This window comes from Cajanus cajan, chromosome 2, assembly GCF_000230855.2.
Source record: "Cajanus cajan strain Asha chromosome 2, NIPB_CcT2T_4, whole genome shotgun sequence".
NCBI lineage: Eukaryota > Viridiplantae > Streptophyta > Magnoliopsida > Fabales > Fabaceae > Cajanus > Cajanus cajan.
This window is the reverse complement of record NC_138518.1, coordinates 54,234,252-54,305,846: the sequence shown is the minus strand read 5'-3', so window position 1 is coordinate 54,305,846 and position 71,595 is coordinate 54,234,252. Positions and strand designations below refer to the sequence as shown.

The 71,595-nt window shown below is 31.0% G+C and overlaps 1 protein-coding gene across 1 annotated transcript; it reads right to left on the bottom strand.

Annotated features, from left to right (window-relative positions):
- Positions 1-49,732: 49,732 nt before the first annotated feature.
- Positions 49,733-54,819, bottom strand: LOC109811245 (putative receptor-like protein kinase At2g42960). Its single transcript, XM_020374923.3, has 8 exons — positions 54,169-54,819; positions 52,951-53,685; positions 52,703-52,807; positions 52,388-52,510; positions 51,544-51,714; positions 51,330-51,459; positions 51,003-51,212; positions 49,733-50,320 (listed from the first exon to the last, which is right to left on the bottom strand). The coding sequence occupies exons 2-8, from the start codon at positions 53,613-53,615 to the stop codon at positions 50,192-50,194; spliced, it is 1,533 nt and encodes a 510-aa protein (XP_020230512.1). The 5' UTR covers positions 53,616-53,685; positions 54,169-54,819; the 3' UTR covers positions 49,733-50,191.
- Positions 54,820-71,595: the final 16,776 nt, after the last annotated feature.

Genomic DNA, 71,595 nt, shown 5'->3' with positions numbered 1-71,595 from the left:
CACACACACTTAGACACAGAAACACACGCTTACACTCAAAGATAGACACTTACACACATACACACATAGACACACAATTAAAGAAACACACGCAAACACACACATAGACACACATAAACCCACGCACACAAGCAGACACTAACAAACACGCAAACACTCATACACATAGAGTCACAAATACAAAGACACTCACACGCATAAAAACATACCGACAAACACAAACCAAGATACAAATCCACAAATACACAGAAAGACATTCGAACACCCAAATGCAAACATAGACAAAGACACACACAGACACATACATGCATAAACACATACACACAGAAACACCCAAACTCAACCACAAACATACTCACACACAAAACACACAAACATAGGCACACAAACATACACACACAAGCAAACAAACACATAAGAACACAAACAAAAAATCAACATAAACACACAAAAAAACATAGACACGCAAACTAGGGGACATATATAGGGCTTTCTTACCCTATACTTTTCCCATGATGAATAAAACATGCACCGAACATAATCGTCTTTGCATTTTGACATCAGGCTTAAGCATAATCATAAAAGAATCTTATACCTTACTTGAATATGAATAATTTCTTATTATTTAATCTGAATAGGTACAATAAAATAAATAGGCATAAAACATCATCAATCCCTAAAGTTTAGGGATTTAGATAAAACTGACTAAGGAAACTAAACTAGAAAATAGGAGAAGATAAACTAGTATATCTAAACTATATCTTATAGAATTATCTTAACAACCTTATTCATCATTTGTCGATTAAAACACCCATCATGTAAATGTAGCATACACACACATAAAGGCACCCAAAAACACACAGTTTGACACACGCTCACAAAAACATATACAAATAAACACATAAACATAAAAAAAGACACACACAAACACTTACATGTAGACACACATAAACAAAGACACAAAAAACACTCACAAACTCATAGACACACACAAACATAGACAAAGACACATACCCACAAACAAACACACACAAAGACACATGCAAACAACAAACATGAAAACGCATAGACAGACAAATAAACACATGCACTCACACAGACATAAACACACATAGAAACATAGACACACAGAGACACATGCATACAAAAACTACACAGGCACACACACGAATAAACACACAACACACATAAAGATGGACACCTAAACACACATAAACACGAGGACACAAAGACACACACATAGAGGTACACAAACACAAAGACAATCCCAAAATACACACACAAAGAGTGACTGACACAAAAAAACACATACTTACACAAGCATGCACAAAAACACACACATAAAGATACAAACACACACAAGCACAAAGAAAGACAAAAACTCACATACACATAGAGGAAAACAAACACACACAAAGAGTGATTGACACAAACAAATAAACATAAAGAAACACACATAGACACAAACAAAAATATAGGCACAAACACGCATAACCACAGGTAGACACATTTATAGACATAGAAAGGCACCTAGACACACACACACACGGGTAGACACATTGATAGACATAGAAAGGCACCTAGACACACACACACACACTTAGACACAGAAACACACCCTTACACACAAAGACAGAGACACACAAACAGACAAACTGAGGGACACATACACACACAGACACGTAGTCAAAGAAACACATGCAAACACACACATAGACACATAGACACATAAACAAAGATACACTAAGAGACACAAACACACATACACACAGTCACAAATTCACAAACACTCACATGCGTAGAGACACACACGACAAAGACACACAAGCACAAATACATAGAAAGACATTTGAACACCTAAATGCAAACATAAACAAATAGAGACACACACAAACACAAACACATACAGGCATAAACACAAACACAAATATACAGAGACACTCAAACCCAACCACACAAAAATACAAACATAAACACACACACACAAACAAAAAAACAAACAGACACAAACACAAGCACATAGAATAAACACACACATAAGCAAACACATACACACACATAAACACACATACAAACACAGAAAAAACCTACATAAACACACAAACATAGACAATAACACAGACATACATATACTAATAAACACGAAAGCAAAGCCACCCACAAACAACAAACAAACAAATAAACACACAAATACACACACAAAGACATGCATAAGCACGGACATTGACAGTCACACAAATACATAGACACTCACACACAAACAAACACAACCACACGCAAATACATAGAAACACAAACAAAAACACCTAAACACAAAATGAGACATACACATACATCCAAACACACACACAAAGGCATAGACATAAGCTCACAAACACACAAATACAGACAAAGATACAGACACACACGCATACAAATAAACACAAACAAAGCCATACACAAACAAATACATGGATACATTCAACACACAAGGACAAACACAAATACACAAACACATAGACACACACACACATAAAGATAGAGAAACACATAGACAGACACAACCACACATAAACACAAAAACACAAACACCTAGACACACACAGACAAACATACACAAACACTCACAAGCATACACAAAGATAAACATGCACACACATATAAACACATAAAGACACAAACAAACACACACTAAGCAACACAAACACACACAGACAAACGTAATCATTCAAACACACGCAAACCCACACAAACACTCACAAGCATAGAGACTGTGACACCCTCTACCCCAACATATATATATATATATATATATATAATAAAAAGAAATATCTTATTGGATAAAAAAATATTTAAAATTGAAATGACAATTCCAATAATCATGTGAGTAAAGAATTCACATTCATGTACTTAATCCAAATAGCAAATAAAAATTACAAAGAATAAAAAAATTGAATTTTCCAAAATATATACTTTAATAAAACATAAACAACATCATATTCTAATTCTATCTATGTCCCGATGTAACATGTCCTATCAGAGCAAAATCCCACATAGAAGCCTAAGCTCCATCGTCCACATCCTCAGCCTCATGCTGCTGATGGTCTCCTGTATATCAAACAAGGGAAGCAACACAAAAGAAGGGAGTGAGAAACATCTCACTCTGGCTCACGGTGTAGGAACGCACACCGAATATCCAAACACAAACAATACAGTTACCTCATAGATCAATCAACAACAATAGCTTATCCAATCATCCAAGTCATACAAATAGTAATTTATCATCATTTAATAATAAGAATGCACATGCATGGACACAGACTTCACATTATCATGCATGTGGCGCTAGTAAAACATCACATGGCATATTGCCGCTAGCAATACACGAAGAGTAGTCTAGGAGTACATGCTGGGTCACACCCTCTGCGCACTCTCACTAGAAGGATATACTACTAGAGTCTCGTCGGGATAGCTAAGCCGCGCAAGATACATCCCATGCACACAATGGGCGAGTCTGGGACTTCCAAACCGAGTTATCCCCAAGGACTAATCCCCAAATCTTTTACACTAGGGGGCCTTCTCTAGCGGTGTATTCCATATCGTACCCTTAAAAAACATTTATGCATATGATGCATGTCAATCAAGACTCCATGTTTTTCTCATATCACATTTTTATGTCTCATTCCCATATCACATTTTTATGTCTCATTCCCATATCACATTATCATGTCTCAACACATCTCCTCATTACATTTCATCATCACATTCGCATTATCACATCATATTCACAATTTTCACAGAGCACTTTTATTCATATTAGAACTCATCTTTTTGCGAAAGTAAACATATATTCATACATCTCGTACAACAAGGAATACAACAGAACAATCAGAAGGTAAAACAGAAAATATTAGAAATATGATTGTTTCTCATAGGGTTCCCACAGGAACCCACAGCGCACTCTAATTCATATCAAAACTTGTTTATTTTCAAGATTAGACACATATTTACACTCAACAAATATCAAGAAACACAACAGAAAACTCAGACAGAAAACATTTAAAATTTGCCTCATACAATTATCAATGCATTCCCTTAGGGTTTCCCATAGGAACCCATAGAAATCTCAATTCATACAATTAATTACATATAAGAAAACAATAGGCAAAATAGGTACAATTGGGGAAAACCCCTCATACATAAGCATACAAAAAATATAACAAACACAGGATTGGGGGCCAATCCCATTACCCAGCATACAATCCCACACCCAGAGCGAGGTTTCTCACTCCCCCCTTACCTCGATAAACAGGGGTTGAAACTGAAGCAGGATCTCCTCCTCCGGGTTCCCCTTGGTCTCTAGAAAGTGTAGAAGAAAAAGGGTCAAAAGTGAAAAATGCATTTTTCTAGAGTGTCGGAAAGCATTTATAGGCATCAGGATTTGACCAGAACGGCCCGTTCCGAATCCAGAACGGCCCGTTCTGGGCACATAGAACATGTACAAAAGTCTCTCCCAGAACGGCCCGTTCCAAAACCAGAACGGCCCGTTCTGAGTCAATATTTTTTTCTGTAAAACCATACCCGGAACGGCCCGTTCCCAAATTGGAACGATCCGTTCTGGGTTTAGGATTTACCCATGCATGCTCGAGTTGGAACGGCCCGTTCCTAAATTGGAACGGCCCGTTCCGGGGCTATAAAAATCTATAATTACTAATTGATAAATAAATAAATAACATATATATATATATATATATATATATATCTAATGAAAATAAAATATCAATACAATTTAGAATATGTTTTTCTTCAAATAATAATTATAACAAAATATCATAATTAATAATATTATACAAAATAATTTTCATAAATGATTATATTATTAAAACCTTTAAAAATTCAATCAAACCCATTTAATTAATCAAAATAATTATAAGGAAATAATCTTCATAAATAAAAAAAATAAATAATAATTATTCGTAGTATTAGAAGAAAAATTCGGGATGTTACAATTCTCCCCTCCTTTTAAAAATTTCGTCCCCGAAATTACCTGAAGCAAATAAAAAAAATGGATATGTCTACTGCATTTGACTTTCTAATGTTCCACCTTAAACTTTTGGAATACTACACACGAGTCCACAACTTCCTCTACTCCTCTCTTCACCTTAGACCACCACGCTTCCGCTACGCCACTGTCATACATCCTCCTAAGGTCCTAATCCATCTTAATAGCTCCTAAGTGAATACTAAGAGTACTCTTATTGCCTTCTTCTAAGATCATCTTCCTTAATTCAGGATTATTAGGCACATAGATTCTATCCTGAAACCACAAAACACCATCAACTTCCACTCGAAAAGGGCTATCTATACCCTTACCAATCCTCTCCACTTGGTTCACTAACAAAGGGTCTAACTCTTAGGCTCCTCTAATCTCATCCATTAATTCACTAGTCACCTTCGACATACTCAATTCAATGCTTCTAAGGGTAAGCTCACAAATCAAGCTTAAATCTCTAAACTCTTCAATCAAATTTAACCTTTAAATCATCAAAACGATAGATAAAAGATCATCCTACTCAAGGCATCTGTCACCACATTGCCTTTACCTGGATAGCAACTGAGATTAAAATCCTAGTCCTTAAGAAATTCCAACTATCTCCTTTGGTCAAAAGATATTTCAGACTCTAACAATCACTAAATACCTCAAGCTTAGAATCATATAGGTAGTGTCTCCAAATCTTAATGTAATATCATAACCACTAACTCATAGATAAGGTAGTTCCTCTCATGAATTTTCAATTTCCTAGAAACATAAGCTACTACCTTTCCTTCTTGCATCAACAATGCATCCAAATTCATCTTATAAGTACTACTATATACCACAAATGGCTTACTAAAATTCAATAATATTAACACTAGTCAATCTTGCCTTAAGAGTTGGAACTACTCTCATACTTACTATCCCCACATAAAGACAATACTCCTCCTAGTGAATGCAGTTAAGGGCAATGCTATCTTAGAAATTCCTTCAATAAATCTCCAATAATAATAAGCTAACCTTATAAAACTCTTATCCTCACTAACTGGCTTAGATATCTCCCCACTTAAACACAACTTCTACCTGAGACAGATCTATGTTTACCTAAACTGGAATATACAGGAACTAGAAAACTTATCTCATACAATAAAAAAATAATAATAAAATAAAATAAAATAAAATAAGATAAAATAAAATAGTAATACTTAGATAACTTAGCATACAACCGTCTTGGATATATCTCCACCCTCAACTACAATATGATCATATCACACCCTAAGATCAATCTCACTAACCACATGACATTCACCAATTGATCCCTAAGGTCATCTATCCACATATCAACATACATGCATATTAAATCATATTAGAATACCTACTTTAAACCTTCAAATATACATCCATAAGCATGTACATGAACAACCTTTACCACATAGCATCATACAACCTTAAACAACCTCTCAATCCACATGAAAACACCCCAAAACATCTTAACAAAGTCAATTCTTATCCTTGCATTGCCTACTAACCCGAAAACATTATTACAACCTACTTCTCCTTTCAACAACTATAAAAAAAAATAACACACAGAGAGTTCTACACATCCAAATGATCTCAAACCTATCTCAAAAGAAAGCTAAGAGAATAAGATACAACTCCTATGAAGACATAAGATTCTAAAAAGATCATCTTCTTAGCTAAAAATTTCAAAAACCGCAGCAGATATTCAGCGCTTGCAGCTAGACCTTTGATCACCAAAATAGCTATAACTGGAGTTCTAGACCTGCGTTTTACCTGATTCCAGTTCCATTGGAAAGATAACGTCCAAGGCTACAACTTTTGTTAAGACCATAAAATCTAAATATGTCAATATGGTACAAAAACTGGCACAACAAAACTGCAGCGAAAATATCCTCTACACCAAACAGCAATAGTATATCAATATATCTAAGCCCACAAAAATACCTCAACCCTTCCAAACTCACACCTCAACTTTATATTCAAGCTTTCCACTACAATCCTAAACCAAAACAACTCACATATTCAGTACAAAAGGCTTAGAAAATAAAATTCACATGCTACCTAAACCATAAAAGGTCAACATACAACCATCAAACTCTAGAAATCATCAACACTTCAATCTCTCCTTAAGAATACCAAAACTCCAATTCTCAACATACATCATCCTTGGATTCAATCGCTACAACTATAGCTTTCAAAAATTCCACCAATCATAAATTCTTAATACACTAAAAAAAAGAAAATCAATCTCTTACCCAAATCTAAGGCCTCAATAGTTCCTACGATATTAGCACAATATCTTGTCTACCACTACTCGCACCTATGCTTGCAACACAAGCGATATCACTCAACCACTACTTCTTACGTAAGCAAGAAGTATCAAACAAATAAGCAATCATAAGAATGAAAAAGAGCGGTCATAATGGTATTAGCTAACACTATCATGACTATCATTCCTCTAATTACAAAATAATTTAACAATATCAAACTCTACAATATCAACACAAGGAGAACATCATCATCATCATTATCAAAGAAAAGCATCATCAAAGTATACAACAAACAAAACACTGTCAGAGTACACAACAGAATCACGATAAGTACATAACTCACGGCCGATTAGATCGACCTGCTCTGATACCACTTAATGTGACACTCTCTACCCCAACATATATATATATAATAATAAAAAGAAATATCTTACTGGATAAAAAAATATTTAAAATTGAAACGACAATTCCAATAATCATGTGAGTAGAGAATTCACATTCATGTACTTAATCCAAATAGCAAATAAAAATTACAAAGAATAAAAAAATTGAATTTTCCAAAATATATACTTTAATAAAACATAAACAACATCATATTCTAATTCTATCTATGTCCCGATGTCACATGTCCTATCAGAGCAAAATCCCACATAGAAGCCTAAGCTCCATCGTCCACATCCTCGGCCTCATGCTGCTGATGGTCTCCTGTATATCAAACAAGGGAAGCAACACAAAAGAAGGGAGTGAGAAACATCTCACTCTGGCTCACGGTGTAGGAACGCACACCGGATAGCCAAACACAAACAATACAGTTACCTTATAGATCAATCAACAACAATAACTTATCCAATCATCCAAGTCATACAAATAGTAATTTATCATCATTTAATAATAAGAATGCACATGCATGGACACAGACTTCACATTATCATGCATGTGTCGCCAGTAAAACATCACATGGCATATTGCCGCTAGCAATACACGAAGAGTAGTCTAGGAGTACATGCCGGGTCACACCCTCTACGCGCTCTCACTAGAAGGATATACTACAAGAGTCTCGTCGGGATAGCTAAGCCGCGCAAGATACATCTCATGCACACAATGGGCGAGTCTGGGACTTCCAAACCGAGCTATCCCCAAGGACTAATCCCCAAAGCTTTTACACTAGGGGGCCTTCTCTAGCGGTGTATTCCATATCGTACCCTTAAAAAACATTTATGCATATGATGCATGTCAATCAAGACTCCATGTTTTTCTCATATCACATTTTCATGTCTTATTCCCATATCACATTATCATGTCTTATTCCCATATCACATTATCATGTCTCAATACATCTCCTCATTACATTTCATCATCACATTCGCATTATCACATCATATTCACAATTTTCACAGAGCACTTTTATTCATATCAGAACTCATCTATTTGCGAAAGTAAACATATATTCATACATCTCGTACAACAAGGAATACAACAGAACAATCAGAAGGTAAAACAGAAAATATTAGAAATATGATTGTTTCTCATAGGGTTCCCACAAGAACCCACAGAGCACTCTAATTCATATCAAAACTTGTTTATTTTCAAGATTAGACACATATTTACACTCAACAAATATCAAGAAACACAACAGAAAACTCAGAAGGTAAAACAGAAAACATTTAAAATTTGCCTCTTACAATTATCAATGCATTCCCTTAGGGTTTCCCATAGGAACCCATAGAAATCTCAATTCATACAATTAATTACATATAAGAAAACAATAGGCAAAATAGGTACAATTGGGGAAAACCCCTTATACATAAGCATACAAAAAATATAACAAACACAGGATTGGGGGCCAATCCCACTACCCAGCATATAATCCCACACCCAGAGCGAGGTTTCTCACTCCCTCCCTTACCTCGATAAACAGGGGTTGAAACTGAAGCAGGATCTCCTCCTCCGGGTTCCCCTTGGTCTCTAGAAAGTGTAGAAGAAAAAGGGTCAAAAGTGAAAAAATGCATTTTTCTGGAGTGCCGAAACACATTTATAGGCATCAGGATTTGACCAGAACGGCCCGTTCCGAATCCGGAACGGCCCGTTCTGGGCATATAGAACATGTACAAAAGTCTCTCCCAGAACGACCCGTTCCAAAACCAGAACGGCCCGTTCTGAGTCAATATTTTTTTCTGTAAAACCACACCCGGAACGGCCCATTCCCAAATTGGAACGACCCGTCTGGGTTTAGGATTTACCCATGCATGCTCGAGTTGGAACGGCCCGTTCCCAAATTGGAACGGCTCGTTCCGGGGCTATAAAAATCTATAATTACTAATTAATAAATAAATAAATAACATATATATATATATATATATATCAAATGAAAATAAATTATCAATACAATTTAAAATATGATTTTCTTCAAATAATAATTATAACAAAATATCATAATTAATAATATTATACAAAATAATTTTCATAAATGATTATTATTAAAACCTTTAAAAATTCAATCAAACCCATTTAATTAATCAAAATAATTATAAGGGAATAATCTTCATAAATAAAAAATAATTAATAATTATTCGTAGTATTAGAAGAAAAATTCGGGATGTTACAGAGACACACACCGACAAACATACAAAGATACACATACATACCTACACACCACAAATCAAGGGACAACACGTGCATTTCTTAATGAGCTTGAAACAATACACTAAAACCAAAATGAATGTTTAAATTAGTGTCGGTCACACAAAACCATATGATAATGAATAACTATTAAATCAAGCATAAGATAAATTGCACCATCAAAATTGAGAAAAGGATATGAATTTATACCAATGACTACCAACATTTTATTTATGAATTTCATAACAAGGTAGTTAGCCCTAAACCATTGCTCCATCCCTGCTTCTATGAATCTTGGAACTACATTCAAGGAAAAACTAACATAACAAAAACTTGTTTAAATACTATTAAAAGAAAATATAATTTTCTCTCAACAATAAAATTCTAGGACAAACAGTTTTTACTTCCCATAGTAACAACATAATCTAGGAGAAACTATACCATTGAAATGAAGGCATAGTAATGAGACTGTAGACATTGATCCATTGATGCTTTAAAAGTCAAGAAGCTATAATTAAGTCAACACAAAAAAAAATATCAAAACTTATTAATATATTTAGTGTTGTGCAATGCAACCCTCAAATTTGCTAATAAATCACCATAGCCATCTACCTTTCATGAGTGCCTCCCTCAGGATCAGAATAGCAAGCTCCCTCTTAACCCGTTTCTCACTTTATGAGGATTTGCTTGGACTCACACATGCCTAAGGAATAAAAGTTAGGGAATATTAGCCTACAATATTGAAATTCTGATAAGGGGAAATTAGTACATGCACACCAAAAATAAAAAATAGTGTTTCTCGACGTATAAACATTAATGCAATAACTAAAGTCACAACCACAAATCACTCATTTATGAAGAGCAATAATAATTGTTTCATTATTATTATTTAAGCCTATTAAGAATGTTGTCAAAACACATATAAGCACCGAAAAATGAAAAATGAAACTTAGTAAAATCACACACATACATGTGTCCAAACTGTAATGCACATGTGCTAATCGATCAGCAAGGTTGTGCTCAAGCGCTCAAAGTCAAATTTTTTGAGCACCAAAGCAATTCCAAATGTTAATCATAAATGCATAAAACAATGAAATGCAAACTAATTTTTGGCATTTGTGTAATCAATTGATGTTAGAGTTTCTTGATATTTACTATGTTAGCAAATGAATTTAGGCACAATCTAATTTAATTGCTATCTTTGGAATCCAAATTAATTTTAGCACAATCAATCGATATTAGAATATCTAGATAATTATTATGATTTGAGTAAATGTTTGATATGTGTTCCTGCGTAGAAACACTCCTCTTGTCGCTCCTTCTCCTTCTTGGTCTTCTAAGTCTTCGGTGCCGACCGAATACTGTCTCCGAGGGGTGGGGAGGGTACCTGCAAAGGCACTCCAACGATCAAGTAAGTATTCGGTATAGAGCAATAAGTGCTTTTATATTGGATAATAGCGTACCTCATTTATGTCCCATCACCTGTGTATTTATAGTGACATGTTTGGGCCTGGTGGGCCTTCTGTGTTGGGAGATGGGTAATGATCTTAATTAACGTTAATCTCTATTGATTAGAACTAACAAACGTTGCTTATTAGGTACCTTAATCTACCTTGCTAATAACATGAACTGTCCTTCTGAAGTGTCCTCCGCTAGGTTCAAGGCCTAAGGGGTATTCGGCCAAAACCAAAGCCGAAAGGGTATTCGGCCAAAACCAAGGCCGAAGAGGTCTTCGGCTGGGCCTACGACCGAGGTACTTGGCTGTTCCTTCCTTCGGGCAAGCTTGAAGCCGAAGGGTATTTTGGAAGTCTTATTCAATCTTCCTGTAGCTAGTTCCTCTTTGGGGTTGGGTGGATATTGGGTCATGATTGTAGCTGAAAAGATATTCGGCCTAGCCTAGAGCCGAATGGGTGCTCGGCCCAGCCTAGAGCCGAATGGGTGTTCGTCCTTGCCCAAAGCTGAGAGGGTGTTTATTCATCTTCACTTGTCGAGGTGAGCCTTGGGCTACTCCTTTGGTGTATTCGGCCAAGTCCCAAACTGAAGGGGTGTCATGATGTGTGCTTTGTCGGTTCGGGCGGCCTATTCGGCCTATATTCTGACCGAAAGGGTGTATTCGGCCCAGCCTAGAGCCTAATGGGTGTTCGTCCTTGCCCAAAGCTGAGTGGGTGTTTATTCATCTTCACTTGTCGAGGTGAGCCTTGGGCTACTCCTTTGGTGTATTCAGCCAAGTCCCAAACCGAAGGGGTGTCATGATGTGTGCTTTGTCGGTTCGGGCGGCCTATTCGGCCTATATTCTGACCGAAAGGGTGTATACTAGTACAATATGGATGATATAGATTAAAAAATTTAATTACTAAATTAAAAAGAGAAAGGAAATGGCATACCTGCAATCGCTTAGAACTCCACAAATCAAGGTACAAAAAGTGCATGTCTTAATGAGCTTGAAAGAAAACTCTACAACCAAAATGAATGTTTAACTTGGTGTCGGTTATAGTAAACTGTTTGATAATTCATAATTATTAAAACAAATACAAGATGAATTGCACCATTAAAATTGAGAAAAAGATATAAATTTATACCAAATACTAACATTTATTTATGAATTTCATGGCAATGTAGTTAGCCCTAATCCATTGCTTCATCCATGCTTCTATGAATCTTGGAACTACATTCAAGGACAAACAAACATAACAAAATTACTTAAATACTATTAAAAGAAAATATAATTTTCTCTCAACAATGAAATGTCAGGACAACAATTCTTACTCACCATAGTAACACTATAATATAGGAGAAATTATACCATTGAAATGACAGCAAAGTAGTGAGCCCGTAAACATTGATCTATTGATGCTTCAAAATGCAAGAATTTATAATTAAGTGAAAACAAAAAAATACCAAAACTTATTAATATATTTAGTGTTGTGCAATGCAGCCCTCAAATTAGGTAATAAATCACCAAAGCTATCTACCTTTCATGAGTGTCTCCTTTAGGATCAGGGTAGCAGACTCCTTCTTAATCTGTTTCTCACTTTTTGAGGCTTTGGTTATATTCAGGCATGCCTGAGGAATAAATATTAAGGAATATTAGTCTGCAATATTGAAATTCATATAGGGGAAAAATTAGTACATGCACACCAAAAATAGAAAAAGAAACATAAGCCTCCAGTATTCTAACATCCAACTTCAGAAATAAATAGCTCACCTCTTTACCCTTCAACTCTTGAGACTTAATTTTGACCAACTTTGCCTTCCCCAAAACATTCTTCCTACAAATATATAACATAAATAATATATAACAAATAATATTTCTTAAATGTAAAAAACTTACAAATGCATTAAATAATATGCCTTAGCAACGTTTTTCAACAATTTAACTAGGAAGCCATAAAATGAAATAGGAAAAGGGGAGAAAGAGGGGGAGTAAACTCATAACTTAATTTCTTGAAGTAGCCTAACTGGAACCATTTCAAATTCCACAAGCCATGTTACCACGAACAATAAAAAACAAAATTAAAAGCAATAATAAAGTGTGAAACTTTCCAAGAAATGAGTAACATAATGGTTACTATGAAAAGATAAAGATTTACACATTAAGTTTAGCATCAAATAAAATATGCATGACTAAATACCAACTAGTTTGACAAGACGAGATTAGAATTCTCCTAACATTTGTTGTAACCAAGGAGACATAAATCATTAGACACTCACTTAAAAAAGGTTATTTTGTTGTCTATTTTCAATTACATTTGAATTTCAGTATTAAAAAAATTCACATAAAAATTAATTAGAAAGACCTACAATACAAAGAAGTGTGAAATGCTTGTTTATATATACTACATCCATGGTCTACCATAATTTTTATTTTTAAGGTCTTATAACAAGTTTAAATGACTTTTGAGGAGCACATTTGAAACTCAAACCATGAATCTAGATTTGACAAACCATTCAAAAATGATGCAAAAATTACAATAAAATACTTCTGAGATAAGGTCGAGAGATAGGAAAGTATGATTATACCACATTTGCATAGCCATCGCTCTCTTCTCTAAGAAGATTGAATTTGGTTTGTTGATATAGGAGTCAGGTATTAACTCAGACATGAAATCATCAGCACAAATGAATCATATGCATTCAAGAATTGAATTTCCAATTTAGCAAACAAATAATTTTTGTATGTTTGACATAGACAACATAAAATATATAACTAATGCTTAACATCAAAGAATTTATACAGTTTATGCAAGCAGGCATATTTGGTAGGTAATAAATGTCCTTATTGCAACTCTATATACCACAAGATAAGTTTGAGCTTATGGCTTTTCCTCAATGCTTTAATCAATTGTTTCAAAGACATTTCTAATATAGATACGCAGATAGAAATATTGGTTAGATTGATACACAAACACACAGAGAAACACACCCATAAACACACACAAAGACACAGAGACACACAAAGACATGCACACATTTTAACGCAAACACAGACACATACATGGACACAAACACACACAAGCACAAACACACAAACACATACACAGAGACACTTATACCCAACCACACAAAAACACAGACACACATTTAGACACAAAAACACACAAACACAAAAAGACAAACACATATTCATAGACACGCACACACAAAGACACAGACACAGACACACACACAAAGTAGGACACAAATAGACACACACAACCATATAGACACACATAAATAGACACACAGACACATACACAAACACCTAAACACACACAGACACACACATGTAGGGACACACGAATGCACACAAACAAAAACATACATAAATAGATGGTTACAACACTCACAAAAGCAACATTGACACATAGACTAAGACAGATACACACATACAAACACATAGACATATACAAACACACATGGAGACATACACACACAATGAAATAGGCACACAGAAATAAAAACACGCACAAATACCTTAACACACACAAATAGACACATAAAGACACACAACCACATACAGACACACACGCACACATAGAGAAGCAAACAAAGACACTCATACACTTTTGCAAAGAAACACACACAAACACACATAAACATAGGTACACACAAAAGCACAAAAACAAACATAAACACACATAAGCACACAGACACACACAAGCGCATGCACGCATGGACACAGACAGACACATACAAACACTTATCAACACAAACACATGCACACATACAGACACACAAAAGGCCCAAACTCACATAGACAAACACATGCACACAATTACAACAAACACACTTGAACACACACACACAGAGATATTTACAACAAACACACTTGAACACAGACGTAGACATAGATAAACACATACACATAGACACACTTACACAAAACGAAATACACACCAATAACCCATAAACACACACAAACTCACATATAGACACAGAAACACATACACACAAAGGCACCTAGACACACACATTTAGACCCAAAAACTCATACAAAGACAAACACACACACATATAGAAACACACATAAGCACACAGACACATACAAACACACAAATCACAAAAACAAATAGAAACACACATAAGCACAAAGACACACACAAGCGCATGCACGCATAGACACACACAGACACATACAAACACTCATCAACACAAACACATGCACACATGTAGACACACAGAGGCACAAACTCACACAGACATACAGATGTACACAATTACAACAAACACACACTTGAACACGCACACAGACAGATATATACAACAAACACACTTGAACACACACTCAAACACAGACAAACACATACACATAGACACACATGTACACAAAACGAAATACACACCAATAACACAAACACACACAAACTCACATATAGACACAGAAACAAACACACACACATTTAGACCCAAAAACTCATACAAAGACAAACACCCACACACATATAGCCACACAAAGACTCAAACAAACACAAACACACACTAAGGAACACATACACACATAGACAAACGTAGCCATAGAAACACACACAAACATTCACAAGCATAGAGACACACACCCACAAACAAACGAAGATACACATACACACCTACACACCACAAATCAAGGGACAACATGTGCATGTCTTAATGAGCTTGAAACAAAACACTATAACCAAAATGAATGTTTAAATTAGTGTGGTCACACAAAACCATATGATAATGAATAACTATTAAAGCAAGCATAAGATAAATTGCACCATCAAAAATGGGAAAAGGATATGAATTTATACCAACTACTAACATCATTTTATTTATGAATTTCATAGCGATGTAGTTAGCCCTAAACCATTGCTTCATCCATGCTTCTATGAATCTTGGAGTTGGAACTACATTCAAGGACAAACAAACATAACAAAAACTTATTTAAATATTATTAAAAGAAAATATAATTTTCTCTCAACAATGAAATGTCAGGACAAACAATTCTTACTCACCATAGTAACACTATAATATAGGAAAAATTATACCATGGAAATCACAGCAAAGTAGTGAGCCCGTAAACATTGATCCATTGATGTTTCTAAAGGAAAAAAGTTATAATTAAGTGAAAACAAAAAAATACCAAAACATATTATTATATTTAGTGTTGTGCAATGCAGCCCTCAAATTAGGTAATAAATCACCAAAGCTATCTACCTTTCATGAGTGCCTCCCTTAGGATCAGGGTAGCAGACCCCCTCTTAATTTGTTTCTCACCTTTTGAGGCTTTGGTTGTATTCAGGCATGCCTGAGGAATAAATATTAAGGAATATTAGCCTGCAACATTGAAATTCTTATAGGGAGAAAATTAGTACATGCACACCAAAAATAGAAAAAAGAAACATAAGCCTCCGGTATTCTAACATGCAACTTCAGAAATAAATAGCTCACCTCTTTACCCTTCAACTCTTGAGCCTTAATTTTGACCAACTCAGCCTCCCCCAAAATATTCATCCTACATATATATAACACAAATAATAAATAACAAATAATATTTCCTAAATGAAAAAAACTTACAAATGCATTAAATAATATGCCTTAGCAACGTTTTTCAACAATTTAACTAGGAAGCCGTAAAATGAAATAGGAAAAGGGGAGAAAGAGGGGGAGTAAACTCATAACTTAATTTCTTGAAGTAGCCTAACTGGAACCATTTCAAATTCCACAAGCCATGTTACCACGAACAATAAAAAACAAAATTAAAAGCAATAATAAAGTGTGAAACTTTCTAAGAAATGAGTAACATAATGGTTACTATGAAAAGATAAAGATTTACACATTAAGTTTAACATCAAATAAAATATGCATGACTAAATATCAACTAGTTTGACAAGACGAGATTAGAATTCTCCTAACATATGTTGTAACCAAGGAGACCTAAATTATTAGACACTCACTTAAAAAAGGTTATTTTGTTGTCTATTTTCAATTACATTTGAATTTCAGTATTAAAGAAATTCACATAAAAATTAATTAGAAAGACCTACAATACAAAGAAGTGTGAAATGCTTGTTTATATATACTACATCCATGGTCTACCATAATTTTTATTTTTAAGGTCCTATAGCAAGTTCAAATGACTTTTGAGGAGCACATTTGAAACTCAAACCATGAATAGATGTGTCAAACCATTCAAAAATGATGCAAAAATTACAATAAAATACTTCTATGAGAAGGTCGAAGATAGGAAAGTATGATTATACCACTTTTGCATAGCCCTCGCTCTCTTCTCCGAGAAGGTTGAATTTGGTTTGTTGATATAAGAGTTAGGTATTAACTCAGACATGAAATCATCAGCACAAATGAATCATATGCATTCAAGAATTGAATTTCCATTCAAGCAAACAAATAATTTTTGTATGTTTGACATAGACAACATAACAGATATAACTAATGCTTAACATCAAAGAAGTTATACAGTTTATCCAATCAGGCGTATTTGATAGGTAATCAATGTCCTATTTGCAACTCTATATACCACAAGATAAGTTTGAGCTTATGGTTTTTCCCCCAATGCTTTAATCAATTATTTCAAATACATTTCTAAGATAGATATGCAGATAGAAATATTGGTTACATTGATACAGAAACATGGAGAGAAACACACCGATAAACATACACAAAGACACATAGATACACAGAGACATGCACACACCTGAACGCAAACACAGACACAAACATAGACACAAACACACACAAACACATACACGTAGACACCTATACCCAACCACACAAAAACACAGACACACATTCAGACACAAAAACACAAAAAGACAAAAACATTCATAAACATGCACACACAAAGACACAGACACAAGCACACACACAAAGTAGGACACAAATAGACACACATAAATAGACACACAGACACATACACAAACACCTAAACACACATAGACACATACGCACATGCAAGGACACACGAACGCACACAAAAAAATACATACACAAATAGATGGTTACAACACTCATAAAAGCAACATTGACACATACCCACATACAAACACATAGACACACACACAAAATGACATAGGCACATAGAAATAAAAACACGCACAGATACCTTAACACACAAACAGACACATAAAGACACACAATCTCATACAGACACACACACACACAGAGAAGCAAACAGAGACACTCATTCACTTTTGCAAAGAAACACACACAAACACACAGATAAACGTGCACACAGACGCATATGCATACACACAAAGATAAATGCAAAAGTACTCACACAAACAAACACACATAAACATAGGTACACACAAAAGCACAAAAAAACACATAAACACACATAAGAACACAGACACACACAAGCGCATGCACGCATAGACACACACAGACACATACAAACACTCATCAACACAAACAAATGCACACAGACAGACACTCAAAAGGCACAAACTCACACAGACACACATACCCACAATTACAACAAACACACACTTGAACATGCACACACAGAGATATTTACAACACACACACTTGAATGCACACTCAAACACACATTCACACAGATGTAGACACAGAAAAACATAATACACATAAACACACGTACACAAAACGAAATACACACCAATAACACATAAACACACAAACACACACTAAGGAACACATACACACACAGACAAACGTGGCCATAGAAAAACACACAAACACTCACAAGCACAGAGACACACACCCACAAACAAAAAAAGATACACATACACACCTACACACCACAAATCAATGGACAACACGTGCATGTCTTAATGAGCTTGAAACAATACACTATAACCAAAATGAATGTTTAAATTAGTGTTGGTCACACAAAAAAAAATAAGCATACCAATGGAGTTCTCTAATCAGGCTCATCCATGATGCATACATCAAACCTCACATTGATAAGAAAGGGACTATAAATAAGTATCTACGACAAATTTGATCATTTTAGACCAAATCTTGGACTCTACAACCATAAGATAATGAAAAAAAAAGAGTAGTTAGTCATCCAAATATGTAGCAAGTAATTCATACAATAACTAATAGTAACCATCCTATAATAGCAATCATGTATTAAGTCCTAGAAAGTCACTAAATGTTGTTAATATACATACATAATTGACAAAGAGGCACACCCACATATAATTACTTATTGTCACATAATAACATATAACACACACATAATAGATATCAAAGTCAATGACAACCATTAAACATCAACACACATGACAGACATAGAGACACCCAAGGCACACATGCCAACAAAGTCACGACATACCCACACATAGCGAGTGAGAGATACAAAAATAAACACACATAGAAACACAAAAACAAACATCTAAAAATAGAACACAAATAAAGAAAAACAAAGACAAAGATAAATCACAAAAAGACAAAGACATGACATGCTCATAAACACATATCACACACAAAGAGACACATAGAGCTCACATACAATGTATTTGTCTTTCCAAATAGATTGCTATCAATTTTTTATTTAAATATATTTATAAAAAATAGTTAAAGTTATATCAAATAAATATAATAGGCATTAATACGATATTTAATTCCGAATTCAACCGTCAATAAGAATTAATTAAATTTCCTGTGCACATTTCACAGACCATATTAAGAAATAAGTTGCCCAATGTAAAATAAATAAATAAATTTAGAAAAGAATAAAAATAAATTGACCTACCGTACATCAAGAATTAAATTGTTTGAAAACTATATAAAATCCTTTCTTTGTATCTTATTATTCAATTTTTAAAAAATTTAAATTGTTTTGTTAAGTTATATTTTTAAGATTTATTTTTTTTATATCTTCTAAATAAATATGAAGATATTAAAAATATATAAATTATAAAATATAAAAAAGACTAATCCTAGGCATATAGTACAATACTATAGTTTGTAACAGTAGTGCATGCAAGGTGCTTCCTTTCATAGGAACAGTAGGCCTGAACATTAAAACTGGCTAACCTTTCTAAAATAAGGAATGTGATTCAGTGTCTGAAGAAGAGAATTCATGTAATTCTCATGAGCGTTGAGCTGGTACTATGATTCTGAAATATGCAAACTCAATTAATTTTTTTCCAATAAAAGAAGAAAAGGGGAAAAATACATCACAAATTTGGATAAGATATCCCTAAAACAAAGGTTCTAAAGGAAAACAAAAAACAAAAAAAAAACCTCTCAACCAGCTAAACTACCAATGACTAATGGGAAACAATATTACAATTGAGAACAGATTGGATTCATCTCGACTATGAAAGCTTGCCTCAAGTGAAGAGGATTGCCAAAGTCATTATCAAAATCATTGTAACCATCATATACCTAACCGATGTGGGATCCTAACACACAAACCTTAGCCAAACTAGACAACTCAAGGCTGCAAAATTGGAAATTTGTATATGTGATTAATAGCACAACTAAATATACTTAAACATGCAAATGCACAATTGCAAAATGTAGTTTGTAATAAACAATGGAATATCATTCAAACTCTTGAACAAAACAAACTCCATTTATATCCTATGAAAATTTAGATCTCTTTGATCTTATAACGTACAAAAAAACAATTAAAAACAAAAACCTTAGAGCTATTTAAAGAGTAGATAAAAATAAATGAAACAACATTAAAGCATCTACAAAAACACACAAATAAAGTCACACGCACCCACATAAAGGGAGTTAGAGACTAAAAACAACGCACAAATAAAGACACACAAAGAGACACACAAATACAAACACATCCAAATACAAACACATCCAAATACAAACACACACAAATAAAGACAGCCAGAGTCAAAGATAAATTACAAAAAGGCCAACACATGGCATACACACAAAGACACATATCAAATGCAAAGAGACACACAAAGCACACATAGACACAAATACAAGGAAAAATTTAAGTAAATAATCCATATTTTTCCAATCAAACATATTTTCTTTTAGACTGATGAACTATTAGAGCAAACAAAATAAATGACACGCACATGCAAATATATTCCAATATGTAGTCATATTTAATGATACGACATACATAAAGACATTATAAGATGTTGACATGGATACCTGTGCTTTTAATTTGATAACTAAATTACCAAAGCAGAATTTGCATAGCTGATTAGCAAAAGGATGTCCCTCTAGTCCGCAAGGCTTCCAAAGCATAGACCAATGTGGATGTTCTCCCTAATTGAAGCATACCTAATATAAGTGCATTAACTAAAAATCAATGAAAAATCAGAATCACCAAAAAAAAATATTTTATTAATAACCTGAAGTGACTGACATGTTAAATTCAGAAATGAAATTCAAGAAATTGAAATCTCAAGCAATCCATGACAATTGCTCAAATCGCTCCGTCCCTAAACTTGAAAAATAAATTACCTTTTTTGATCGAGTATTGAATATGCATTTGATTAACACTAGTCAAGCTAAACATGGTAAATTTATTCCATCTAGGAGGCAACATCATTATTCTCCTTTGGAAAAATAAGTATCTGCCTGTTCAATGCAAATAATTTCAATAAGGATTACCATTCAAAATGTGCAAACATTTCTCACCTTGATTAATAGGTAAACTAGAATTAGCAAATAAAATATGGTAACTATAATTACCAACTAAAGAATTTGGGCAGAAAACCACACCATTTGCCAATCAAGACCCACATTGCTAATCAAAACTCTCCACACAAGAAATACCCCTTTGCCACATGATAGACGAAATAAGACACGATGTTGCCACCAAATAAATAGTAAGTTACATTAGTTATTTAGATGGGAAAAATAATACATGTTGTTGCCTATAAATAAAGAGGAAGGGGAGAGACAAATCAATTTCTAGATTACACTTTAATAACAGACACTTATTCCAAACAAATTCACGTGCTTATTGGTAATCAAGAGTACATAAAAAACAAAGAATGAAGTCTGACATTAATGTAACAAGATTTTCAGCTCTTATTTCCAGTTGTATAAAATAGACATACACACTCATACATATATATATATATATATATATATATATATATATACATACATGTATATATACACACACACATAAATAAATAGTGTAAACAATGAGCACTACGATAAGCGCATCACATGTGCCATATAAACTAAATGAAAGAAACAAATAAGCATAAATGCATATATCAAACCTCAGATCGGCATGCGAGGGACTATAAACTAGTAATTGCAACAACTTTCGCCAATTTAGACCAAATCTAGGGGCCTACATCCAAATGATATTGAAACACAAACAAAGGACAAGTATTTAGTCAAACAGGTATGTAAATATTAATTCATACAAAAACATCACAAGTAATTTATCTCAAGGTCAACAATATCCTTCTGCAAATGAGCACTTCAATCATTTTGTATAAAAAAAAGTAACACAAGATTCAATTAAACCTACAGAAAAAATGCCAAAAATACTCAGTTAAATAACTTTGAATACTAGTATACACTTCTCAATTAACTTTTGAATGGGGCAATAGTAAAAAAATCTTGATGCAGTAGTCTAATTTCAAATTACTCACTTGCCACAAGATAGAAAAGAAATTCCTGAATTCACCAAAAAAAAAATATATTCACTTACCACGTACTGAGTCACAAATGCTCAAATATCTAATTTTGATTTAAATTTGGGGTCAAAGATTTTACCTAAACAAATCGTGTGACCATCCTACAATAAGCATGAACGATGATTAAATAAATCTACAAAAACTAAAAAAAGAAATTCAAGTAAAAGACAAGGGCTAAAATTAAGAAATAAAATTTAGAGTTATGAAGAAAAAGAATACCATTATAATATGATGATTGAAAAAATCCTATTATATAATAGCTTGATGTTTCCCAAGAGCTGCATAATCAATTGTGATATTAATACACAAGCCTACCTTAGTTTATTTATCATATATTTACAGTGAAGACACTCGATATTCAAGTATGTCAGAACTATGTAAAACCTAGAAAAAAAATTTAATTGCAAACTTTATTAAAACCAAGAAGATGCTTACATATTTAAAATACATCCCGCATGTAGGTTTTTATTGATTCAGCAGGACACTAGTGGCAATAAAAAAAGTTACAAAGAAAAACAAATGAATAAATCTAAATTTTGATGTTTCAATGTCAAGCAGAGCTCACCTTTGCAACTAACATCATATTGGTAGTTAGAGTTCCAGTTTTGTAACTGTAAATAACAGTGGTGAAGCCCAAAGTCTCAACCAATGGCAGGGATCCAACAATGGCATTCAACCTAAGCATACGATTTGTTCCAAGAGCCAAACACCTATTATAAAAGAAAAGTGACCAGCACATTAAATCATTGTATTTTTTAACCTTCTATCATATGTTGAATTTCATAAACTTTTATTGAAGCTGCAATTAAATCATTTCTACACTGCTACAACAATTAAAAAGTTCTTTTCCAGAATAAATGAATTGCGTTACAAAATTTTAAAAAAAATTAATATATATAAATTTTGATGTTTCAATGTCAAGTAGAGCGCACCTTAGGAACTGACAACATATTGGTAGTTAGAGTCCAATTTTGTCACTGCAAATAACAGCAGTGATGCACAAGGTTCAACCGATGGCAGGGAGCTAACAATGTCATTCAACCTAGCCATATGCTTTGTTCCAAGAGCCAAACAATTAATATTAAAGAAAAGTAATCAATGCAAGAAAAAAAAAACAAAAATCAAGACTTGATTAAATTTCCATTACATTGAACATATGCTGATTTCTTACAAAAAACTACTTCAATCATAGCATATTGGGAGAAGTCAGGAGTCAATAGGGAACCAAGTAATTCTATTTCAGGGACAGATTAGCTAAGGCTAGGCATTTGACTTCTACTTCGTGTAACATGTAGTGCAAAGCACATCCTTTGATTTCCAAGAAAATATGTTGAGGAAATGAAAGTTATGACACTTTTTTTTTATCGTCGTGTTTTTTTTTTATCACTTACACTAAGGATGACTATTATCCTCCAAACTCATTAAAAATCATAATGAATTTCTTCTTTTGAGAGATAAATAGATAAATTACTAGAACAAAATTTAGAAGTGCTAGGAATACTACAATATAGTATAGATTACAATAAAATTAAGTTCTGATCAATTAAACTATTTGATGACAATTACGTACACAACAGGACAAAAAATGGCTTAGAAATTTCGGATGTTGAAGTTTCTTGGATTTTTGCTATTTTACAAGATTCAAGATAGTTATTACACAAATGTGATTATTAAATGTCCAAGCAAATGATGATTATTGAAATTTGAGTTTAAAAGGAACTGGAATTCTCCCTTTAAGCTCGCAAAATAAAATAAAATTAATGCCTCAAGGACACACCTTTTAGTCCCTATTGTCTATTGTTATATAGACTACAAGGTAAATTTATGAAACTATAACAACTAAAAAGAAACAAAAACACTAACCGTAAGGGACTGAAATGAAATGTTTTTAATTGTAGGAACTAATAGGTAAAGGTTATGAATTATAGGGACCAAAAGGGCACTTACACCATATATTAACTAAAACCAAACCAAATTTTCTACATGAACAAGGATTTTTACATATTACACTTTAGATAAGTGTCGTTACCTTAAACATAATGTCAAATTGAACTTAAGATATCCAAAGCAAATTGGAAACAATACTGAAACCTTATTAGCCATATGCTGGTTGAACAAAGGATGCAAGCTTCATAGCAAGAACAGAATATTTGTTTTGCCTTGGTATACAACATTTCTTGATATGGTTATTTTAAGCTCTGTCTCCATAAAGTTTTTCTCAACTACAATCAGAAAAAAGGGTTTAATAATTTATGAAATATTAAAACAGAAAGATGTCTGATGACAGATATATTTGTGTTAAAATAAACAATTGATACACTCATACACGTATGTAGGATGGAAAATAAATCACTTGATAGTTGATACACTTGTTCACATGTGTTTTGCCTTAACCAGACATGGAGTGCTTAACATATTTACCTAACACAGTCTTTTTGAAAGGATGGTTATGCCTGAAAGCTTAATTTGAAGCCATACTTTGCAATGGAACCTTTGATCACGCAAAAGGCACTTTAAATACTATAACAAGTAACATTAGTAGTGGTAAGACATATTTAATTATATAGGCCAAATTTCTTCTTAAATAGGCAAGGTAACCAAGCATCAAAGGAGTCAGGCCTTGGGTCCCTAACAAACCGACTAGCCTGTTCAACTTGCACAATCAAGCAAAAGCATATACAAGAGAGAGGAGTATTTTCAAACTATTTTTTCAAGATTTGTTTTTCTTTTTAAAAAGTTATCCCAAACTGACAAGTTAAAATTATTGATTTGTTAACAAGGATAACATCTGATATTACTAACAATAATAAGAATAAAAGTCACCTACAATATCTCACTTGCTCGAGGATCCGCAGACAGAATTCAAACAAATCACAAACAATTACCTAAATTGCCAACACGTGAGCATATGTAATACATCTTTACACTTTTCAGACACAATCCCACAAGTGAAGTCATTTCCAGGTGGAAACATTCAATAGTTCAATTCAATGTATAAAAGATGTGCAGCAGGAATACCTAAAGAATAGCTATAGATCAACACCACTTGATTGCTTAGCATCTCAATCATGCTCACATCAGCAGGAATTTTGCACCCCAATTTTTAGTTAACAACCAGAACAGAGTTAACTTTCAGCTTTCCAGGATTAAATAATCAACAGAACCAGTTTGCTTTAAAGCACTGCATAATCAGCTTACCAGAAACTTCCACAATATCCCCAGGAACAAGTTCAGTTGGAGAAAGTATGGAAAAACAACCTTCAAAAAATAGACTCTGCCTAACTCATAATTTGTACTAGAACTTCAAGATGACAAGCTTTACCAATTCAACAAATATCCCCATTCCACAATATCCCCAAGAACAAGTTCAGTTGAAGAAAGTATGAAAAAACAACCTGCAAAAAATAGACTCTGCCTATTTCAAAATTTGTACTAGAACTTCAAGATGACAAGCTTTACCAATTCAACAAATATCCCTATTGTATCATCATAACAGACAGAAGAAAGTAAACATACAAAATCTTTAACTACCAAGAGGGTGCCCAACATGTGTCTCATGTGAAGGATGGAAAGTAATTCTCCATCACTCTCATATCTTAATACATTTTACTTGATAAAAATTTCTTGTTTTTCCTTTCTCTATCTTCGGAAAGCTTATATATTTAACATTCTCCATTCTTTGTCCTAAGATCTTTGATTATTTATTTATTATATAAAAGAAGAAAATCATTCAAAAGCAAAATATATATATATATATATATATATATATATATATATATATTCTCCTACCAAAAAGACATAAGCCCCAAAAATAAATATCAAGTGTTTGTCAATCTATGTTTTGTTGTAATTATTTTACAACATGAACATAATTATCACCCAAAATAAACATATTCCTATATTTGTCGGGATTTTTGGCTGGTAGCATGGTTTCTCCTTGGCAGCAAGGCCATTGTTGACCTGTGAAGAATCAAAAGGAATCAGAAAGGTTAATCAAGATAAAATGAATAATTCTTGAAAGAAAAAAGACGAACCTTTGTGGAAGGAGATGAAGTCTTCTTTGTAAGTGAAAAAATGATTCTTTAATATATCTCGCCAGCATCATTGTTACATGATGTTGGTTCCATATAGTATGCATCTGGTCCTACCTTGTTAATAGCAACATAGGAACTATATAGGCAATAATCACTACAGATGGAAATAGTGCAGAGACAAATGAACTGCGTAGATGCATATACATGCTATCATAAATTATAAATAAAGAAGGTTCAAAAGTTATATTTCTTGAAAATTAAAAATATAAATGAGAAAAAAAATACAAATAGAATAATTGAAAATGAAATTGAGTGAAAGAGAGTGAAATATTAAGGAATGAGTAAGTAAATGCATTGACACAAAGAAACATGACGCATATGGTGACATTAAGATATTAATTTCAATTAAATTCCAAATATGAACTATTTGTTACCTTACACTATTTATTATTAGTTGAAATTTATTAAAAATCACAAATCTTGTTAACCACCACATATCTCAAAGGCTCCCGCATCACACAAAGATTTATTATATTCAACAAGCATCTAAATAAGATTTTTATTATTTTCAATAAATTTCAAACAATATCCAATACATTTTGTCTAACATTTTATTATTAGCTAAAATTTAATGAAAATTATAAATCTCAATGAATCCCACATCTCACTAAGATTTACTATTTTCAAAAAATTTCAAGATATCTCAAATATTTTTTGTATAACACTATTAATAACTGAAATTTATTTAAAATTACAAATCTCATATCTTAAATTTATTGAAAATCACAAATCTCGGGGCTCCCGCACCTAAATAAGATTTATTAATTTCAACAAATTTCAAATACTATTCAATTATTTTTCCTAACATTCTATTATTAGTTGAAATTTATTGAGAATTACAAATCTTGGTGACTCCTACTTCTCACTAAAATTTATGACTTTCAACAAATATCAAACAATCTCCAATATTTTTTGTCTAACACTATTAATAACTAAAATTTATTAAAAATTATAAATCTCTGTAACTCCGACATCTAACAAAGATTTATTATTTTCAATAAAATGCAAGCAATCACCAATATTTTTTTGAGTAAACACTCTTAATAACTGAAAATTAATAAAAATTACAAATTTTGGTAACTCACATCTCACTCCGATTTATTATTTTCAATAAAATTAAAGAAATATCAAATATTTTGTCCAACAATATTAACAGCTAAAATTCATTAAAAAATACTAATTCAGTAACTCCTGCATCTCACTGAGATTTATTATTTTCAATAAATTTCAAGCAATCTCTAATATTTTTTGTCTAAGACTATTAATAGCAAAAATTTATTGAAAATTACAAATCTTAATGACCCCCACAACTCACTAAGATTTATTATTTTCAATAAACTCCAATATTTTTCATCTTAATGCTATTAATAGCTGCAATTTATTGAAAATTATAAATCTCGATGACTAGTACATCTCACTAAGATTTATTGTTTTTAGTAAGATTCAAGTAATATCAATTATTTTGTCTAACACTATTCACACTTGAAATTAATTGAAAGTTATAAATCTCAGTGACTCCCGAATCTCACTAAGATTTATTATCCTCAATAAATCTCAAGCAATGTCCAATATTTTTTGTCTAAAGACTATTAATAGCTGAAAATTATTGAAAACAACAAATCTCAATGACTCCCGCAACTCACTAAGATTTATTATTTTAAATAAACTCCAATATTTTTTATCTTAACACTATTATTAGTTAAATTTATTGAAAATTATAAATCTCAGTGACTCCTTCATTTCACAAGATTTATAATTTTCAACAACATTCAAGCAATATCAAATATGTTGTCTAACACTATTCATAGCTGAAATTCATTGAAAATTACAAATCTCGGTGACGCCGCAACTCACTAAGATTTATTATTTTCAACAAATTTTAATATTTTTTTATCTTAACCCTATTAATAGCAACAATTTATTTAAAATCATTAATCTCGGTAACTCTCGCTTATCACTAAGATTTATTATTTTCAATAAGATTCAAGTAATATCAAATATTTTGTCTAACGCTATTCACACTTGAAATTCATTGAAAATTCTAAATCTCGGTGACTCTCACAGCTCACTTAGATTTATTATCTTCAATACGTTTCAAGCAACCTTCAATATATATTTTTTGTCTAAAACTATTAGTATCTGAAATTTAATGAAAATTATATATCTCGATTAATTATTTTCACGCAACTCACTAAGATTAATTATTTTCAATGAACATCAATATTTTTCATCAAAACACTATTAATAGCTACAATTTATTGAAAATTATAAATCTCGATGACTCCTGCTTCTCAATATGATTTATTATTTTCAATAAGATTCAAGCAATATCAAATATTTTGTCTAACATTATTTATACTTGAAATTCATTGTAAATTATAAATCTCGGTGACTCCCGCATCTCACTAAGATTTATTATCTTCAATAAATTTCAAGCAATCTCCAATATTTTTTGTCTATGTCTAATAATAGCTGATATTTATTGAAAATAAGAAATCTCAATGACTCCCACAACTCACTAAGATTTATTATTTTCAATAAACTCCTATATTTTTTATCTTAACATTATTATTAGCTACAATTTATTGAAAATTATAAATCTCGGTGACTCCCGCATTTCACTAAGATTTATAATTTTCAAGATTTATAATTTTCAATAAGATTCAAGCAATATCAAATATTTTGTCTAACACTATTCATAGCGAAAATTCATTGAAAATTACAAATCTCGGTGAATCCCCATTTCACTAAGATTTATTATTTTCAACAAACACCAATATTTTTTATCTTAACCCTATTAAAAGGTTCAATTTGTTAAAAATTTTAAATCGCGACGACACTCGCATTCTACTAAGATTTATAATTTTCAATAAGTTTTGAGCAATATCAAATATTTTGACAAACACTATTCATAGCTGAAATTCATTGAAAATTACAAATCTAAGTGACTCCTGCATTTCACAAAGATTTATTATTTTCAACAAACTCCAATATTTTTCATTGAAAATTATAAATCTCGGTAACTCCCACTTCTCACTAAGATTTATTATTTTCAAAAAGATTCAAACAATATCAAATATTTTGTCTAAAGCAATTCACACTTGAAATTCATTGAGAATTATAAATTACGGTGACTCCCGCATCTCACTAAGATTTATTATTTTCAAAAAAATTTAAACAATCTCCAATATTTTTTTGTCTAAGACTGTCAATAGCTGAAATTTATTGAAAATAACAAATCTTAATGACTCCCTCAACTCATTAAGATTTATTATTTACAATAAACTCCAATATTTTTTCATCTTAACACTATTAATAGCTGAAATTTATTGAAAATCATAAATCTTGGTGACTCCCGCTTCTCACTAAGATTTATTAGCTTCTCACTAAGATTTATTATTTTCAATAAGATTCAAGCAATATCAAATATTTTGTCCAACACTATTCACACTTGAAATTCATTGAAAATTATAAATCTCGGTGACTCCCACATCTCACTAAGATTTATTATCTTCAATAAATTTCAAACAATCTCCAATATTTTTTGTCTAAGACTAATAATAGTTTATATTTATTGAAAATAACAAATCTTAATGACTCCAACAACTCACTAAGATTTATCATTTTTAATAAACTCCTATATATTTTTATCTTAACACTATTATTTGCTTCAATTTATTGAAAATTATAAATCTCGGTGACTCCCGCATTTCACTAAGATTCATAATTTTCAATAAGATTCAAGCAATATCAAATATTTTATCTAACACTATTCATAGCTAAAATTCATTGAAAATTACAAGTCTCGGTAAATCCCACATTTCACTAAGATTTATTATTTTCAACAAACTCCAATATTTTTTCATCTTAACACTATTAATAGCTGCAATTTATTGAAAATCATAAATCTCGGTGACTCCCGCTTCTCATAAGATTTATTATTTTCAATAAGATTCAAGCAATATCAAATATTTTGTCCAACACTATTCACACTTGAAATTCATTGAAAATTATAAATCTCGGTGACTCCCGCATCTCACTAAGATTTATTATCTTCAATAAATTTCAAGCAATCTCCAATATTTTTTGTCTAAGACTAATAATAGTTTATATTTATTGAAAATAACAAATCTCAATGACTCCAACAACTCACTAAGATTTATCATTTTTAATAAACTCCTATATATTTTTATCTTAACACTATTATTAGCTTCAATTTATTGAAAATTATAAATCTCGACGACTCCCGCATTTCACTAAGATTTATAATTTTCAATAAGATTCAAGCAATATCAAATATTTTATCTAACACTATTCATAGCTAAAATTCATTGAAAATTACAAATCTCGGTGAATCCCATATTTCACTAAGATTTATTATTTTCAACAAACTTGAATATTTTTTCATCTTAACACTATTAATAGCTGCAATTTATTGAAAATCATAAATCTCGGTGACTCCCGTTTCTCACTAAGATTTATTATTTTCAATAAGATTGAAGCAATACCAAATATTTTGTCTAACACTATTCACACTTGAAATTCATTGAAAATTATAAATCTCGGTGACTCCCGCATCTCACTAAGATTTATTATCTTCAATAAATTTCAAACTATCTCCAATATTTTTTTGTCTAAGACTAATAATAGCTTATATTTATTGAAAATAACAAATCTCAATGACTCCAACAACTCACTAAGATTTATCATTTTTAATAAACTCCTATATATTTTTATCTTAACACTATTATTAGCTACAATTTATTGAAAATTATAAATCTCGGTGACTCCCACATTTCACTAAGATTTATAATTTTCAATAAGATTCAAGCAATATCAAATATTTTAACTAACACTATTCATAGCTGAAATTCAATGAAAATTACAAATCTTAGTAAATCTCACATTTCCCTAAGATTTATTATTTTCAACAAACTCCAATATTTTTTATCTTAACCATATTAAAAGGTGCAATTTGTTGGAAATTATAAATCTCGGTAACTCCCTCATTTCACTAAGATTTATAATTTTCAATAAGATTCAAGCAATATCAAATATTTTGTCCAATACTATTCAAAGCTGAAATTCATTAAAAATTACAAATCTCGGTGACTCCCGCATTTCACTGAGATTTATTATTTTCAACAAACTCCAATAGTTTTTATCTTAACCCTATTAAAAGCTAAATTTTTTTGAAAATTATGAATCTCGGCGACTCCCACTTCTGACTAAGATTTATTATTTTCAATAAGATTCAAGCAATATCAAATATTTTGTCTATAACAATTCACACTTGAAATTCATTGAAAATTATAAATCTCGGTGACTCCCGCATCTCACTAAGATTTATTATTTTAAACAAATTTCAAACAATCTTCAATATTTTTTTTCTAAGACTATTCATAGCTGAAATTTATTGAAAATAACAAATCTTAATGACTCCCTCAACTCACTAAGATTTATTATTTTCAATAAACTCCAATATTTTTTCATCTTAACACTATTAATAGCTGCAATTTATTGAAAATCATAAATCTTGGTTTATTTTCAACAAGATTCAAGCAATATCAAATATTTTGTCTAACACTATTCATAGCATGGAATTGATTGACAAGTTACAAATTTTGGTGACTCTCGCATCTCATTAAGATTTATTATTTTCAATAAATTTCAAACAATATCAAATGTTGTGTCGAACATTTTTTATTATTTTCTGAAATTTATTGAAAATCACAAATATCAATGTCTTCTACATCTGATTAAGATTTATTGTGTTCAATGTATTTCAAACAATGTTTTGTATCTAACATTATTTATTAACCCATTAATGCCACTTATATTTCTAGTGGTGCTCATTTTCTTTTACAAAAAATGATTTTTAAGTTATTTATGTTGTTGTATATCGAAAGAAAACAAACCTCAGCTACATCACAGCGTGCAAAACCAACATACCAGGCTCAACACAGACATACAGCCTGCAGTTGTGCTCCATTGAAATCACTTGTAGAAGGAGCAACTTCTTCAATGTTGACATCAAGGTGAACATTCATCCTTCCTTTAATAGATCTAGAATATCAAAGTGAAAGCAGTCAGTAACTATTTTGTACCAAAAATATGTCAGCAGATAAACTTTGAAGACTCTAAACCTGTAGAATCCGAGCCCTTCATCAATTGGGTGCAGAAACTTAATTTACGATCCAATGGCCCAGAATGCATAAGGGTAGGGTAAAGAATATTTGCACAGCTTCTTGCTGTTATAACCTGCAATTGACAAGAATAAATGAAAATGACTCTTGAATAATATAGTCTAAATGAACAAAATCATGTAAGTTTGGTGGCAACTGTTAAATCTAGTTTATTCATATTGGAGATGCTAACATGTAAAAGAAATGTGTTAAAATAAAACTTCATAAAAAAAAGAGTAAAATTATGGGGCCAGCCCTAAACATGAGATTTGAGAATATAAATTATTATGCTTTACATCTTTAGTACAACAGATAGCAAAATTCTTTGAAGCTTATTTATATCACATCAATCAAGAAAAAAACATAGACAATAACAAATAAAGACAAGGCTTAATTCTGTCATCACTACTGAAACCATCAAGTTAATTGAGCAATTTCAACATTGTTCATTCTAATCAGGAAAATAATTTGTTTGGATTTTCAAAATCAGGTCTAAAATTGGTTTTTAAACCAGATTATGATTAGAAATCCAGTTGGTTCAAAGCTAGTTTAAAATCATAAATCAGTGTTTTAAACTAATCTAAAACAAAATAAATAATATTAAAATTTATCTTAAATGCAGATTTGTTTATTATTTTTAAATCTGTTTAAAACTCTTGTGAAACCAATTTGGCTTTAAAATCAATCTAGTTTTAATATATATTTCAAATCATAAACTTATTGAAAACTATAATCAATTCTAAGACTAAATTTTAATTATAATTGTTTTAAAAAACCAGTTTGAAATGATAACCAACTTTAAAACGAATTTATAATGTAGACGCTTTATCCCTGTTTTTATCCCGTTAACATCAAATGTAAGTATGTTGAAATGGTTATACACACAGATAATAAATTCAGGATATATAATATAAAATCATTATCATTATATAAAAATGTAATATATATATATATATATATATAAGAAATGACAGAAATTGGAATAAAAACATTTATATGAACAAAACCTTAGGAAGTTTTGAAAGAGGCATAAGGGCAGGGTAAAGAATATCTACACCGTTTATTACTGCTATAACCTGCAATTGACAAGAATAAATGAAAATGACTATTGAATAACATAGTCTAAATAAACAAAATCCAGTATATTGATATTCGAGATGTTAACATGATATAAAAGAAATGTGTTAAAATAAAATGCCATAAAAATAAAAAAGTAAAATTACGGGACCAGCCCCTAAACATCAGACTTACCACAGAAAAATATTTGTTTTATTAAAAAAATTAAATAAAATAAATGGATCATTAATATATAGAGAGAGAAAAAAAAATTATTTTGGGCCAGTTTATGATACATATTAAAATAATATAATAAACTTTATATTGTAGGCTTATAATAATTTCGAAAAACAGAAGAAAAAAAATGATCTTTTCTATAAGTTTTTCTTTTTAAAAATTAATTTATTCCGGTGAATGGGTTATATTGGATTAAACATGTCAATTTAATTCAAATTCAGAATTTAAAATTTAAATCCATATGTAACCAAACAAGTTTAAACGATCCACTAACTAGCTCAACCAAAATATCTACATGCTATACTCTATTACAAATAAGAAGAAAAAAGGAATAGCACAGTAAAATAAAAAGGCATTAACTAATTCTTTGTCTCACACTAGGTTAATTACACACATGAATACATTTCTAAGAATTATCAAAATAATCTTTTCATAAATCTTACGGATAAAAAATAATTAGAGACAAGTAATAATTTTCCATTATGTGATTTGAAGATAGATATTTTTATTTAGTGATGTAGTTTGATTTGATATATCCTCTAATATTTAAATTAAAAATTTATTTAAATAAAGATATTTACAATAATTATTATTTAATAATAATATGAAAAGAATAAAAGTTTAAAGTTATAAAGGAAAGAAAAATAGAAATTTTATTGCAATCAAAAAGCTTAAAATTAAAGAAAAGGTTACCTTGTTGATATCATCCGTATCTACAATGGTGTAACGATTTTTATCTTCCTACTCACACTTCTCTTCAAAGACCTTAATGGAAACTCTCTAACATTGCTCGACCAAAAACATCAAGGGTGTTCCACCTCCCATAATGCAGATCTGGGACCACCAAGGCTTTGGGATACATTTGTACAAATTAAAAAGGTATCAACTATTTTATGATAAAACACCTGTCCATGAGACTAATTAGAGATTAAAATGAGTATAACAAATGCAAATAAAAAAAAACGGGGCATATATAAGCATAAAAAAACACCTTGTTTGCAACAAACTTGCTATCTCAAACATTCGCTTCTGCTTGCTCATTAGATCAACAGCATCTTCTTTTAGATCAACAGCATCTTCTTTTAGATACAGTCTTTGTGGTGGACCATTAATGCACAAGAGACAGCTGCATGAAAGGGGGTGTAGACACCCAATTTCGTCCAAGGGCATACAAACAAGGAAATGGACCTCTGTTATGAAGGGAAGGAGCTCCCGAAGCATGCAAATAACAAGACAAGACTTTAGAAGACCCAAAAGTCCAAATAAGCTAATTTTAGAAGATTGGAACGAGCTGTTCCAAAACCGGAACGGGCCGTTCCCAATTTGGAATGGGCCGTTCCAAGGTCCTAAAAGGGCCAAAAATCCTAATTTGGAACGGGCTGTTCCGAAATTGGAACGGGCCGTTCCAAGATTGGAACAGGCCGTTCCAAGTTCTTCAAAAGAGGGCTAAAACTTTAACTGGAACGGGCCGTTCCTAAACTGGAACGGGCCGTTCCAAGTTATTAGAATGACCTACAAGCTCTTATTTGGAACGGCCGTTCCAGTCTAAGAAATTATGTGTTAATCTCACTACTAGAACGGGCCGTTCCGATTTCAGAACGGGTCGTTCCAGTATATGAAATTTACACACAACGGCCATGTCCAGAACGGGCCGTTCCGATTTTGGAACGGGCCGTTCTGGACCCTTTCTGAAGTCTATAAATAGATAGCTGGGGCTCATTTCTCAGGACTCCAAAATTTCGTCCAGACTCCTTAGAGCACGAAGTTTCTCTCTTTCTCTCTCCCCCTCTCTTTTGTATTTCTTGTGATTTTGTGAGGCATTGTAGTGTGAAAGGTTGCCACAAAGCACCTAAAACCTCCATAGTTGAAGATCTAATAAAGCTTGTTACGAGGTATTACTCATCAATCTCTTGTTCTATCTTTCTCTGCTTTTATTTTATTTATTACTGTGACAACCTTACTACCCTAACACATATATAATATAATTTAATTAAGAAGAATAAACTTTCAAAGGGTTCGTAAAAGGGTTCACATAAAACTTCAAAACTGTTCTTTCTTCAATATAAGAAAATGACTGAAAAATAAAATTTGAAAGGTAAAATTTAAGAGTTTACAATTTTAAAATCATTTATTACAATACCAAATCCTCTGCCCCGATGTCACACTATCAGAGCATTCCCATAACTTAACTGTTGGCATTCTAGATGTCACTCGTAGCTGGATCTTCTTCACCTAAAATATCCACAGTTTATACGGTGAGAAAAGAAAATATCTATATGCAAAGTACATACAAACACATCACAATATAATCTCATCATAATTCACACCAATTATACAATTTACATCATTTCCATATCCATAATTCATGTCAATCTTACAATTAACAATATCATTTCCACATCTATAATTCACACCAATCTTACAATTAACACTATGCCAAGACCTCGCCACATCTGACACAACTGATACAGGTTAATTGCCTCCCACACCAAACCAGGGTCACGCCCTCTCTGTAGCATCACTTACCCAGGGGTCGTGCCATCCCTAGTCATTAAGGAGTACGCTCGTCCCTGAAGCATCACCTACCCAGGGTTCGTATCATCCCTGATCATCCGGGAGGACGCTCGTCCCTGAAGCATCAACTACCAGGGTTCGTATCATCCTTGATCCTTTAGTGTGAGGAACCACAATCACATTACAATCCACACAATCTCTTGCAATTAACCCTATGTCAGGGCTGCCATAATTGACATAAGTGGTGTGTGTTAACTGTCTTACTCATCCCACACCATGCTAGGGTCACGCCCTCCCTGTAGCACCACTTACCCAGGGGCCGTGCCATCCCTAGTCACTGATGTGAGGCACCACAATCACAATCATAATCACATCCATACAACATATCATCTCATAATTCAAATTCACATCACGTACACAATTCCACCTCACATACACAACAGATAAGCCCAACAAAATAAGGGTTTACACACCCCTCAAGTAATTCACATCAAGATCATTCATTCTTATCAATCAATACAATAATAACATTCATAAATTAATATAATTTTAACACCAACAGTGAAACCCCCAATTGTTCCAAAACCTAACTCATAGGCACTTTTCTACAGTTTCGTTCTCCCTCTCAGATCATCATTCTTACAAATTAAATATGTATTTCTAATCCTCAACACATACAAAATCTACTAGGATCATCAATTTCTCAAACAGAAATATTCCAATTTTCCCAAAACCTAGATTACAGACACTTTTTTATAATTTCGTTCTCTCTCCCAGAGCATCATTTTTACAAATAAATCATACATTCATAATCCTAAATTCATATAGAATCACATAAAACCAAGAATTCTCCAAACAGAAATAATTATAAAATTAGGGTTCTTCCTCTACCCAACTCTACATATAAATAATTCCCATTTTCCCCCGTACCTGGATAAATAGGAACTAGGGCATAACCTCCGCCTCTCTTTCCTTAAACAAGAACGGAAACTAAAACTAGGGCAGAACCTCATCCTCTGAGTTCCTCTTGGTCTTCAGAGAGAAGAAGAGAAAAGGAAGAGAGAACAGAAGAGAAGAGAGAGTGAGAATGAGAGGTGTCAAGAAATGAGAGGATTTGAGGCCTATTTATAGGATTTTTCGCCCACCTACCACTACGGCCCGTTCCAAAATCAGAACGGCCCGTTCTGGGCCCTTCAAACCTACGTAAAGTTTTTAACTAGAACGGCCCGTTCCAAAACCAGAACGGCCCATTCTAAAACTCAGTAGAACGACCTGTTCTCCCTCTGGAACGGCCCGTTCTACAAGGAGAACGCCCCGTTCTCCAAGCAGAACAACCCGTTCTACTTGGAGAACGGCCCGTTCTGAAGCAACGCAGAATAACATATTTACATCCTTTGGAACGGCCCTTTCCACCTTTGGAACGGCCCGTTCTGGTAACCAAAAATACCCCTAAACTTTTAATAAATTTATGAAAATACCCATAATAATAATAAAAAAAATTGGGGTGTTACAATTACTATAATAAATGCAATTATGTAGATATCTTAGGGGTTCACCGTGTAATTTAATTTTCATGTAAATAATCATTAATAAAGGGGATTAAATATTTAAACTATTAATTCTTATTATGTTATCTTCATCATAGGGTACCGATTTAGGGCGTTGTAAGGGTGCTTAATACCTTCCATACACGTAATCGACCCCCGAACCCAATTCTGGTTATCAAGGCCATTATTGGACTTTTAAAAATCTTTTCTTTTTCCAATGTTTTGAGTAAAACATTGGTGGTGACTCCATGAACCTATTTTCAAAACCATTAATTAAGGATTAGTCTGGTGTCTAGGCATTCCTTAATTGATGAGATTTTCTAAAAGAATGTTTAAACCATTAGTCGCGAGATCGGAAATTTTCGGGTTGCGACAGATGGCGACTTCACTGGAGACGTTTAAAGAGGGTCAGGCCCATTTAATTGATGAAGTTAATAAAATAAAAAATAATAATTTAAATATTTTTCCCCTTTACCTTGTTAGTTTTCTTTGTTTGGCTTTGATATCTGTTTGCTTATTTAAATTCCGCAGCTGTTTGAAATAAAATTGTACACAAACCTTTGCACACAACAGTTCCCCCTACACCCGGGGGCATGAGAATATTAAATATAGGGAGTGGTTGACGTACGACCGGCTCAAGTTTGGCCTTGGAGCCTGCGAGCCTTGTCAGAAATCACACTCAAGGTGATAACCGGTTACTCTAGCCCGAAATACTGTGACAGACCTTAAAGTTTGTCAGGTGACGGTGACAGAGATATTGGGTCCCTATAATGGGGGCACCTTGGGGGCCTTAAAGACCAGTGATATTAGAACCGTCCTATACAACGCATTTTTCTTGACAGGGACCACAGACCAAGGATTTGATCATGATCGTTCGTAGGTGTACGTTGATTGAGCATATGTATGTGCATTTGTTTGTATTATTTTTTTCTAATAAGATGGATTGGAATTTTATAATAAGCAAACAATAAAGATAATAATAATAAAAAATAATAATAAAGATTTTATACCCTTTTGTACATTCTTAGGTCAGCATTCCATTAACATCATATAGGTAGTTTCCTTTTTGTAAAAAAAAATCAATAAAAGAAATCTCAGCTTTACCATACATCATTCCCCTTTAGATAATAGAAACATGATAAAGATTAGGCAAAAAAAATGACATGCATTCTAGATTAGCTCATTAATTTCATTCATTTTATTTTATTAGCTAAGGAGGATTAAGTTGTCGTATGTATAGAAAGTTAAGAAAAGTGAATGCTCTAATATACAACAGTATCTGCGCTCTAAAGAAAAACCCAAATCATCTTCAAAATACTATGGTTTGACCCTTGCTTTGATACGCTTGTTGAAGTAAGTCTTCTTAGAATCTAATATAGATTCTCGCTTAATACTGTCAAAATCTATTTGAGCATTCACAGACAAACAAATCAATGAGACTGATATTTATTATTCTTAACTTTCTCTACATTATGCATTACATTCATTTAGAGCATATCCCTCCTTGTAAAAGAATAAATGAGAATAAAAAGGGAAATTAACCTATGTGCGTTAGTCGGAAGTAATGGAAGCAAACCAGGCATAAAGAGTTTAGGGTAAATCATCAAAATGCCAACTTTTACCCTAAGAGGACAGAGTCGTGTCGTGCAACGTGAAATCCAAGCGGAATAGGAATGGACAAATCCATACTCCTAATGAGTTGTAAGCTAATAAAGAGAACCTGAGGATGACGAATCTCTCAAACACTAATACAAAACGATTAGAGCTTTCTCGAAAGGTGATTTCAACAAGAGAGAAGCATTGCTTGTTAAGAAGCTGCTAGAATGAAAACCCACAAAGGGCGTTCTAGGCAAAAAATAAAAAATAAAATAAAAAATAAAATAAAATAATAAAATAAAATAATAAAAATAATAATAAAAAATAATAAATAATAAAAAGCAATGTCTGTTCGAGCTGAAAATCGAGAGACAGCTTGAATGTTCCTCTTGAGATTTTATAGAAAGCTCTATCATCGGTTCTACCCATTCCTAGATCTCAGGAAAGATACGGGTTGAGAAAACCTTCATGAGAGAAGAAGCCAAAGGCCCTCCCTCTACACGAAATCTTCTGAAGCGCCACATCCAAGCAAGTAGAAGACTAGCTCTACAGTTAGATGACCTAAGCCTCTCTAAGGGGCAACCTCCTTCTTTTTCTTTGTGTACGAATCACGAACTTGGGGCATGTCGGGCCCTCAAGCTACATTAAATGGGCACGTGTAAATTGACAATTCTATTTTAATGCCATACACTTTTATACTTCATTTCTCTTCTCCATTTTACCTACTCTAAGCCTCGTCAACAAACCTTAAATGAACAAGTACATTTGAAATAAGGACGTCATCAGAAATAATGGCTTAATACGCAATAAAAAAACACATAAAGATTAATCAAATTGAGCATGACTTGTGGATAAAAGTCCAAATGAAATCAGTGCAAGGGGCATCCCCCTTTAATGAAGGAATGAAAAATGATCACAAATGCTGCAAAGACAAAGGCCCGGCAGGAAACCCACTAAGGGGGCTGCGCAAAAGTTAGGGCAAGATCTGCTATGCAACCCACAATTAAAAAAGGGTAACCTAGGCAAAAGTAAGGATCAAAAGAAAATGTCTGCTAGGGAACACATCTCAAGTAACCTAGGCAAAAGTTAGGACGAAGCAGCATCCCGAGCTGAAAACCGAAAGGCGGCTCGAGAAGATCATTTATTCAATATGCAATCCCAAGTCATCGCATAACTTTGAAGGAAATAATAAGCTAACACGGAAAATGATTTCCTCACTTTGAATGTGCTTGTTCATCAGCCTAAACCACTAGCCTACCTCGGCCAGCCATTCTTCTATAAATCGTTTTGAAAAAAATCCTTTTTACCAAAACTTTTACAAAAAATATATATATATCGTCTTCCTTTCTTTCCTCTTGACCTATATGGCATTAAGATAAATTTGAGAGATACACGAAGTATGCGCAGTGAACACTCACAAGGAGAAGATGGAGGTGTCCTAGAACAGAGTCTAGGTACACCTAATCTAAGAGCTAACATATCATATTCGGTACAAGCGAGAGGGCTGAACTATACAACCCTTAGGTTCAAGAAGCAACACTGAATTCGACAAGGCTAAAGGATAACAATCCATGTCATTGATCAATGCGCATAGATTAATTTCTTGAAAGTAAAAGTAAATTTTCATTTTAAGCATTAGCATAGAAGCATCATTGCATAACATGCATATGGCACATGCATGCACAAAAGGGTATAAGTTTTATTAAAAAAAAAAAATCCAATCCATTCCTGCTTCGCATTTTCTTTTGCATTCTTGCATTCTTTGTGTGTGTCTATCCATCCCTTGTCGGAGGAATCAAGAGGCCGAAGCACTCGTAAAAAAGATCAACAACTAGACAGTGCCGTAAAGCCAAGGTCATGTCAAAAAGCATAGCCCCAACAAGGGCATTCCATACAAGTGGTTTCATATAGCCACCAAGAAACAAAAGACATGTCAACAACAAGACGGGATAGAACTGGACGAGGAAGAATAATCAAGTCCACAAGCATGAAGAGGCCATCACGCCCTACTCCTCAATTGAATGAAGGATGATTCAAGAGAATGCCAAGACTAGGAATGGTTTCCTTACCAAAGCTAGGAGTGGCTTCCAAAATAATACTCGTCAATAAATAAGCAAATAACATCATCATGGGATGGGATCCCTCCACCAATGATGATAACAAAAGATAAAACAAAAAAAGGCAAGCTTCATACATGTTAAAAAGCCGAAGCATTTAGAAAAATAGCAGAAAAAGGCAAGCTTCAAATATGAAAAAGCCGAAGCTAAGAAAACAAAATTTAGAAGAAAAAAAACCTATTACAAGCAGACGCCTAGAGAGGCATCACAATACTCAAGTGACAGGGGCAACATTGGAATCCCTGCCAGTCATCTACTTCTCTTCCCACCAACACAGGGGCACATCAAACATCTCCTGCCCATCCACCTGGGGGCAGTCTTTCATCCTACAACACCAACAAGAAGACATTAAGTACAAGAACAAATTGGGTTACCTGACCTTAGAGGAGGCCGGCTGAAGCCTTAAAATATCAGTCCAGCTTGGAGAGGCTGAGCTACGAAACTACTTCAACAACAAAGTGGGTTACCTGACCTTAGAAGAGGCCGGCTGAAGCCTTAAAATATCAGTCCAGCTTGGAGAGGCTGAGCTACAAAACTACTTCAACAACAAAGTGGGTTACCTGACCTTAGAGGAGGCCGGCTGAAGCCTTAAAATATCAGTCCATCTTGGAGAGACTGAGCTACGAAACTACTTCAACAACAAAGTGGGTTACCTGACCTTAGAGGAGGCCAGCTGAAGCCTTAAAATATCAGTCCAGCTTGGAGAGGCTGAGCTACGAAACTACTTCAACAACAAAGTGGGTTACCTGACCTTAGAAGAGGTCGGCTGAAGCCTTAAAATATCAGTCCAGCTTGGAGAGGCTGAGCTACGAAACTACTTCAATGACAAAGTGGGTTACCTGACCTTAGTGAAAGGGTTGCTAGATCCCCAAAACTAGTACAAATTGGGTTACCTGACCTTAGTGAAAGGGTTGCTAGATCCCCAAAACTAGTACAAAGTGGGTTACCTGACCTTAGTGAAATGGTTGCTAGATCCCCAAAACTAGTACAAAGTGGGTTACCTAACCTCAGAGTGAAAGAAGTTACACATTATCACAAGGGAAACAACACAGAAGCACCAAAGAGACGAAGAGAAGACCCGGACGAAATGTCTACGTCTTTTCTTGCCTTTGGAAAAGCAACACATTACTATTCCAAAGGACAAGTAAAGAGGGGCAGCTGTAGACACCCAATTTCGTCCGGGGGCATACAAACAAGAAAATGGACCTCTGTTATGAAGGGAAGGAGCTCCCGAAGCATGCAAACAACAAGACAAGACTTTAGAAGACCCAAAAGTCCAAATAAGCTAATTTTAGAAGATTGGAACGGGTTGTTCCAAAACCAGAACGGGCCGTTCCCAATTTGGAACGGGCCGTTCCAAGGTCCTAAAAGGGCCAAAAACCCTAATTTGGAATGAGCTGTTTCGAAATTGGAACGGGCCGTTTCAAGATTGGAACAGGTCGTTCCAAGCTCTTCAAAAGAGGGCTAAAACTTTAATTGGAACGAGTCGTTCCTAAACTGGAACAGGCCGTTCCAAGTTATTAGAATGACCTACAAGCTCTTATTTGGAACGGCCGTTCCAGTCTAAGAAATTATGTGTTAATCTCACTACTGGAACGGGCCGTTCCGATTTCAGAACGGACCGTTCCAGTATACGAAATTTACACACAACGGCCATGTCCAGAACGGGCCGTTCCGATTTTGGAACGGGCCATTCTGGACCCTTTCTGAAGTCTATAAATAGACAGCTGGGACTTATTTCTAAAGACTCCAAAATTTCGTCCAGACTCCTTAGAGCACGAAGTTTCTCTCTTTTTCTCTCTCCCCCTCTCTTTTGTATTTCTTGAGATTTTGTGAGGCATTGTAGTGTGAAAGGTTGCCACAAAGCACCTAAAACCTCCATAGTTGAAGATCTAATAAAGCTTGTTACGAGGTATTACTCATCAATCTCTTGTTCTATCTTTCTCTGCTTTTATTTTATTTATTACTATAATAAACGCAATTATGTAGATATCTTAGGGGTTCACCGTGTAATTTAATTTTCATGTAAATAATCATTAATAAAGGGGATTAAATATTTAAATTATTAATTCTTATTATGTTATCTTCATCATAGGGTACCGATTTAGGGCATTGTAAGGGTGCTTAATATCTTCCATACACGTAATCGACCCCTGAACCCAATTCTGATTATCAAGACCATTATTGGACTTTTAAAAATCTTTTCTTTTTCTAATGTTTTGAGTAAAACATTGGTGGCGACTCCATGAACCTATTTTCAAAACCATTAATTAAGGATTAGTCTGGTGTCCGAGCATTCCTTAATTGATGAGATTTTCTAAAAGGATGTTTAAACCATTAGTCGCGAGATCGAAAATTTTCGAGTTGCGACAGAGAGTTCATAAGGAAAGCTACAAAATGAAGGCTAACATGCATTAATAAATGACTCAAACATAATAACTCACTACCAGTAAAAAGAGCCACGTTGCCCCAAGATAATCCCTTAAATACAAAATGAAGCAAATATGGTAATGCAATAATCAAAACAAGTAACTCAGTACAGGCTATTCTATTTTAGAATATCTTTTAACTCAATAGATGTTGAAACATACTACTTGTGTGAATCAAGGAGGTAAATGCACAAAACCTTTAATTACTAAGAGGGTGCCCAAAACGTGTCGCATGTGAAGGATGGAAAGTAATTCTCCCATCACTCTCATATCTTAATACATTTTACTTGATCAAAATTTCTTGTTTTCCTTTCTCTATTTTCGGAAAGCTTATATATTTAACATTCTCCACTCTTTATCCTAAAATCTTTGATTATTTATTTATTATAAAAGAAGAAAATCATTCAAAAGCCAAAATAAATATATATATATATATATATATATATATATATATATATATATATATATATATATATATTCTCCTACCAAAACGACATAAGCCCCAAAAAAATCTAAGTAAAGTTTGTCAATCTATGTGTATACCTCAAATAAATGCCTCAAAAATGACCATCAGCACAAAAAAGAAAAATAACTAAGATGAGAACTTTGTCCCATATAACACAGCAATAAATTAACCTTAAAATTATTTGATCCTTTATTTAAATCACGGTTATCTGACTACCCAATTCCAACATACAAGGCAAACACAACTTCAAAAGGGGGTAACTTACCTCCCCCTATCCAGCATAACCCCAAAACAAAGAAAAAAGCAGAGAAAAGACAACACAGAGAAAACAGTAAAGCATACTACTACGTAGTTCTTTTAGAGTTAAAAGTATATATAATCAAGATTAGATAACCTTTTCCCAGCTACGCTTATTCCCGAAAATTTCAATGAAACACTCCAAAATAGAAATTCTGATTAGTTATTTACAAAATAACACCAAACAAGTCATAATCAAGAAATTGAAAAGAAGTGCAGGATTGAGTTTGACTTGTAGAGAAAGAAGAAAAGTAAAAGAAGAGTGATGAAAATGAATCAAAGAAAAATTTATCAACACTATAAACACTTGAATTTCTTCTTATATGACCCTACTTACATGACTTTTTTATTTTATTGTAAATTATAAAATAAAAAACTAATAAATTGAAAAGTATCATTATCCTTTGAATACTTTCTTTGTTTAGTTTACTGAAAAGTATAAGTATTAATAAAATACATTATGGTATAAAATACTAGTTTGATACTTCTATAACACAACATTAAAATAATATAAAAATTAGATAAAAAATAAAAACCAAAACAACAGTTAATTAATGGCCATTTTGAAAAACAATAAAATAATATAAAAATAACGATATTTACATAAATGTTTACAGTTGAGTCAATTAGATATTTTCTTCTGTATTATTACAATTGCATGAAAATTTGTTATTCAATTACTCTATAAATCTGAATAAAAAATAAATTGTATATTCAATTTAATATACAAATTATTAAAATTATATTGATTAAAATTATCTTAATATAAATACATATTTTTAATAAGAATTTCTTGAGAAACATTTGTATTTCGAAAAGAAAATTATGTTAGATATTGCCTAAAATATTTATGGAGAGATTTGTTAATTTAAATTTGCTAAATATTGAAATAAATAGAGGAAGGTTTTTTTGTGATTGTGATAAGAATTCATTTCAGTCATTGAAATAAATTAAATGGTCTAAATTAAAATATTACAAATAAATTTATCTCACCTTCATCACCATATCATTTTTGTTACTAAGGGAGTTTTCCAAGCAAATAGGTCGGTGTAAAATGTAGTGCAAAACACATAACCTTTCTAAGAGAGTTTTCCAAGCAAATAGGTTGAGGAAATGAGAATCTATGAAACAGTTTTTTGTCATTTTCTGTTTTTCTTCCACATATAGTAAGGAGGACTCTTATCCTCCAAACTCATTAAAAATCATAATGAATTTCTTCTTTTTGCAAAAATAAATAAATAAATTACAAGAAAAAATTAGTCGTAGAGCTCGAAATAGTACATAGTATAGATTACAATAAAATTATGTTCAAATCAAATAAATTACTTAACGACAATTTGTTACACATCAGGACAAAAAAACAGTTTAGACAATTGAGACTGATGTTAGATGTCTCATAACATATTAAACTAAGATGTTTGATGATAGATATATCTATGTTTCAGTAAACAATTGATACACTTATACTCGAATGTTGGATTGAAAATAAATCACTTGATACTCTTGTTCACATAAGTTTTGCCTTAAACACACATGGTGCACTTGACATATTTATCAAACATGGTCTTTTAGAAAGGATTGTTATGCCTGAACGCTTTAATTTAAAGGCCTACTTTTGCAATGCCACCTTTAATCAATCCAAAAGCCATATTAAAATAGTCTAACGAGTAGCATTAGTAGTGGTAATACATATTATATAATGAATTATTTAATTAAATAAACCAACCCAACCAGCCTAAATGGCCTTTTAAGATAATAAGGATTTTAAAAAAGTCAGCTAAATTTCTTTTTTAAAATGGCAAGGTAATCAGGTAATAATTTCATGGATAATATGTTTTTGCGAATTTTAAAATTTACAAGAAATTTTCCTGCGAAATTTCTTACGAAAAAAATTCGCAGGAAAGTTTCCTGCAAAAAGAAATTCATAAGAAATTTTCCTACGATTTTTTCACAAGAAATTCTGCAAGAATATTTTTTACGAAAAAAATTAAAGAAATTACTATAAATTCTATCAATAATTCTTCAACTTTCAAATGCTCACAATGAATTCATCTGAAACACTTGTTTCTAAGTCTCCAACATGTGATGCATAATCTTTTAAATTTTAATATTGTAGATTATAAATCTTAACACTCAACCATACAATGTAAGGTAAGTGTTACCCTAACTTATATACTCTTTAATTGTTTTATTTTCAATCGATGTGGGACTTGAGGTTTTTTTAAAATATTAAACTTATAAATTTAAATATTTTTTTAAAAATTAAATAATTTTTTTTTTTATTTTTCCTGCTGATTAAAATTGACAGGAAAATCTGCATGAAAAGTTACCTGCAAAATTTTTCTACCATTTAGTAAACATTACTTGCGAATTTATTTTTGCAAGAAAATCTGCAAGAAACAAAATAAAATTCTTACAATACTTTCTGCAAATTTTTACAATGAAAAAAATTTCTATGATCATTAAAATAGTAGCAAAATTTGCAAAAATTTCTTGTAGATTATTTTTCATAAAAAAATTTGTAGGAAATATCTTTAAATTATTTTTTGTAAATAAATTCGTAAAAAAATTTTGTGAAATTATTATTACAAGAAAATTCGTAAAAAATTTATACGAATATTTTTTTTGCAAAAAAAATCACAGGAAAATGACATTTTTATAGTAGTGTAAGAATCAAAAGCAAAATTTATTAATTTTACGGATACCAAAAATAATATTTCTAAATTTTAGAAGAAGAAAAAGCAAAAAAAAAATTATACGAATAAAATCAAAATTTATTCCTTTTACAAAAATTAAAAATATATTTAAGCAATAAAACATTATCTAATTTTTCAGTGCTAAGTTAATTTATTAAGAGACTAACTTATGTAGTGTTTGATTCAGAAAGAGGAAAACTTGCAAAAACCTCTCTCCTCCTTTATTCAAAAGTGGTTCTCCTTCAATATTTCTATATTTTATTTAGCTACGATGAAATTAAGCTCTTCCATGATTATATTCTTATTCATCTAATTAAAGGAGGAACTTTACTGTTTACAGTGCTGCATATTTGCTTCAAACTAGAAGTGTTTAAATCGAAACTTATATCATTTGGTAGTTGGTATAGTATGCGTGTGCCATTTAAAACACTACGCAAATATATTGCTTCAAACAAGTATTGCATGGTTTTCATTGCAATTTACACATGTAAAATTTTCAGAGTCAACTTCTGCTTCTTTGAACTTTCAACTTCAAGTAGATCTGATACAAAAACGAACCCATCTAGCATGTGTCCCATTCAATTTGTTTTGCCAACAGAAACCAAAACAACTTGACTTTTTCACTTCAACAAAACAAAGCGTTTCTTTAAATACTTATTGTTATTATTCGTTGTAACTTTAGTTTAGGAATGTGTACTAAAAGTTTGCATTATAAAATCAATGTAGGTTACTTCAGTTAAACATTAATTTCTGAATAGAGATCAATACTACAAACAGCTAATAAATTGTCTCTAAGGGAATATTTGATAAAAAAAAATAAAAAATAAAAAATAAAAAAAAGAAGGGAAATTCTTTCGTACTGACAAATCATAATTTTCAAAAATGATTATATTTATTTTATAAGTCATAAATATCATTGAAATGTTTATAAATATTACTAAAAAAAATAAATATTTTTACTGCATTATCTAAACAAATTAAGATAATATAATACTTTTACTGTAATAAAATATTCATTTTAACTCAGAAATGTTATATTCTCACCTAATCTATAAAAAAAAATGGTAAAAAACTTGTATAAGAAGCATTCTCAAAAAATCCATGTTATTTTTTAGATGATAAACTAAATTTAAAAACCAACATTCTCATCTTCAAATTCTTGAAAACATAAAAGTATTTCGCATATAAAATAAATAAATAAATAAATAAAAATTAAATAAATAAAAAAACAGAAAACTATAAATTAAAGTCATAACCAAACAAAAATTTCATCATCTCTCTGCTGTTGTCGGTTGGTGTAGGCAGATTGAAATTGTTAATACTATCAGAAAAGAAAAAATTGTTTATTTTATCCATTTCATGCTTAATCGATAATCAACATTGAACCAAAGAGCTTATCTTCCCCTACGTGTACAACAATTTGAAATAGGACACAAACAGTAGATATATGGAATCAAGTTGTGGAGCAAATAACAGTACACAATCAAGTCAGAACTACTGCCAAAAAACAAGGAATATGATCACTTCACATACTACTTTTTGGAGTTTATACATAATGATTAACTTAAAAAAATGGCAAGTACAATGAAGCCAAATATCAGTTTTTTCATCATCTCCACTCCCAAGCAGACAAAAATGGCTGCAAATTAGCAGTCATGTAAGGAAGAGATTGGCTCAGCAGACATATGTACAACATTAACTAGTGCACTCACCCTCACTTCATCCTCATTGCAAATTCAGTGTATCATATCCTCCAATAACCATGTTCAATAAGAAAATGCTTAATTGTCCAAATGAGCTATCTCCAACTTGATTCTCTTCTCAGATTTGATTCCCTTCTCGGATGCGGCAAAAAAATTCTCAAAACAAACTTGAACATATACGGTTTTTGATTGGTTATTGCAATTGAAACAAAGCCAATTGTACATGCTGGTTAAGTCAAGTGTGGTTGTCAATCCTACCCTTTAGTTGTTTCTGGTGCATATCCTTCAGAACCCTTCACCTTTTCAGCATCAGATGGACCAGAAATATCCTTCAGAGATTCAATTTCCATGCTGGCAGTGCGGCTCTTTCTATTTCTTCGATCCTGAAAGTGACATAAAGTTATCAACTAGATGTTTAGCTTAAATTAACTAGAGAGGATCATGGATCCATGACATTCAACATTTGGTAAGTGATAATTAATCATGAAAAGGTCATCACACTTAAAAGGATGAATTCTGAGAATAAATTCGGGAACAGGTTATTCAATGTTAGATATTCAAGTTCAATAACAATTCCACACAAACAGAAGCTGAACACAAAACAGATATTAAAAATGGCATTTCCACAACAGTTATACTACAATTGGCATTGTGTTTGAGCATGAAGCGAACATGCAAAGTCATCCTCAACACTCAATAGTGCAGACAGACAATAACATTAACAGCTTATCATATCACCCACTAGAATATTATGCACAAAAAGGCTATGGAGAAAGTATATATTCCCAATGACACTACACAACAAGAAATCAATCTTTCCCTGATTCTGACTTATGCTGAAAGGTGAACAAAATTACAAGAAACTAAATACGTAGGTTCGATAAACTAAGAAACTAAAAAGAAAATGTTTTTCCAATCATTCTAGTTGATGACATGTTATGTTAGCTAGCAAATAGAAAACACAACATCCAAAAGTTCCAAATTGTTATAAAAGGTTCAGATTCCAATACAGTAAAAGATATATATATATATACATATATGAGAGGATAAGATAATGAATGGAACCTCTCGGAATGGATATTCGTCGGCTTCAAGCATCCTTACAACCTGACTCATTTTTGGCCTTTTTTCTGATTCAGGATCAACACACCTAAGTGCAACCAGAAGAGCACGCTTTAATGCACGCATTGATGGTTTCACTTCAAGCCTCAAGTCCACAACTTCTTCGGCCCTCCTTGTCCCCACCATCATCTTGAGCCATTCAACAAGATTCACCTGTCATGACGATGATCAAAATTTTATCAGTCATATACAAAAAGCAGTTATCACTTCTCATGGAAAACAAAGAAGTTAGAAGCAGTAAACTGGAAGCACTGATTAAGTATTTCAAACCTCATTAGAAGGACGTGAATAGTCCACAGGATCCCTTCCGGTAACTGCCTCTAGCAGGAGAACACCAAAGCTGTAAATGTCGCTCCTCTCATTTAACAAACCCGTATTAGCATATTCTGGTGCCACATAACTGAAATTGGGAACAGGAGTAAGTTTCCATTCATGCAATCCTTTAAATAAAATCTATAAGTAGAGACTGAAACATCCTGCATACCCAAATGTTCCCATTACTCTAGTAGTAATGTGACTTTCGCCTGAATCCAAAAGTTTGGCTAAACCAAAGTCAGAAACTTTTGCATTGAACTCGTTATCAATCAATATGTTGCTAGACTTTATATCCCGGTGAACAACTTTTGGTTCTATTGCTTCATGCAAGTAAGCTAGCCTGCCACCATGATAGTAAATAGGGAGTTAATCAGTGTGATAAAATTTAATGTTGAAACTGCCATAACAGTAAATTAGGTATCCAATGAAGCAAGCACAAACATAAAACCATAGAAAACATTAAAATATTGGGAATAGGTCCCATGTGCACTAAGTTTAGGGATTCAACCAATGATCCAATCAAGCAGATAGTTGTGTTGTCCCGAATCCTAATGGACCATATAAAATGCAAAACTTGTGAACAAGTAGCCTATAAGGCTATAACATAGCAATATCAACATACAATCAAATGAAATTGATGACATACTTTGATATGCATAAAAAACTCAGTTGAATTTTGAAACTGTAAGTTTAAAAAAATTTACAGTCAACCAAATAGAAATCACTCTACATATGACTTTTAAAATAATTATTACAAAAGTCAACAATTTTCAATTATAAAACATCCTATAATTGGATGATAGTATAAAATACTAATAGTGTCAGCGTATTCCAATTAAATTCAAAAAACTATTCATAAAATATTTAGTGAACATGTAAAAATTCATGAAGATATGTTTTTATATGAAAGTTTGCAAGGGATTCAGGGCAATCACAATTCATACAAACCAATTTCACACAAGTCAACAGAAATAATTAATGTCCTCTGTCTGAATTATTCAAGTAAAACTTACGCTTTGGCTGTGCCAGTTATAACCTTCATCCGAGCGTCCCAGGTAAATGTCCCCTGTTGGCTCATAGCCCCATGTAGCCATTGTTCTAAGTTACCATTGTTGACATATTCATACACCAGCAACCTGCAAATCAGATGGCAACCACATTTATTATGAAAGAAAAAAAAAACTATATATCAAATAAAAGGGTTTCGGATCAAATTTTTTACAAAAAAAAAGTAAGACTATCACAAAATAAAGCTTGTAATGTGATCAAGTGTAGAAGGGTAAGTGAGCATTTGTGATTGTTTGATACATTAAGTACACCAAGTTTACCTGTGAACTCCTTCTACACAATAACCAAGTAAGCGCACTAGATTTTTATGTCTAACATGGCCAATAGCCTCTACTTCCACCCTGAATTCTTTCTCTGCTTGTCCCCTGTAATATGAATTCAACACATTATGCAATTATGGAACAAGTTCAGTGGTTGTTGTTCAATTAAGAATTAGCGGCAATAAGATGAGAACCACAGGATAAAAAAAAAAAAAGATGGCACCCATGCTACCATCAAGTGTTCTTACAAGTTGTTAAGAATTTTCTTCACTGCCACCTCAGATCCATTGACTAATCTTCCCCTGTAAACAACCCCATATCCACCCTCACCAATCACATTATCAGGAGAGAAGCGATTAGTTGCGAGTTCCAGATCTCTAAGTGTAAACCAGTGGCCCCACCCAAGATGAGATATTTCTGGCAAGCCAACTAGAGGAGAGGCGGTTACCATTCCTCCATAGGACAATGTAGAGTGCTTCTTAAAAGTCCCGGAGCTTCCTTCTTCCCCCGACATTGAACTAAATCCTCGCTCGTGATGATAAACTGAGCTGCACTGACTGACATTATCAGCATCGCTGGACTTGCTCATGCGCAAATGAACTAACAACTTATCCGAATTGTTCTCATTTGCTTTGTCATGAACAGGAATAGCTACACTTTCTGCTTGATCATGAGACATCTGCACCCCAACCTTGTCAACTTTGATATCTTTTGAGACATGTGGTATTTGGGATAAAGGGTACTTGTCCAGAGATCTCTTAGACTTTCTCCGAAACATAAACCATATAGATAATACACAAAGAATCAGAACTATAAAAGCACCAACACCTATCCCAATCAAAACCCATAATCTCAATCCCAAAAATGAAGTCTTCTTCGATAATTCCACATGCAAAGAACTGTTTCCTGACATAGTTGGATGCTACAAGACGATCAAATATGTCCTCCAAATTCTTCAGAGAGTAGAATCAAGACATTCCCACCTGAGTGCAAGAACATAGTTAAGTGCTCCCTTTACACAAACTTTCGACACACACATCTGAACATTCTAATTTACAGCCACGTTTCACAGTTCATGCAGTGTATCCCCATAAACAAAAACAAAACAAAACCAGCAACCCATCTAATCATTAATTGCAGCTTTTATTAAAATCATACACAATCTGGCAGCAAACTAAATCAAATTGTGGGAACTCAGATACTCTAAACCAAAAAGTAATACAACACTTAAAAATTTAACAAATCAGCAACCCATTTGCGTTCATGTCACTCCAATCTGAAAAGCCACATTAAATTCACAATTCAAAGTAAGGATCCCTTCGCCATCCCAATCAATTCTAATCACACGCAAAAATCCAACACTAAAAAGTAAACTTGTAAAGCATCACTTATGATCCAAGCAAACCCAAATGCCAATTCTCCAAAAATAAAACCAAAAAGTGACTCTTTAAGCACAAAGCACTCACCTTTATGTTGATCTAAATCATCCTCCTTGATCCTCTATCTCCAGCACCCACAGAATCAACAAAGGGCCTTCTCTCTGAACCCCCAGAAACCCAATGAGCATAGATAGCTATTAGGTGCAGCAACACCAAAACAAAGCCCTACAAAGCCCAGATGTTGCAAAAAGATGCAGTTTTTGATATGTAGTTAACAATAAGGGATTGTGACCTCAAGTGGGTCACAAATAAACTCAAGGCAGGACTAAGATACCAATAAATAAATATTAAAAAAAATGAAAATTTTATGGTAATGCCAGACAAAAATCCTATTATTATGAGGAAAAAAATGTAAAGAGAGTAAAAATAGTAGATTTTTGAAAAGGGGAAAGCAATGGTGGGGAAAACGGTTGGTGGGTACTGTGCTTAAGGATGAGAACGGGACCTAACTAGCTGGAAAGGAAGCCTGGTTTGTAATAGCGGAAACCAATTGAAAGAGAGAAGAGAGAGAAACAGTAAAGGCAAAGCAAAAATGTAATAAACAGGTGAAGCATTTATAGCTGGAAGCAAAAAGTGTATTCAATAAGCTAGCAAAAAGTAAAGTGAAGAGAGAGAAAGAAGCGTGTGTTGATGAGAGAGAGAGAGAAAGAAAGAGTGTGTTGATGAGAGAGAGAGTCAACCTCAATCCAACAGGGTCGAACTCCGAACCAAATCTAGCTTGTTCTGAGGTATACTTACCAAACTGTCCTATTTGTGTGAAAGGAAAATAAAAAATAGATAAATAAATAAATAATGCTTATATTGCAAACCTTAAAAGCATTTTCTTTTTTCTTTTTTCTTTTTACGGTAATAAAATGTCTAGGAGGCAAGCTGTAACAATGCAACATGGGAAAAGTTCAGGATTTAAAATGGATTTATAGATGATTTTATATTTACTTTACTTTATTAGAGATCTCCCGTTAATATTGGTATAAAAAAAATCTCGCATTAATTAATAATTTTCTTTAACTAGTTTTAGAAATTGATTTAGACTTAAATTTAAGTTTTATGATAAAATCAAAATTTATTCTAATAGTTATTATTTGGTCTATAAACAAATTTAAAGAGTTTATAATTTTTTAATTAATTTATAAGTTATTAAAATAAATTTATTTAGTACGAGAATATTTTTATAAATTAATACGATGCTATCAATTGTTTGAAGGCATTCTTGTTGAAATTACTTAAGCCTACTCATAGTGCATTTTCTCACTCTCTCGTGCATCAACTCTCTCTTTCTTTAAGAAATTGTTAACCAATGTTTATATAAGCTACTCTGAAAAAATAAGCAATACCAACTCACTTGCCCCAACACTAAAACAAGTTAAACATCGAAACTTAACTCTAAGCCCCTGTTTGGATCTATTGATTTACTATTTACGTAGAAGGAAAGGCGAAGAAAATGGGTATTTGTTTCCGGTAATTTGCAACGATGGAAAGGCGAAGAAAAGGGGGAAGAAGCGTCGTTGCCATCCTCACACAAAAACGAAGAAAAGAGAAGAAAGCCACGTAAGATTTGTGAAAACCCAGAAATACCCTGCCCAAAACCTGAAAAGAGATGAAAAATTGAAGAAAAATATACTACCATAATCGATTATGCACCATACATAATCGATTATGGACTGGCATAATCGATTATACTGAGGCATAATCGATTATGCCAGTGCATAATCGATTATGTATGAGCATAATCGATTATGCAGCGCATAATCGATTATGTACGAGCATAATCGATTATGCGCTGCATAATCGATTATGTACATACATAATCGATTATGCAATCTTGTGAACACTTGGGGCTTCCGCTGGTTGGAATACTCCTTCGAGTTAAAAACTTGGTGGATTTCATATATTCCTTTGGTACCATTGTTATAAGCTTCTGCATGAATATAACCATGTCAACATGCAATCTGTGTAAAATATATATCTAGCTAGTATATGAAGCTATATAGCTATAGGTTAATATATTATATATTGGAAAGATTATATATTTTATTATTTAAATATTCACATCAAAAAGTAGAAATATAAAAAAAAAATAATACATGTTTATAAAATTAAAATAATAACACTTTCATAAATATTAATAAAATAATGTTAGAAAATATAATTATCATAATATATTTTATTATTATTATTTATTATTGTAAATATTATTATTATCATTATTATTAATATTATTATTATTTATTATAATTAGTATTATTATTATTTATTATGATTCTTATTATTTTTCTAATATTTATTAATATTAATATCATTATTTATTATTTTTTAATAAATTAAACTTGTTAATATAATTTTATTTTAATTATTATTATTTACAATAAATAATATTATACTCATTTTTAATCCAAAAGTAAAAGTGTAAATTACATATTCATCTATTAAATTTTTAATTTATATCTATTATTAAATTTAAAGTAAATATTTAAATTAAATTATTTTTAAATTAAGATTTTATATTTATTTTTTAGTTAAAATTTTTATATTTATCTTTTAATTATAATAATTATAAACTTTTTTTTAATCCAAGGGCAAAATAGTAATCTTACAAAATTATCAATTAAAAAATTTATTTTTATCTATCACATCAATCAATTCACTCACAAACTTTCACAAACTTTCTCTACACTTTCCCTTAATCCAAACAACCTCACTTTCCACTCACTTTCCCTTCAAATCCCTCCTTTTCCACTCCTCCTTTTCCATCCTCAAATCCAAACAAAGCCTAAGGAACCGAGATAAGATGTTCGGTTGGAGATGTTTTTATAAACTTTCAGTTTTTTTAATTTCTAATTTATAAGTTATAAATTTTCAACTAAATTATAAGTGCTTAGTAAACTCATAAAATAATTTACTAAATGCACCCTAATTTATTAACACACCTTTCATTATGTTGAATCTTATAAATTTCAATAAAAAAAAACATCATCGTTGGTCTCAAATTTTAAAATAATACCATAAAAAGGATTAGAGATTTGAACATAAAACCTATAGAATGCAAAATTTGTCATACATTACTCTACCAACCTTTTTTAATTATCTAAATGTCCACCTCAAAATAGGATGAATTAAAAAAAAGTTATTAATTAGTCTTTAATTATTACTAAGTTCATTGCCCTAATTTATCTTTAGTGACATGTAATTGAATCTTTTTATTTTAAAAAATTACTGATATTTAATTACATCTCATTTCATGCTAGGATTAATTTTTTTATATATAAGGGCATCTTCAATGGAAATAAGTCATTTAAGTTGCTTTATGCATTGAAAAATAAAAATAAAATGATTTCTAGTGTGTCAGTGTCATGTCAACATTAAACAACTCAAACACAAATTTACTCCAATAGTAAGAAACTTTAAAAAATTTAAATTTAAATTTAAATTTTTTTTCTAATCATTTATGAACCAAATTTAAAATTTTATTAAAAAGGATAATTGCACTACAATGAAAGAAAATAAATTACGAGAAAAAATATATTAAAAATAAAATAAAGTAATAGTAAATACATAAACATTATACGAAATTAATTTTCATCATCATCATTTTCTGAAACGTTTTCAAATATGTTCGATAAGATTTGTTTAAAATTTAGTAAGGAAAAGTTGTTTGAGGAAGTAATTCTCTCTCTTTTTCAAGCAACTCATGTTGTCACATCAGAGTGCTCCAACGGCAAGAAACTGGGACTTGAATTACTTCATGAAACAAGCAACTGCCATTAAAATTACTCTAAGCATGCAGAGATTAGTTGGGACTGAGGTAGTCTAAATTATGTAATTATAATTTTCCATGGATTAAAATAGGAAATAAATATAGAAAAAAGAGAAATGTAGAAAGTGATAAATATAACAAAAAAAATATAATAATCAATATAATAAATTTAAAATGGAACAAAATGAAAAAGCAAATGAATAAAAAAAAATTTCTCCAATAAGCATAGTTTTAAAAACGGATCGATTAGACCAATTCTACAAAGAATTAATTCTTAATATGTTCAGTTAGCATAGAAAATCATTTTTAAATGGTGAAAAATTGATAGAACCTATCAATATTATAATAAATATTAAATATAGTCACATGTAAAAAATGTCATTATAGATACAATATATGTATGTACATATTTATTTGACATATAGTTACACGCAATTTTAATGTTAATTTTGAATGAGATTGAACAATATATTTTGTATATCACTATAGTCTATATCCACATTTTTAACAATATATTAATATATATTATATTTATTGTGTCATTATAAGGTGTATGTCACAATATATGATAATTTTCTTGTAGTGCAAACTAATAAAATTGGTAAAGAAAAAAGGTCAAACCAATTAGAAACTAGTCCAATTAAAAAAATATTTTTTAAAATTTTAATTTAAAATATTTTTAATAAATTAGAGTAACTTATTTTTAATATTTATCTTATAAATACAATTTAATCATTTATATTAATTTATCTTTTTAATATCTTTATTTTTAAAATTTTATATTACATCAATTTGATAATTTTTATTCTAAATATAATCTTGTTATCATTAATGAATATTACTATATTTTATTAAAATTTAAACTTAAATATCTATTATATTTAGTTTAAAGTTTTGCATATATATTAAATATTAAAGACTTATAAGTAATATTTTAATTTAATTTTTAATATTATAAAATTAAAATAACATATTATTTAATACTATTTTTATTGATAATAATAATAATAATATTATTATTATTTTATTAATATCAATTTAATTACAATTTAATCATAATTAAATCACTAAATCTTAATCTAAACTAATTTAATAATCATTCCAATATTGAAATCATAGCTTAAACAACTGTGTCTGTCCCTGCACACTAATAATAATGGTGATGCAATTGACAGTGGAATCTGGGTTTTGGACACCCCATGAGTCCCAAGGGGTCACAGAAAATTTTTGACATTTCTTGAATTGTAGCTGGCAATGCCATTAACATTTATGTTCTGACCTTTTCTTTTGGTTGCTTGCAGATCTCAAATTCCAGTAGTGGCACAGTTTTAGATTGTTTCCTTCTACTCAATGTCATGCCACTGCAACCTTGCCAGCCATTACCTACCTTCCTCATTCACTTGCACATGGAACTTTATATTAAAAATAAACAACACATTAAGCTTCTATAAACTGAATTTGAACCATGGCTAAATTAGTCATTTCATATGTTGCTTTATTTGATTTGTTCCCTTCTTATTAAAAGGTTGAATTTCATTTCTTCATTTTTTTAAAATAATGTGGATATTATTGTTGTCTTTTTTAGACTAATAAAGTTAATTTGTTGATGTGGGGTCTTTAATAATGATAAAATAAAATAAAAATGATGCATAACATGTACAAAAGTTTATTGTTGTTACTCTCAATTAGAAAGGAAAAAAAAAACAAATTGGACTTTTTATAATAAAGAACTAAATTAAGGATAACTGTATAATTAAGTTGGTACCCACTGATTTCATTGGGCTAATGTTTTTTTTTATATTATTATTATTTTATTGATAATTGCGTGTGGCTTTTAGTTTCCATCATTGGAATTTAGTAATATGGTAATATATTAATTGAAATACAATTTGTTGCCCACCAAAAGATTTTTACTACTAAAATTAAAATCAAACTCGGAATATGCTTTTCATTGAGATATGGTTTCGGTCATTTAAGTTTTAGATATATATATATATAGATACCTTAAAATATCATGAGCATTATTTATAATTGAGTTCATTTATGTACTTTATTAATTAGTTAATTAATGTTAATTAAGGTATGGGCGTTATCTTGGAAATGTGTATCTAAATATTATCCAAAATCCAACATTAAAACAAAAACTCCAATACAGCGAAAATTGTTACGTTAATTAATAAGACTAGGACAATAGAATTTTGAAAAATTCATTCTGTTTTGAGGGAGATATTTGGCTAAAAGCTGCAAAATCGCTGAGAAATCCATGATAACATAATTTATATCTATATATAAAAATATGAAAGTAATTTTCATTCTCTGTTTTCGTGTACTTTAATTTTTTTTAATTTATAAATAATAAAAAATAATACTAAAAATTAGTTATTCTTACAAACTCAAAATCCAAACATAAAGTCTTGAAATTCAAAGATTAGACATAATATTAATTAATTTAATAAATATTTATAATTTTTAAATATTTTTAAATAAATATAAAAATACGAAATATTTTAACCTATTAATAATAATAATTTAAATATGTATTCTTAAATCATATATATATATATATATATATATAATTATTTCATAAACTATTATTTTGTTTTTTCTCTTGTGCCTTTTTTTTTATTAATTTTACTTTATAAACTACCATTTAATTAATTCCTCACTGTTATATAATTTTCATTATTTAGAAAAAAGTACGAGTGTTACCAGACAATAAATAGAAAGAAATGAAGTTATTTTCGCAAGATCTACAAGAAATATTTGTTTTTCAAAATGATCTTCTTTTCTCTTTTTTATTTAATTTATAAAGATACTACTGTGATTTAATGTACATATTTTTTTAATAATTTTTTATATTTTCAAATAATAAAAATATAAAAAATTAATTACCATTATAAACAAAAAAAAAACTCAAACTTAAGACTTTATAATTTGAAACTAAACGTAACATCAATTGATCTAACAAAGTTGATAATTTTTTAAATATTCTTATTAAATAATCCCAGTAAATTTTATAAAAAAAAGTTATAATATATTTTAAAATAAATAGTTTTATTTTAAGAAAATATATTATATTAAAAAAATATTTTTATTTATTATAAATATGTTTTCTATATAATTCATATATTTATTTCTATCGAAGTGAAACTTTTTGACTTCCTTCTTATTTTTATTCATCCAAACAATATATTTTTTAATTTAGTTCTCCTCTATTTCTATCATTATATATTTCAATCTATCATATTTTTTCTTTTCCATTTAACTTCTCATTCAAGCATTCTTCAAATGTTTTTTTTAAATAAGCTAATTCAGAATTTTTTAATTTTAAATACTTAACTTGGAAATTGTAATTTAACTTTCATTATGATAAAATTATATATATAGAGAAATATTTAAGATTAAATTTTATAAAATAAATATTAATTAATTTTTAAATATCTAACAATTTTAAAAATTAATATTAGATGATATTTAATAATTTAAAAATATTTTAAATATTCAATAATAAAAATTAATATTTTTTATATAGGTGAGATAAGAAAGAAGAATTTTTAATTCTTATTTTTTGAAAGAATTTAAAATTCTAATATTTCAAGAGATTTTATGAATGTTTGAATTTTAAATTTTTTATAAATTATCTATCTAAACAAAACATTTTATTTCAAGAGATTTAAAATTTTTCAAAAAAAAATAATTATTTCATTCATATTTTTCATTCAAACACATTATAAAAATTATTCGTAGTACATCAAAATTAAATAAAATGAATCAAAATATAAAATATTTTTATACATTTTTATGCTTAATGAAAACATAATTATAAAAAATGCATAAGAAGGAGCAATAAAAAAAAGGAGATATAGAGTAAAAAATTTAATATCATAAAAAATAAAGTAATATTATAAAAACAATATTATAAAGAAAAGTAATACAACTCGACTAATGATTAAGTTTTATGTAGCTTATTCACTTTTTAAAAAAAACTATTTCCCTTAATAACTTTCTTACAATACTGAATTTTATTAATTAATCCAACTATTAATTTAAGCATTTTTTTAATTAAATCAAATTTATAAAATATTATATAACTTAAAAGTCATTTAATTCTTTATCAATTAATTTTATTTAAGATACATTATTTTTAAAATATAATTACTTGTTAATTATAAAACTATAATCACAAATATATATATATATATATATATATATATATTTAATTTATCTAAAACTAATTTTGCATACACTATTATTATTAAAATAATATTACATTACAGTCTAAAAAGATTATTAAAAAAAATTAAATGAAATTTATTTCATATTTATATTTATACTATATTATATTATATTATATTATAAAGGGAGGGATTAGATTAGACTGCTATATTTTATTTTATTATTATGGATAGTACAATGCCAGAATGTTTGACTGTGAAATCAGAATTTTAAATAGCAACGATTCAGAGGGGCAGTTTTGTCAATATGTTTTGACTGAACCTAATCTTTTCATTCCTCAGAAATAATTGCAAGGTTTGATTAAACAATTGCACCTTTTCTGAGTATAATCATGGCTTTAGACTTTAGAGGCCACAAAAAGCCACCAATAGAGGAAGAAACACAGACTTTGATTTGAAGCATTACTTTTCCTTAAAGTATGACCCAGACAAAACCATTACAACTTTCATTCTCTTTCTTAAAATTAATTAGAAACTCTTTCAGATTAATGTTTATATTAATAATATAAATTAATTTTTTTGTATTTAACAAATCTTGGTATATAGAAATTAATTTTTTATGTAAGTGATTGGAAGTCTAACTAATTGCATTTGACTTATAAAATAAATACTAATTAGGTTGATACAATTTTTTTTAAATCGACTAATTAGTTATAAATTTTAAGGAGATTTTCGTGTTGTCCCTTTAATTTGATAGTCTTTTTCCTTGTTATCGTTTCACAATGTCCAAATAAAAATAAAAATTCTAAATCAATATTATCGTCACAAGATTAGGTGTAACTATTTTCCCTTATAATAAAAGAAAAATGGTGAAATTTGGTGATTGTCATTGAGTTAATTTTGAATGTAAAGTGGATAAAGTCTAACAAGTCAATTTGAATATAAAGCGGATAAAGTTTAATGAGTCAACTTGATTAACTTGTTAAAAAAAGTAGCTTGGACTTAGAATTTTAAGTAATTAAATTTTGGATTAATTCAGTTTGAATCAAAATTTAGTTGGTCAAATTATTTTTAAAAAATAATTAATATTTTAACTTGAATTTTCTTATTAAATCAGGTTGAATGTTTTGTTTGTGTTTATAATGTAACAGTTTGGACACACCGAAATGAGAAGGATCTAAAAATTGTATGAGTATGAGACTGTACAACTGAGAATTACTTAAATGAATTAATTTGTATTACTTATACCAACAAGATGTATCTACTTTTCGGTATTATTTCGTAAGAACTTCACAGTTAAGCGTACTTGAACTTTGAATAATTTAAGGATGGGTGACCTTCTGAAAGTTTCTCAGAAAGTGCATGAGTGAAGACAAAGCACATTGAAAAGTTTTGTGTTGGTTTGTAGGGTTAGTCGGTGAAGGATTCTGACCAACGAGAAGTTGTGAGAAGAGTCATGTAAAGTGTCGTGGAGTGAAGTCATTGAGATGTCAAATTTGAGGGAAGTTGGTGGGCTTGTAACAACCTAAAACACTAAAATGAGAGGGGTCCAAAAATTGTATAAGTATGAGATTATGTAGTTGAGGATGTCTTAAAATGAGTTAATTTGTACTACCTATACCAACTAAATGTATCTATTTTTCGGTAACTTATCTCACAAGAACTTCACAATTAAACGTGTTTGACTTGAATAAATTTAGGGATAAATGACCTTTTGGGAGGTTTCTTAGAAAGTGTGCGAGTGGGGACAAAACATGTTAAAAATTCTTGTGTTGGTTTATGGGGCTAGTCGCTGATCTTAAAAGTGGATGAACATCTCATAAAGGGCTACCCACGAGGGATTCTAACCGAGAAAGGGTTCTGACCAACGAGAAGTTATTGAAGTGTCATCGTGTGAAGTGTCGCTTATCAAGTTGTCAAAGATTTGAATCTTGATATTGGGTATGAAATAAACTATGTTGAGAAGGAATATCCACATTGTGTGCACTCATGATGTCCGACGGAGATTAACCACTACTTGCAATGGAAAATGCATAAAGTTAAAGTGACACTCTTAATAGCCTAAGATTTCTCTCTTTTCTACGTGCAAACTAACAAAGTGCAGTGATTATTTACAATTTATTTACATAATACTATAAAGTATTATATTTTTCAATTATATCGATATTGGTAAATAGCAACTATTTATTAGATTTTATAATATTTTATAGTGAAATTGGTGTTGTAGTTGATTCTAGAGTCAAACCTTAAAGTCTCGAGTTTGAGTCTTGTGTTTGATAAAAAAAATGATGTTAGAAGGGATAACTTTAATGAAATCAAGGTCCCAAGGGAAACTAATTTTTGGTAAAGTCTATAGATACTTCTGTTAATACCATAGTACACACAAAAAAAATAGACAGTAAATAGTCACTACACTTTATTAGATCGCACATAAAAGGAAGAGTAATCATACACTATTATGGGTGTCACAATATCTATATGCATTTTTATGTTCCCGTTACCAATATCAAAATCATTAGATTTTATAATATATTATAGTAAATAGATAATAAATGGTCAAAACACTATATTGGATTGCACATAGAAGGAAGAGTAATTATGAACTATTAAATATATCACTTTATCTATATGCATTCTTTTTTATCTCATTACCAATATCAAAATTATTAGATTTTATAATATCTTATAATATTATATATATTGACACTAAATAATCACTATACTTTGTGAATTGCACATAGAAAGGAGAGTAATTTTAAACTATTAAAGGTGTCACTTTATTTGTATGCATTTTTTTGGACATTTATTTTACTAGTATTTAGGTCTGCTTATTGCACAAGTATGTTTATTATGTATAATATAATTAAAATTTATAATAAATTATATATAAATTTATTATATTTGAATATATAAATTATATTTAAAGTAAGCATACATAAATATTTTTAAACATATAAATTATATTTTAGATTTATAATAAATGATTTGTATTGTAAAAATTATTGAAAATTTATCTTAAAATATTAAAATTTAATTACTAAATAAATTTAATTAAAAATTTATAATTCGCGTTTAATATATAAGAGTTGATTAAAATTTATAATAAATTATATATATATATACTATATTTAAATATATAAATTATATTTAAAATTAATATAAATAAATATTTTTAAATATATAATAATACTTTAGATTTATGATAAATAATTTATATTATAAAAAATATTTTTATTTATTGAGAACTTTTTAAAAATATTAATATTTAATTTATAAATAATTATAGTAAATAAAAAATAAAATTATATAAAAAAATTAAAATATTTCTACAAATCCTCTCGTTAAAAAAACTTTCTAAAATTACAAAATAAAAGTTTGTATTTAATATATAAGATTGATTAGTAATAACTGACTAATTTTGCAATAGTTAAAGTTGTAAGAATAATTTTAAATGGTTTTTAAAAACTAAAATTTACGAAAAAAAATAGGAAAAGAAAAAGGGGAAAAAAAACTAATTAAAAACCTAAAATTGAAATTTCAAGTTAAAAAAATGAGTTTCAGAGCCCTATTTGTAATCTACCCTACAAAATACCACGTACCACCAACAAAGTGTCATACTTACGATCATACTCAATCTGCATTCTAAATAAAAATGAATAATACAAATATAACGTAAAAAATTGTAAAACAACATGGTCAAACGTCACATCCATTTATGTATTACATGTTAAGTTTCTAATTAATTTCATATTTTATCAAATAAATAAATAAAATATGCAGCATCATTGTAATTTTAAATTGAATTGAACTAATGATCTGAACTCTGAACATGTTCGCCAGTCTATGTCGAATTGAGTTCGAACCAAGAAAATATCATATCAAAATTAAATTGGGTTTTGAGTTGAATTAGATATTATCAAGTTGAATTGACTTTTCTTTGTTCTTTTCCATTACACATCAAGCGCCCAGAGTTAAAGGCGTTTTGCTTGCATTAGTCCCTGCTTGATAAAAAAAAATTATTCTAGTAATTAGCTTTTTAAATTATTTATTTTTGTAATTTTTTTTTAATTTGTTGTGGCTAAAAATTCACTCTATCCCTATGTAATTATTATAATAAATAAAAATGTTTTTCATAATTTTAAAAAAAACAAAAAAAAAAATTCTCAATCTTCTACAACACTTCACAAAAGATAAAGGATTTATATATAAATATTAGTTGAATAAATCAAATATAACGAAACCAATAACAAAAGAAATCTAGAATATAAAGAGCACAAATCAACTAAACAAATAACTCAAATCCCAACATTACATCCAATAAAGTATGGTATCTAAAGTTATAATACGAAGATATAAGTCTCGTTACCAACATCAATCTTGATTTGATTCTCACCTGTAAATGACATTCAACCCAAACACACAATAAAAAAAGGTAATATGATACACCATATTGTTGAATCCTATCATAAAGAGTGTTCATAAAGAGTAAACAATTATTTTGAAGTATTTCATATTTAATTAATTGTGTACTCAAAAGTGTTAATAAGTGTTCCAACTCAGAAGAATTCTCAAGAGCACAATCATGTTTTTGAGTTGATAAAAAACACGTTGGTCATAATTATCCTATGTGAGCACAAGTTTGTTGTTTCAAAGAAATTCAAGTAGGACATCTTCTTTCAGGGAATATACTTTGAAAGGTCTTGTACATTAGTATTGCTGATAGAGTCTCCCAAGCAGTAAGTCTCAATTCAAATACAGCTTCTCAAAAGACGAGTATTAAAGACCTTGTTCAGAAGGTTACTCAGAAACACACCCAAAAGCACACTCGAAAGGAAGCTTCAGAAGCTAACTACTTCTAAAAGATATGCTAACAACACTAAAATAAAAATACAAGATGATGTAAGCACTACTTAAAAGTTAAGCCAACTCCAATGAACCTATTTTGGAATTTATAAAAGAAAGACCAAAGGAATTGTTTGAAGTAACCAAGATAAAATAAAGTCATCAAAGTATAAGCTTTCATAGCTATAATCCTTGTTTCATGCTCTGTGTTCATAAATCTTCACTTCTACATTTTGTAAACAATCTTGAAATAGAAAAAGAAGTGAGAAACTTTCTTAGTGGAAGCTCTTAATCAAGGAGAGCTTGTTGTAATCTTAGAAATTGCTAGGATAAAAAAAAAACCTAAATCTGTAAAAGACTTGTCCTACCCAGATCTAGTGTCCAAAGGTGTGGAAAGTTTCAACCAATTGGTTGTATGAACTCATAGTAGGTGGTTGTGATGGTTGTGGTCTCAACAAGTTGTTGAGGAAGGAAACTTAGCAAGTGGCTAAATGTGAAACACAAACAACAAGTGGTTGTGTTGCGTGGTTGTAAATATAGCAGGTGGTTGGTGGTGTAATTAGAACAATTATTGTTGATATAGTGAAAATCTCATAGTGCACGTGAAGACTTGACGAGACCCAAGGTTGGTTGAACCGGTATAAATCCATTTTAAATCCCTCTTATCCTATCTCCTTTACTTACTTCACTTTATATTATTAATTATATATGTGTTGCATATTCAACTATTGTGTTAAAATCTACCAAAGGATTTTTTTTAAAAGAAAGAACCAAGTTTATAAAATCAGAAACATCAACTTCTGAAGATTTATTTTATAGAAAATCATTCAAAACCAGACCTTGGTAAAACTAAAACATCTACTTCTGGGTATCAAATTTTTATATAGACTTGATTTTTAAGAAACACAACAATTTAACCCTCCTTTTTGTTGGTTAACATTTACTTCACTTACTTATGTTCCTGGTATGAAATAAGGCTAGACAACCTCACACATGAAAATATTATAAATTTATTATGTTCAAATACAATCAAGAAGAATATAAATAATCATATTATGCAATGTATCATGTTCTAGTATAATATGCATGTGGCACTATTTCAAAATCATATGTCGTTCAAAAGCTTATAAAGTAGCTTAAAAGTACATACCAATAAACAGAGCCATGTGACCCATGCATCTCCTACCAAACACTCTCATTAGGGAAATGATCCTGCTTTTAAGAAAATCCATGAGCAAAAATAACCCCTTCCTAATGGACCACACATTAGCCATGAATCTCTAAGGGTTTACTTTTGGAGTGTGCTTTAATATTTTTTTTTTATGAAGGAGCAACAATTCTTGATCACTAAAAACCAAAGGGGATGGTACTTCTACTCAATCCATGTGAGCAGTACAAGAGTGGGATTTGGCACTAGCCAAAAAGGTAACAAATGCTTTAAGTTTTATGTGACAACAAAAAATCTGACAACTTTTTGGATGGATTATAAAAGGGCCAATATTTCCCCTTTTTATAAACTTCATTACTGAGTTTGTACCTTAAAAATACAATTACATGTAAATTTAATTAATCAACTGGTAAATTAAATCATACTTAATTCAATTGCTTCCTAGAAATATTTACTCTATATTTGTGACCCTATAAATTCTCATTTAATTGGTAATAATATTAAATATTATTCTAATATAATATTAATATCACAAACAATGATTGACATCTAGCAATGGATCACTATAACCCAACCAATGAGAAAATTAGTGATTTGATTTTAACCTTCCTCAACCAACATAACCATAAAATAATTTGTTCCTTCCCCCTAATGCCTCAATTGAACACAAAACATAATGGTGTCATTCTCGTTAAGTCCAATCATTTATTTCTTGATACTTAAGTAGACATTCAAATACAAATGATCCTAGTATTACATATTGGTTCATTTCCACATGGTCACACATATTTTACATCTCACTCTGACAAGAGGCCTAGCACTAGGGCTGAGCAAAATTAACTAAGTTAAACTAAACTATTAAATAACTGAATTATTTTAAACTAAAAAAACTAAAACTATTTAAAATAAAACTGAATTAAACTATTTTCTAGTTCAGTTTAAAAAAACTGAACTCATTAAGTTGCAGTTTGGTTCACTGTAATTAACTAAAAATAAAAAATAAAAGCACGGCACGACACAGGGTTTCAATTTGTAAATGCGGAAATGCCCACTTCCACTTGCCAAGGGTTCCTGATTATATGCAGCCACAGGTTTTAATAAACTGAACTTATATGCAGAAATCACAACTCTCATTTCGCAAGGCTCTTCACACACCAGCCACAGCACGGGTTCCTGATTCACCACTCCTTCCTCACTCACCAACCAGGCAACCACAAATTCCTCCTTCCTCAAGCACCAATATAGTTTAGTTCATATTATAGTTCAATATAGTTTAGAGCAACACAGTTTGATAGAATGAAAAAAAGTTCAGTTCAATTTGTCTGATCTAATTTTCAGTTTAGTTCAGTTTAATTGAACTATTTTTCAGTTTAATGTAGTTTTTAATAATTCAGTTTAGTACAATTTAATTTGCCCACCCCTACCTAGCACATAACTCTTGTTATGCAAGAGAGACAAATCTTGTTTATATCACTCACACCCTTCAACATGATTCATTGCAGACCAAATAACTACCTTTGTGATTATCCTGCTACAAATAATGTTTGATATTATTAAAGCCTACAACGTCATACATGTAGGAATCATAGTGACTTTAAGTCAAAGGATTACCTTATAATGGTTTTCATTAAAAGTGCTTATAAAACTTTGTTTAACTATTATGAAGTCTTCTCATAGCAAACTCATCCAATACAAATATTACTCTCAATATTTATACTTATGTTCTTGGCCTGATATTTATATCCATGACTTGTGAGATGTGATCATCAGTCAAATCACATAATAATCTTAATGTGTTATCATTATCCAAGTTAACAAAAAATACTTTAACTATGGATGTTTTAAGAATAATGTTATTTGTCTAAAAAATCTAATAATCAAGTCATATTTGATATATCTTTAAACAAATGATTTATTTTAATTAAGGACGTTGCTATGCTACATAAACAAGAAATGACATAATAATTGAAATCTTTCTTTCTTTCTTCCCCCCCTCTCCCCCCCTCTCTCTCTCTCTCTCTCTCTCTCTCTCTCTATATATATATATATATATATATATATATATATATATATATATATATATATATATATATATATATATATATATATATATATATATATATGCATGTGGGTGATCAAAAATCAATATGTACAAGTCATGAAACAAAATAAGCATTAACCACTTGGGAAAACTCATACACCTACACTCATCATAGAGAATGTTTGGGATTTTCAAAATAAGTTGGCCTTAAGGTCCGAATATGTTGATCATTAAGGAACATCCCTACCATTAGATTTCACACCAAGACTTTGTAAAAAAAAAAAAAATTGTGATGCTCTCTAACCCTCTATAATTTATTATAATTTGAATAAAATTTGAAATTTATTTTAAATAAAACAAGATAATTTTCAAATGTATAATACATTTTGCAAAGGAAAGGTGATCACATTATACTCTAGTTACATAAAGTAAAAAAAATAAAACCAATAATAAGTGGGAAAAAAAGTCCACTTGACACTCCAAAATGTTATACAAAGATTTATAAAACAAAACAAATGAAATACATAGAAAATAAGCAATTAAAAAGAGACTTAGCCCTAATGCCACAATTCCATCAGAGCATGGTACCTAAACTATAGTCTAGGAGGTCTATGTCTCATCACCAACATCAATATCTTGTTGGTTGTAACGACCCGACTGGTCACTACGCCCGGCATAGCACACTAGAAACACCAGACATATAGAACAAGTATATGAATATAGGATCTAGAATATATAGATATACAAGGTTCTAGTCTGACTAGAGTTAAAGTGTACTAAAGAAAAATACAACCAAATGCTACTATCCCACGTAGCCACAAGCAAAACAACATCGCCAAGCAAAACAGCTGCAAGGTCCACCAACCTCACCACAAGACGCACATCTAGTCCTGCCCTGCTCCCATACATAGTATGATCATCGCAGTCCAAAAACATGGAAAACAACAAAAGGGTAAGCTAGTGAAATTAAAATTCAGCATACAATTATATAAATGTCAATATAAGTAACAACAGATACAGTTATCAGCACACTTGTACAGCTTATACCACTCAACAATATCAGCACTGCTTAGCAGCAATTACAGCACCACTCAAGTGGTTATAACAACACCACGAAGCGGCAACAACAGCACCGACTTAGCGGCTATAACAGCACCACGCATGTGGCTAATAATGGCACCGACTTAGCGGCTATAATCCCACACAACTCAGCACAGCATAGTATAGCACAGCAGTTCAACATACGGCACAACTACTCAGCATTGGCATTATTCAGCACAACTCAGCATTTTATCAATACAACTTAAACATCATACGGCAATAATAACTTAAACAACATACAACTCAGCTCGGCTCAACAACATTAATCAATATTAGTCAGCGTTAATCAGCATATTTATGAAAGAACACATCCAAAACAACCTTCAACTTATCTTAATCACTCATTGTAAAGTGACAGCCTTTACTAAACATA

Bases quoted from the DNA above. Each gene is read 5' to 3' on its own strand.
- LOC109811245 (XM_020374923.3), bottom strand. From the start codon at position 53,615: ATGTCAGGAAACAGTTCTTTGCATGTGGAATTATCGAAGAAGACTTCA. The intron at 51,460-51,543 runs GTATGCAGGATG...TCCCAATTTCAG, and splicing joins AGAGTAATGGGAACATTTGG to TTATGTGGCACCAGAATATG. The intron at 51,213-51,329 runs GTTTGAAATACT...TCGTCATGACAG, and splicing joins ATTCACGTCCTTCTAATGAG to GTGAATCTTGTTGAATGGCT.